The sequence below is a fragment of the Mauremys mutica genome, chromosome 1 (genome assembly GCF_020497125.1).
Source record: "Mauremys mutica isolate MM-2020 ecotype Southern chromosome 1, ASM2049712v1, whole genome shotgun sequence".
Classification (NCBI taxonomy): domain Eukaryota; kingdom Metazoa; phylum Chordata; order Testudines; family Geoemydidae; genus Mauremys; species Mauremys mutica.
In genome coordinates, this window is record NC_059072.1 from 251,056,601 (window position 1) to 251,128,689 (window position 72,089).

The following is a 72,089-nucleotide window of genomic DNA, read 5'->3' on the forward strand; positions in this document are numbered from 1 at the left end:
GGATCCATTGACTTCACTGGGCTTTGGATAGCACCGTAATCCATTAGAAGGTATAGAAGACGCAAACTGCCAGGGTGTGTGGGAAGGTCTGATCTGTGTGGCGCCATGGCACAGCCATGGCCCCTCCCTTCTATACATCGGTCAGTAGACCAGCACTGCAGGGAGCATCAAGAGCTGCTTCCCAGCATACCAGCCCCCAGGTACTGCTGCTTTGGTGCTTCACTGTTTCCCCATTCAAACCACACCATTGCTCCACCACAGTTTTGCACTCTGGTATTCGTAAGACTCCATTGCTACAACCGACTCATCGCTTGACTTCAAAGGTCCATGAGCCTGAGTGGGATAAGCATAGTTTAATAACAAACGTGATCTTTAATTTACGGCACTCTTTAGTTTTTCTCATTTCAGGGGCCAGCATATGGTTGATATTAGGCACAAAAAATGATTTTTTTTTCATAAGAGCACCTGCTCCCTCAGACATACTAAATGGGAAAAGATTTTTCTTTTTTAAGTCAAACACTGATTATAAAAACATGACAGGGAAGTGTCTTGATATGGAAAAGCCTGTCATCTTTATTTTTTGTGCTGGCAACAGCAGCCTGCTGTCCCTTCTGAAACATATAAGCATTTCACTAGTAGACCCTGCAGTGAAACATTTCTCTAGTTGAAACATAAGTAGAAAGCCAGCAGTGGACTAAGCTAATTGTATTTGTGGCAGATTTTAAAAATAATCAGTTGTCTTCATCTTTATTTATTCCACAGCAACACAACTTATGCATGGCCCTTTCTCTATAGCTCCATCAGTGAAGGAGAAGGACATGTGCTTTGATGGGATAAAAGGTTTCTGGAGTGCTCTTTACTGATAAGTACTTGAACTAAAGCCTTGAAAAGGCCGTATTTCATTCTTTTGAAAGTGATCTTTTTTAAAACTTTCCCCCTTCAGGCCTACTGCAGAGATTTTGTTATTTAGTGCATGAGAGAAAACGTGCCTCATGATCAAACCTGATTTTCTCTTTCAAGAAATAAACAGATGCTCACACCTTGGACTACTGAAAGAGGGGAGATTTTTAAAGTGAGAATAAAGAGCAATGCAAAAAAATTAAAGAGAAATAGATAAGTCAAAAATCATTTTGGAGAAATTGCAGAGGACCCAAGTGCCAATTTTTATGCATTCATGGGATGGAGTGCAGAGGGGGAACTGAAATAATAAACACTACAATCTCATTTTTGTGCACAGATCTCTGGAGTAAGAAAGTGCTGTTTATCACACAGTTGCTCTTTACACTAGAACTGCATTTTAAGAATGATTTGCTATCTCATACTCAAGATAATATATCTTCATATTATATATAATTGCTATTACATTGCCTAAGTTTTCCATCATAGCTAAAAACAAATCATGTGACATGTTCATAGTGAAATATCTTAGAATCTATTTTGATCTCCCTTTATAGCAGACCCTGAATTTTTATTCTCTCTCTCTCTCTCTCTCCCTCTTCCCCTCCTCCTTTCCTCCCATGGGAAATTTATGTCTGTTCCTGGCATCTTTCCCCATCCTTCCCAAAAAACGGTCACCGAGATAAAGGATTCATTTTTGGTGTTTTTGCACTTCTAGTGTATCTCTTACATCAGTAAATTACTTTCTTTCCTAGAAGAAGCCCTACCATATCCTGCACTGACCTCTTGATCTTTGTGTGCTTGAATCATTTATTAGTTATCTTTCCCTCTTGAGTAACCTCCTTTTCATTTTCCACCTATTTTCTCCTGTTCTTTTTTAACAGTGTCTTGACTTCATGCTTCAGTTTTTCCAGTTCCCTTCAGTTGCAGCTGTCTATAGCTCACAGTTGTCATCGCCATTTACAAGTCTACATTTGGCAACAGTATAATAGTTAATAATTTGCATTACAGTAGCATCCAACAAAGATCAGGTTCCCATTGTGCTAACTGCTATATACACACATACAGTCCCCTGCCCTGAAGAGCTTACAGTCTGAATAGCCAAGAAAAACAAAGGTTGGAGTTGTATGCACAATTATCTTATTTGTGCCAATCAGAGTGTTTTTTAGACTTAGGCCTTGTCTACACTAACTCTGTAAGTCAATCTAAGTTACACTAGTTACGTTACGTAAGTTACAACATAGCTTCTGCCTCTCCTTGAGGTGGAATACTGAAGTCGTCAGGAGAGTGCTCTGCCATCGATTTAGCATGCCTTCATCAGACATGCTAAATCGATGCTACTACTTTAAGTATGACAAAATTTCAGATAATCCTTTATCTTCTTTATTCTCCTCAGGACCAAACCAAACCTCCAAACTCTTTGGGATTTGGTTATCAGTTCTATAATTACACAAATAACTAGATATTAACATGCTACAGATTCAGTTCAGGAAATGCTTGGTTTCATATGCTTCTGGAAGAATACCAGGAGATATTGGCAAACACAGCATGTCTTAATTCCTAGCAGGGCCGGCTCCAGGCACCAACTCAGCAAGCAGGTGCTTAGTGCGGCCAACGGAAAGGGGCAGCACATACAGCTCTTCGGCGGCAGGTCCCTCAGTCCCTCTCGGAGGGAAGGACCTGCTGCCGAAGAATGAAGCAGCGGCGGTAGAGCTGCCGACGATCGCGGCTTTTTTTTTTTTTTTTGCCGCTTGGGGTATCAAAAATGCTGGAGCTGGCCCTAATTCCTAGTTCAACTTAAAGTGAAGCAGCTAATCTAGAAAGCCTTCCTCCTCAATTCAAAGGAACACTAAACACAAATATACACACAAGGCCTAGGCTTCAGAAGGAAGAAACTGGGTATGACATCATCAGATCTCGGAGATGAAAAATCTTTGACATTTTCTTACTTAGCTTGTGGCAAGGACAGGCTGAAGTGACTAATAGCAAAAGAGTGTGTGTGTGGGCGGGGGAGAGAGGGGTAAGGATTTTCTGGTGATAATGGTTTCAGCGCAGTTGAATTTACTATGTGCAATTTATTAACTTTGCTTTTTCTGATATTCTAAGATGATCAGCAGCTTTTGACAAGGAAATTGGAGAAAGTTTCTTGAAGCAACAGGAAAAAAATCATTAATCAAAAGGTATTACCATGTTGCTAAAACTGTAGGGATAGAAAGATATTTTTAATTTGAATTTCAGGAAATTATATAAACTTTATTTATCCAAATATTCTGTCTTTTGAATGCTTTGATGGGCACAATAGAAATTGAATTGAACAATAGAATTGCCAGTGCCAACAAAACAAGCAAAATTAGAAACCTGCATTATAGTGTTTTCATAAAACCCACAATGGAGTTTGTAAATTCAAATGGATTTTTAACAAAACCTAACATCCATTTTTAATTACCTGTATTATAACTGGCTTTCTGCATGGCTGAAAGACTTTGTTCATTCTGATGGCATTCCTGCAGGCCTGGGCCTGAAGAAAATCTGTCCAATAAAAACAAAGCTGTCACTAGTGGCAAAAGTGGACTCAGCCGTGAACCCTGTGGGGTGACATTCTTCTTTCTCAGGGTGCTAGCCTTTCCCCACAGAAACACAGGCTATTGGAGGTGATGAGGGCCACCAGAGACCCCAACAGAGATCAGAGCCCCACTATGCAAGGGGCTATATAAATCAGTAGGAGTCCCTGCCCTGAAGAGCTTACAATCTAAATAAACACCACCAAATGCTGGGAGAAAGGAAGTATTCTTTCCATTTTACAAATGGGGAACTGAGGCCACATGAGAGACCACATGACTTACCCAACATCACACATGAAGGCTGTGACAGAGTCAGGAATTGAGTCCAGATCTCCTGTGTCCCACTCCAGTGCCTTAGTTTATTTTGTTTTCTTTTGTCTTTTTTAAAACTTTCTTTGGGCCTACTTGGTCAAGACCTCATGCAGTTTTTCAGGGGGAAATCCCAATGAAACTGTATTTGTAGTCTAAAATGATGAAAATTATCATTGGACGAATGTATAAATTCATTCAAAAACAAAAAGGAGAACAGTGCAAAAAATTTTCATAGACTGGGTTACTGGGACATGATTTTATTTGTTTGGCAATGGTTAATGTGTTATATATAGGCTAGTACGGGTGTGGGGGGAAGTTAAATATTCATGAAATGGATGAGAGAAAGTAAATGGATTTTGGTTCTGAGTAATACAATGAAGGCAGAATCATGATGCATAATGTTGGTAAAGGAATCCAACAGGATCATAAATTGGATAAATAACAGACCATGTTTCAAATTCAAAAAGAGTATATGTACGGTCACAAGTGGAATATTGCATACAGTTTAGATCACACACTATAGAAAAGGTTATCCAGGGTTTAGAGAAGGAAAGGAGATTGGTTTGTGATATGAAAGGGCTGTTTTGCCGTAGGAGGAAAGGCTCAAGAAATAAAGAACCTATCTATCTAGCTTAGGTATTACTAGCACCCTTCCCTGTAGTATTTCAACAAGTTTATCACATATAAAAGGAGGCTGAAAAAGGGAAGATTTTACTGTAGTTTTCAGATACTTGAAGAGAAATCTATAGTAGGAAATTAAGGGTTCTATTTGCAGTGCTGGGGGGTAATACATAGTCACAAATGAGAGCAGCAGAAGAGAAAATTAAAGCTAAGAGTTTTTTCTCATGAGAATGGTGACTGGAAAGTAGTATAGTTTGTGATGCATTTACAGCAAGGATGGATATATGCTTGGAATCCTAAGTGTATGTATGTTTGTTGAGTAGCAAGACACACTTGCCAAAAAGAGAAGGAGGACTGGCTAGAACTTTTTGTTTTATTCCATTCACAATTCCTGTTTGTCTTTCAGAAGGAATCCTAAATTTTACCTGACGCAGGAAATCTTTTGGATACACCAAAGTCATGGAGAGCAACCAAGAGTGGATAGTTCTAGATTCTGATGCAGAAGGGATATAGAGAAAGATGAGACCCTGGAAAAGGCAAAAGAGGGTGATACGGGCTCATTGCCTGGAGAGGGGGAGAGAGTTCTGAAGAGATTACAACAGTCAAGATAATAAGATGATCACTAGTAAAACTCAGGGACTACAATCAATTTAATACATTTTTATTTTTTTCCTTTCCTAGAAAGAGCGAAAGCAACTACCTTAGCTCCTACCCCATTCTGCAAAAACACAGTGCTTTACAGAAAGACATCCTTTGCAGCTATCAGATAGGATGTGCAGTTAGGTATCACAAACAGGACATTCTCTGGAATACCTCCTATCTTCTTTCCTGTTCTACTTTGACACTGATTCCATTTTGTAGTTTCAGAATTCAACTAACAAACAGATGAAAAAAAATGTATGATAGAACAAGGACAAGGCAGATGCATAGCAAAAATAAAATTAAATGGCTGCTATTATATCCTGGAGGAGTAGTAGTAATGAAATAGTTCTAACATCACTGCCAGTGAACTCCTTACTACAGCTCAGCTTAGACACTCCACTCCTCAGTACTGCTCATGAAGCTTGCAAAATGTATCCCCCATTCATAGAAAAATGAAGGCACACAGCACAAATACTGCTCCACATATAGCATGTATGGAGGCTGCTAATGTAGTTCTCTAAGAGCACAGTAGGGTTGTTAAGGGTTAGCTTAAGTTTTCCATGTCAGTTGTACAGGAATCTAATGACGATGCAGCTAAATTGTGAATCATTTCAAACTCAGTACTAAAAATGGAAAATGACTGCTTCATTTCTGTAAATCAAACTTGAGCTTTATTTCTTTTCTTACCCTCAGGAGCTCATTAGTTGCTATGGAGAGCTTCTACACAAATATAATATTGTATGTACAGAAACATTACTCTAGCTAAGAACTCTAGGACAAATCAAACACGTCACAGGATTCAGAAGGAAATGCTAGCATGATTTGAATGATGACTTTATAGTAAATATGTACATGAGATTTCAAAAATTAAAAATATGAGGTTTACTAAGATTTGATTCACAGATACTAGCTTTCCCTTGCAAGTTAGAGATGTCCTTTATGTTACTGAATGTTCTTTTAATTTATTACAGTTAAGCTAGAACAATGTATCATGTATGTGAAAATGCGCAAAAGCAGATGCAGAAATTTTGACTTAATCATATTATCAAGTTTGATAACAAAGCAATCAAAATGTTCAGTTGCCTAATGACACATAGCAGGACATGTGTTTATGAACCACTGAGATTGTCACTTTCATAGTATTTCAGATGAAAAAAATAACAAACAGCTATTTAAGTTCTTTATCTTTACCAAAGTTTTCCTCCCAATCTCCAACCTGATTCTTATGAGCCAAGGTTATTATTATTGTTATATATTCCCACACTATCCTAGCAGCCAAGTGCTTCACCATATGGAATACTGCATTCCAATCATCTTACGGTAAACCTGTGGGTAATTCAAGTCTGAAACCTCAACAGACCAATTACACTTTTATGCTAAGAATTGCTCATGGTTTAGTGGATAAATCAGTTAACAGCTGGACAAGAGTTCTTTGTACAGTTTTAATCATTTTTATAGTCTCTAATAGCATGGTCAGATTAGTTGTAATGGCTTCACAAGAAACTAATTCCCTCTTTTGGAGAGAAGACACCAATTCTGTTGGATGGCTGAAGAATAGTTAGTTTCAGTAAACTCAGAACACAGGATTTAATGTTTTGCTTAACTAGAAATGTGTAGCAATCATCTGGCTATATCCTCAAGCCTAAGAAAAGAGGGGATAGAAGTGTGCGCATGTAGGGCAAGATGGTAGCTGCGTCCAAGCACAACCCCCTCCACCCAAAATCAAGTTGTTATATGGACTTTGGAGACATTTCCATTTGTTGTCCTTAAAACTTTCCCCGGCACATACTAAATAAATACAGATAGAACCTACTTCCCAGCAGATTGGTAAGTATCTATCCCGAGGTTTCTGTGTGAAAGTCAACCATTTTGCTCTGCATGGGTACATGTGGTTATTTTCTGTTTTTATTCACATGAAATTGCATCTTATGAGTTTTGCTGTGCAATTCAGGCTCAAATGAACTCATAATCTCCAAGTAAAATTTAATTCCATCTGGTTTACATGGAGAAACTGAAAAACAGCTTAAGAAAACAGTAATAATGGGTGCCTTCACCTACCCACATACAGACTTTTGAGGTGGCAAAATTTGCAGAAGACACAAAACCATTTGACTGAGACAAGACTAGAGAAGAATATGAAGAATTTCAGAGGGCCCTAACAAAGGAAAGTGGACGGGCAGTGTGATGACAGATGAAATTCAATGTTGACAAATACAGGGTAATGAGTACTGATGGGGGTCATGTGAAATTTGAATGATTTTGTGATGGGATGTTCAACCCACATTAGCCCAGAAAGAGATAATGTGTCTTAGAAGGGGTTAAGTAACCTGATAGGCAAGCACTTATTGAAGATGGAGCCCAGCTAGCCAGGAGCAGGCAGGGCTGGAACAAGGTCAGGAAATGAGGGCAGAAGAGGGCTTCAGTGTAGAAGGCTGCAGTCACTCTCTGGACTTAGACAGGGAAAGAAGGAAACCCAGGGGGAGAGTAGAAGCCCTGGGATCCAGGCCAGGAAGGAAAGGTTCCCCAGAGGAGTGGTGGAGAAAGAAGTCTATAGAGGTATACTAGGAAGCAGCCCAGGGAAATGGCAGCAAGGTTTAGGACAGTGCAAACCTCGGCCATTGATTGAAAGGTTCCGGGCTGGAACCCGGAGTAGCAGGATGGCCTGAGTGCCCCTACCAGCCACTGGGGTAAGTAACATCGCTTTGAATTAAAGGACTGCTGGGAACGATACTCAAAAAGGCTGTCCAGTGAGACTCATCTGCATGAGGCCACACCAGGGGAATTGCTCAACCCTTCTTGGAAATTCCCCCCAGACATGCCTGGACTTGTGCTCCCCAAGCACATGGACTGAGGGTATAAAATAGACAGAGTGGACACATACTGGGCCCTTCTCCTGCCCCCATCTTCGCTGCAAGCAATTAAGACACTGAGAAGAAGACAAGACTCAAACAGAGGAGATTGTTCCTTAAACCTGGGCCAAACCTGTATATTAAGGATTGCAATATCCAGTGGGGTGAGAAAAACTGCTTAATCTAGATCAGGGGTCGGCAACCTTTCAGAAGTAGTGTGCCAAGTCTTCATTTATTCACTCTAATTTAAGGTTTCGCGTGCCAGTAATACATTTTAACATTTTTAGAAGGTCTCTTTCTATAAGTGTATAATATATAACTAAACTATTGTTGTATGTAAAGTAAATAAGTATTTTAAAATGTTTAAGAAGCGTCGTTTAAAATTAAATTAAAATGCAGAGCCCCCCGGACCGGTGGCCAGGACCCGGGCAGTGTGAGTGCCACTGAAAATCACCTCGCGTGCCGCCTTCGGCACCTGTGCCATAGGTTGCCTACCCCTGATCTAGATGTTGCCCAGTCTAATAGGGTTGAGAGTTTAGACTGCGTGCTTATATTTACTTTTCTTTTGGTAACCACTCTGATTTTTTGCCTATCACTTAATATCACTTAAAATCTACCTTTTATAGTCAATACATTTGTTTAATTGTTTATCTTTACCAGTGAGTTTGTATGAAGTGTGGGGCAAATCTGCTCAGGTTGGCAAAGGCTGGTGTATATCCACTTTCCATTGTTGAAGTGGTGAACCAATTAATAAATTTGCACTGCCCATCCTGAGCAGTGCAAGATGGTATATTCCTGAGGTACAGTGCTGGGAAGTGGAGGGGATTTGGGCTGGTGCCTTTCTCTGTGTGAAAGTGGCTCTGGGAGCATTCATGCAATCTAGCTGGGTGTGGGGCTCCACATGCAGTTGTGCTGAGTGATCACAGCTCCTGGAGGGCTAGCAAGGCATTGTGAGAGACAGCCCAGGCTGGGGAGAGTTCAGAGGGCACGGTCCCAGGCTGCACCTCAGGAAGGATCCCGTCACAACAGCACTAATGCAAACCTTTGATTTGTCCTCTGGGGAAATCGACTCAACTTAAACTGATGCCAATAGACTCAAGCAGGCCCTCACAACAGAATAAAGTAAAGGAGTCAATTTTGAATATGTAGGAAAATGAGTCAGAAAAGCCATTATGATGCTCCGAAGCCCTCCAATTTTTTTTATAATTCCATGTATTTTCAGAAGGGATGAATGATTACATTAACCTTGGCTGAGAATGGAAAACTTTGCTGAAAGGCTTGCCAAAAATAACTGAGTTGTAAAAGTATTGCCAAATAATACTTTAAAACCATTTTACATGATGAAGAAGATGGGTATGGCTTGTCGGCCTCATTACTCCAAGAATTACTCTAAAGCCAATTCATATTATGGATAGTGTTAGTCAGTTCAAGAGCACTTTTGGTGCTGTTGAAGAAAGCTACTTTCAGCAATAATTTGTGAATTCCTAAATCTCCACACATATTTGTACAGGGAAAAAATAGAATTACTTACTGACAATTTGGTTGTCTGTCTCTTCTTCTACCCAAAGTAGAAAATTAGTTATTTTTTTAGTTTTATCCAACTACAATACCAAAAACAGGTGACAAAAATATATATACTACACATGAGAAACTATGTTATGATTATTAAGGTTGCAAAGTCTACACTCAAATGTTAGGGCCTTAAAGGTGAGAATGAGCAAGTAGAACTTAATGTGTGAGGAGAGGAAAAGCCAGTGCAGAGATTCAAGGAGGGAAGTAATGCAGTAGCATGGTGGTAGAAGAAGATCTGACCACTATTTTGCGTAGACTGGAGAGAAGAGTAGGAAGATGCATATATTTTAAGTATCAGGTAACTATAATTAAGCTCTGGTTAATCTTGTGGGGATTGGTCCTCAGATGGTGTAAATCAGAGTATATCAATTGATTTCGATGGACCTATGTTAATTTTACTACCTGAGGATCTCACCTACAAACCTTGAAAATTCTTTTCTTTTAAAGCAGCGAAGAGTCCTGTGGCACCTTATAGACCAGGGGTCGGCAACCGGTGGCTCGCGGCTCGCCAGGGTAAGCACCCTGGCGGGCCGGCCCGGTTTGTTTATCTGCCGCGTCGGCAAGTTCGGCCGATCGTGGCTCCCACTGGCCGCGGTTCGCGGTCCCAGACCAATGCGGGAGTCAGGAAGCGGCGCGAGCCGAGGGATGTTCTGGCCGCGGCTTCCTGCCTCCCGCATTGGCCTGGGACCGCGAACCGCGGCCAGTGGGAGCCGCGATCGGCCGAACTTGCCGATGCGGCAGATAAACAAACCGGGCCGGCCCGCCAGGGTGCTTACCCTGGCGAGCCGCGAGCCACCGGTTGCCAACCCCTGTTATAGACTAACAGACGTATTGGAGCATGAGCTTTCGTGGGTGAATACCCACTTTGTCAGATGCAAGCTTGTTTGTTTATTTATTATTATAAGGAAGGGTTTCCAACAGTTCATGGTGTTTCTTTGCGACAGCTCAAGATTTGGTTTGGTGGGATTGTTTTTGTTCTGCAACTGTATCCTCAGAGTCAAAAGCCAGACCAGACACAGCTGCCTTTTATGATTCAACACGTGGTGACTGGAGCTGGGTGTTATCTGTCATTGTGGCTACCCGTTTAATAGTGCTAGAGACAAGGCGGGTGAGGTAATATCTTTTTATTGGACTAACTTCTGTTGGTGGAAGGTACAAGATTTTGAGCTACACAGAGCTATTACCTCACCTACTTTGTCTCTCTCTCATATCCTGGGACCAACGCTACTACTACAACACTTCAAACAACGGTTTAATACTGCTACAGTTACATCGTTACCACTACTGTTTTTTAAGTTGGCACCTCATTAAACTGATGTTGGACTGTCACAGCACTGGTACTGCTCTTTAACTAGATTCACAACCACTACAGTGACTTGAAAATCTGTTAATAAAGCATTCTCTTTTAATGTATCCAACTCTTAGGCGCAAAGTGAATTGGAGGCCACATATATTTTCAAATCAAACTGCCAGCAATGAATTAAGAATTTCTCCAATTTGAAACATTAGCAATGGTGACTTCCCACAGCCCCCATTGGCCTGGAGTGGCGAACCACAGCCAGTGGGAGCTGCGATCATTTGAACCTGCGGATGCGGCAGGTAAACAAACCGTCCCGGACTGCCAGGGGCTTTCCCTACACAAGCAGCGGACCGGCTTTGAGAAGCACTGTTCTACAGCATCTTGGTGAGATACCAGTTTTATTTTCCTTTCTGTGTTTTGCTTGTAGGTAACCACCTACAACAGTAGGTTTATCCAGCTCTATGCAGCTGCCACACTGCACTGCTCCATCTTTCCTCAGCTGGAGCAATTCAGTGCAAAAGGAACCTGGCTCCATCATAAAATCCTGGTAATTAGCAGAAAGGGTCCTGAGTTGAACCTGGCTATTCATGAAGGCCTCGTTTCTCCTTTAATTTGTTTGCATGTGAGTTTAGTGCTCATGAAAGCTTCTGGTCAAAGTTCTCTGTGTTCCCACAAAAGAGAGGCAGAATGGGCAGCACAAGCCTTCCTGCCTATGTCTGTCTACTAACAACCTATGCTGATATGAACCGGAAACTTAGCGATGAAATTCTCTGGGCCTGAGTCTGATCTCTGTTACACCTGGTAACAGACTGGACTGGTGTAACTCCACTGAATTCAAGAGAGAGAGAGTAAAGGAGACCATAACCATTTCCTATTACCAGTTCCCTGCGCTAACCTGTTACCCCTTGTCTATTTCCTTGTGATTTTGCAAGTTGTGTACACAGGTCAAGATATTGTCCAACCAAGAGACTCAGAATACTGTTACTACTCTGATAATGCAGGTGTCAGTGTGAGGGATGCAGTTAGCCGTCTGCTTCAGAACTGAGTCCATCACTTCCTCACTGTGTCTATCCCCTTTTCTGCCCTGTATGTTCCCACTGTTAGCATACATTTATTCTAAAATGTGGCAAACACAAGAGTGCTGCTAAGCATTCTGGGTGCCCTCAGAAAGACACTGATAGTTCTTGATTTTATTTAAGCATCTTTACGTTCTCCTGTAGAGATGGTCCTAAGAGAGGGTCATAACAACGTACATAACCTTGGTACAGAGGGCATCAATACTTCCTGTTTGGAATCTAACATTCTCTTCCACTTGTTATAGAGTAATTATTTTGCATTCTTGTCATATTTCATTATTCTAGTTTTTTCTGGCATACAGCTCTTTTTAAAAAATATTTCAGGGTTAATTGTCTTTGATTGAAGAAGCTTGTTAGAAGCTTCTACTATAGATTTTGTCCTTCTGCCCATGATTCTCTGAACTGATGATCCTAACAAAGCATTGTGAAGTGTGCTGCCATATTCTAACAATGCTAAGTGTGGATATAAGTATTCAAGTTGCTAAGTATTTAATTCACACTATGCCTCCCACAGCTTAAGGGTGATCAGGAATCTTATATGATTGCCGAGATTCTTTCACATTCTGTTCCCTGGATATATTGCAGATTCCACATTTGGATACCGTATCTTTAATGACAGCCTTCATGCCTGGCTAGAATCCTATTTGAGTTCTTATATTATGACCAATATTGGATACCTTGAGTTCTATTCTTGTGCTTCTTAGGATGCAATGTAGATTATATTTAACATTTCTGACCTCATACTATGTACTATTGTGACACAATATTTTTATATATGTAGCAACTTCATCTCAATAGTCTCAATAATGTAGTGGTACCTGGATTTTTTTTTTGTTAGCTTGCATCTAGAATGAGTCTTTCAACCTCTTGCAAAGTTGGGACATTTTGCATTTCTTGTCAAATTTTGTTTTGGAAATGGGTAGTACTTGAATTACATTTAGTTCAAATTCCCCTTCCTACAGCTTCTTGCTTTCACTGTTTATAGGTACTCTTGAAAGCATGCCTGGTATAAGAAGCTCTTTATTGGGCCAGTATTTCACATTTAATGAGTAGTTTTACAATTTCCTGATCATTTTCTGAAGTCTAGGTGGTACTTTGCAGAAGGGTTCTGTAATATGGCTTCTGAAGGTTTATGGTCTGTATCTACTCTGACCTATTTCTCTCCATAAACACATGTATAAAACCACTCACAAATAAGAACAATTGCTAGCATCACTTTCCCAGTCTCAGCATAGTTCTTTTGTATTATAGTCAGTCTTTTAGAAGCATGTGCCACTAGGCAAACATGCAGAAGGACAGCATTTGTTGGTAAAGGCTGGATCTTTATTTTTTGGCACCAGTCACATGACGCAAGTTTTACTCCAGTCACATGGCATTGGTCATTATCCACAACTGTGGTGAATACTGTTACATGTCCTAGCCAGTTGACCCATGCTCCTCCAATCTCCCACCCGAGATTGTACACTTTATTAAGACATAGTTTAAAATGTTTAAATGTTTCAAGTTGGTAAGGTACCTCTTAATTTAGTCCATTACAATGACAGAACTGTTGCATTTTAAAATTAAACTGATGGGGTGGGACAGAATATACCCCTGTATTAACACCTTACACACAATTGTAATAATGTTTGTACAAAGTATGCCTTGTGAGTTATCATTTAAAAACTCATTATTTGCTGGTCAGTATTGGCCTCGTAAAATCTGTGTGGCAACATTGTATGTTAAGTTATCAGATTTCCCTGAACATAGGTAACGAGTTATATGGGACAGTGGTGCCCATGCTCCACCAATAAGCAGGAAGGTGGGCCTGGCTCTACCAAGGTTGGGCTTATACTTTCAGAGCTGTCCCACGCACAGGGCCCTGTGCTTTGGGGGCCCCCCGCGCTTGAGGGGGACGTGGGATCCAGGGCGGCCTGGGGGGTTAGTGGGAGACCTGGTGCCAGCAGCAGCGAGCAACCCGGCCACAGTCCGTCCCACTCTGCCTCTTCCCACCCCTGTTCTGCCTCCACCCCCACTCCACCCCTTCCCCAAACCCCTGCCCCTGCTCCGCCCGCTTCCTGCCCGCATTCCAATGCTTCCCCCATGTGCCCGCCCTCGCCCAACCTCTTTCTGGCTTCTGCCTCCTCCCCCAAGCGACGCCGGGAGCCGGCAGGATGGAGCGGAGCAGGGCAGACTGGGGCTGGGTCGCTTGCTGCTGCCGGCGCCCTGGACCCCACGTCCCCCTGAAGTTTGGGGCCCCCCCAAAGCATGGGGCCTGGGTTGGTTGCCTCGGTCCGACCTATGGATGGGACGGCTCTGCTTGGACCCGTTCTGGGCACCACTAAAAATTATACAAACCTGATGCCCATGCTCCTGAATGGTGTTAGCAACACATGTCCCAAACCCCAGAGCCCCACCCACACAATTTGTTAAACAGTTCTGTCCTAAACAAAGGAATGTGTACTTGCCTTAATTTGCATTTAAACAGTAAACAGTCATTGAGCAGGAAGGGAAGACAAAGGAAGTTCAAACAGGTGAAAAAAACAGCAGGGAATCTCCTTCCACATAGACCAAACTTACTCACCCTCTAAGCCACATAGCACAATCTTCAGAAGTTCGAGAGCCAGGGCGCAACTTCTGGGACTCGGGGCTTCAGCCCTGCGGTGGGGTGGTGGGGCTGGGAGCTTCTGGGAGAGGGGGTTTCAGGGCTTCAGCCCTGCTCCTGCTGAAGCCCCGAGCCCTGGCAGGTGCCTCCTGTGGGCTGAAACCCCGAGCCCCCGCTCCCCAGTCTGCTAGGTAGAGAATGGTGGGGGAGGGTGTGGAGAGCTTTGCAAGCCGTACTTTAACTGTAAAAGAGCCACATGTGGCTCATGAACTATGGTTTGGTCACCCCTGACATAGACTCTGTCTCCTAGGTCTCAGCTGGAGAGGTTTTTCAAGAGGAGGAATGAAACTATAAGGAAGGAGGGACAAACAGACCCCTTTCTCCCTGCCCATAACATTCACTGCATCTGAAGAGCCAAAGGAAGCATCTATTGGACTCTGTGAGAGTAGTTCTGTCCTAAAGAGTTTGGTCAGTAAGACTGCTGAAAGCATGTGCTGAGAAAACTTGGCTTTGAATCTAATATAGTTTGTTAAGTTAGGCACCAGTAAGCATTTTATCTTTATTTTTCATATAACCATTTCTGAGTTTTATGCCTCATTACTTATATTCATTTAAAATCTCTCTTAACAAACTTGGTTTACTGTTTTTGTCTAATCCAGTGTGTTCAAGTTGAAGTGTCTGGGTGACTCTATTTGGGGTAACAAGTTGTGTGTATATTTTTCCCTTAAAGGAATAACGGACCCTATATAAATCTAAATTCTCCAGGAGAGGGTTGGGCAGTACAGGACATACATTTCTGGGGGGAAATCTGGGACTGGGAGTGTGTTGGGGTCACCCTGAAGCATAACACAGGCTGGCAAGAGCCAAGATGTGGCTGGCTGGCTAGCTGGCTGCAGCACAAAGAGACATAGCTGGGAATGACTTAATGCTGGAGGCTGTTTGTGAGCAGTCCAGACTGAAGGCTACAGCAGCAGGGCATTGTAAAGGGCACCCCAGGTTACAAGGCAGAGGTGACACAGCTACTCATTACTCTGAATAGTACCCTGGTGTGTTTGAAGGGGAAACTTTCTTAACTTTAGTAACATAATTTTATTTATTCACTGCCCTTGGTAACTGTATTTATAGGCCGTCTCATTCACTGTCCTTTCTCAGTAAAGCCACTCAGCCTCTCTTTCATGCAATTCCTTCTAATACAAGTACAGGGTACCCGCAGAGCACCATATAGGCCATGCTCCAGGAAAGATTTATGCGTCTACCTAACTTCAAGCATGTGAGTAGCCCCATTAACTTTAAATTAAATATGTGCCTCAATCTTTGCGGGGTCAGAGCCTAAATTAATAACATTTTTAACCTTTTATTGCGGCTGTGATTGTCACAAAAGTCACAAGAGCTAGACTGTGCCATTGTAAGGGAGGATGTGTGGCCCTACCACCCCGAGAGGAACATGGAAGGCATTCTGCCTCAGAGTCAGCTCTTCAGGGCTCTTCATGGGTTGGGGGTGGAGGAATGGGATGAGGGGAATGTGGCAGAATTCTCGAGGGTAATAATGACGTATGACCTGAAGCACTGCCTTTCTGACAAGGGGAGTTACTCCTGCAGGGGAGTTACTCAGTAGCAGTCCCTACACTTCTGTGATAGTCCAGGCAGCCTTGTGCAAAGGTGCAGGGAGCTCTTTAATTCCTCCACCCTCCCCAACCCCTACCCGCTACATGGATTCTTTAGGCCTGGTCTACACACAACTACTGCACCAGTTTAAATTGGTTTCTAAAGCAACCTTCAGACTATGCCACAATGTAGCCCGTACTGACTATATAATACATATGCCATAATAAGAAGCTGATATTGCAACTTAATACATAAGAAATCTTCAAAAGCTCCTGTTAATATATATAAACTTTCACACTCATGCCTCACATTCACTTGAAAGGCTTTAATTAACTTTAGCTGTAATTCCCGCAGAGCTGTGTACCACTTGAATGTTGTATATTTTTGAAGAGTGCATTCAATATACAATAACAAATGGGTAGGAAGTTCTAGTGGTAAAATGTACTTGGATAGATACAATAGACAGGTACTGGAAAGACAGGTACTATGATGATTGCGAGATTTTAAATAGCAGGTATCAAACTAGTGTGACCATTTTGCAGCAGGATATTTTAAAGCATTCCATACCACAGTTTTAGAAGGCAGACTTCTATTCCAGATTTGGGAAGATGATTCTTTGTATTGTAGATTGATTTGCTTATGAAATTATATCCAAACTGGTACATTTAACCTCTATTACTTTTCTCTGCCTAATTGACTCAAACCACAGATTTATTCTGCTGCTGCACAATAATAATAAAAAATATATACTCTATACTAGAAACAAACATCTAAATCCAAGGAACCTTAACAAGAAACCAGGAAATGGCTTAATGCAGATTTTGGTAAATCAACCCAGCTGCTAGTCATGAGTACCAAATTGTTTATATTCCCAAGTTCAATGAAAAGGGAAATAAAGCTTTCAGTAGAAGACAACTTGTAGCTCACGCAACATTAGGCATATTCAGAGTAAATGTAATTTGACACAGCTACTTCCTGTTGGCACAGACCAGTGTGAAACCTGTCCATCATATTAATAATCAAAGGAAATTCAGATAGGTTCAGAGCAATTTAGGCTTGAAAGTTACTCACAGCAACAAAGCCTCTATGAGTCAGCCAGATGTTCCAGAATGAATTATTCAAAAAAGGATTTTCAGGTTAATTCTGTGAAATTAGTTTTCCTATTTTGTACAAAACAACAAGGCGTAGAGTATGTGATGGTAAAAAACAAACCTTCTGTCCCTAATACACCCATCCTGGATGGAAATAACCTTGTCTCTTCAGGAAAGGGCACAATGTGCAGCAGGCTGGACTATGGTGTTATTATAGGTTACAAATATTTCTTCAGAATGCTATCAAGTACAACAACATGTTTAAAATATTGATGATCCCAGAGAAATGCAGTCCAACCACTTCTATTTAAATGGCCAATAAAATGTGACCTAGTCCATCAAGAACCTCATTTATGGTACATTTAACGGACTCTAATCCATTCATGTTGCAAATAACATAAGGATTTGAGAGCAGAGACTGCATTTGACGCTGGGCCTTATAATCCTTATTTTGAAAGATTTTTACAAACAGTCCCTAGTGAAGAGTGGGATTGAGGATTAAAGGTTCACAATGGTAGATGGATTAACCTGAGATATAAAATACACATTAGGCTGCACTTGGCTGATTTTCCTCCAAAAGCATTTGATTATTTCAGATTCTCATGTCCTTGATAAATTTTCTAGCCTTCAAGGTGCTGGATTAGTGTCTATGATGCAGAAAATGAATTTTGCAGGGGAAATAGCAGGCATTACCTGATTTAAAATATGTAGAAAATGATGTACGTTCTCAATTTTAAAATGTTTAATTGTTCTCACCATCACATTTCACAATAAATCCAGCACTGGAACTGACTGAGGACAAATCAGAGAGTATTAAAATGTCATCTGAACCAATCATTGGAATGAAATACAGACATTGTAAAAAGTCCGTGGGCAATAGTCTCCCCTGTCCTTCCACAAGGAGAGAAAAGCCAAAGCCATCGAAATTGGGGAATTGAAAAGGGAGATGTACCAGCTGCATTTCATGCTTCTGCCCTGGTGTCCTACAGAAATTCCTCCTCCAGAGCCGTGTGGGGTGGGTCTCCACAGATTATGAGGGTTAGGAGAAGAGGCTAGAGGAGGGATATGTAACATTAACAGCCATAAACCTCCTTTTGCAATTGTACTGGTAAATTTGAGGTATCATCAGCCAATAGTGACCAGGGTCGAAGTATCATGCTGCCAGAGAAAGAAGGTAATTGGTGGGGAGAACAACAGGACAGCCATACACAGGTACTAAGAGTCTATGTTTTGGAAAAGGACCACTCAGTACAACAGAAAAATAGGCCTGTTCAGAGGACTGCAGGCTGGGAACTTTCTGCTTTGTTTTGCTGCATCACAACACATTACTGTGCAGGGTGGAGGGGAGGGAGAACTGCCATTAACTAAACAGGAAGTGAGGGAGGAGTGAGGCATAGCTCCATCCCATAATACTCTGGGTAATCCAGCTAACCTTATCAGGGCCACTTACCTACACTATGGATACCAGGACATCTGCTAAATCAGGGGGCTAAAATCCCACCTCAGGGATGGACAGATGATCTGGAAATTCATGAGTTGTTATATGTGTGATAGAACAGTTGTATATGGTTTTGAGTCTGAGTACATAAAATGTTTGTATAACTGAATGAGAGGGTACATAATCACCTCTATGCTTTCTTTCACATGGTCCTTGTATTTATTATAACCTTTCTGAGCTAACCTGCAAAGCTTCTACCCAGTCCACATTTAAATTTGCATTACAGGTTTTGTCTACACTGAAGGTGTAATTTCCAGCTTCAGTAGACATACCTGTGCTAGTTCTGATGGAGCTCTTGCACTAAAAATAGCAGTGTAGCTGCAGTGGCGCAAATGGCTGGGGGGCTAGCCATCTTGCGTATGATCCTGTTTGAAACTCTAGGTATGTACTTGGATGGCAAGCTAGTCCTGCCACTCCTGTCACCATGGCTACGCTGCTATGTTCAGCATGCTAGCGCACATCGAGCTAGTGTGGGTATGTCTACCCGAGCTAGAACTTACACCTCCAGCCCCTGTGTAGACACATCCATAGACCTACTTCTGCTATGCTAACTACTGACTTTTATTAAAATAAAACTCCCTCTTTCTTGTTCCCCTTCCCTTAGCCTGTCTGTCTGTCTGTCTGCTCTTGGAATGTGATCTGCTCAGGGCAGAGTCCATCTATTCTTGAGGGGCTGGAAAGCATTGAGCATGCTGTGGGGGATGCTATAATAAACAGCAATAATATCAGGGCATTTTCTGTGCCATTTGAGGATAGAACAAACATTGAAAATGCAGGAAGAGGACTGGGAAAAGAACTTGAGGGGACTGATAAACAGCAAGTCAGAATCGCTAGCACAGCATCCCTTCATTTGCTTTCAGAGGAAATAAAGCATCCAAAGTTTGTGTCTAGCAGGAGGAGTCTAAACAGAGAGACTGCTGTCAAAGGGACTGAGGATACTCGTAGGAAGCTGGGAACTGACTCAAAGGGGGGTTGTATTGAATCCTGATTTGGATTCATGGAATTAAGAATTGGTCCTTTTGTAAAATTCAAATGGGAGTTGAAAATGTATACGTGTCAACCCAGGAAGATGATTAAACTGGAACAAAAGCTGGGGTATTCAAAAGCAAAAGGATTACAAATATTCTAAAGTCAAACCACAGCAGCAACTGCTTAACTGTTCTTACTTCCAAGTATTTTACAACAAAGTCCCAATGTATTGTGCTGAATTCCTTGTGTAGATATTTGCTTTTAATTAACAAAAGGTACAATTTGGGGCTGATCCTCATCTGGTACAAACTAGCATAGCTCTGTTGGCTACAGTGAAGCTGTGCTGATTTACCCAAGATGAAGATCTGGCCCTATATGTATGCGCCCATATGCTCAATTCCACCACTAGCAGAAATAGGTTGTGATTCAAATATTCTAACTTTAAAATCCTATTAACTTTACTTCTGCCTTTGTTATCTTTCAATTACCCGATAAAACTTTAAGATGGAGTCTGAGATTAATTCAGTGGAAATGTAATGCAGCAGTTAAACAGATAATAAGGAGCACAGAGGGTAGCTACATATTGATTCAAGAGAAAGGCCATAATCTTCGTACAGTATCTTCACAATAGCCTAGCCAGAGATGTAAACTCACAGCTGAGAATTGCCCCTGGTCTCAAATCTCTATAAACTGCAGAGCACACAATGGAAATTTGCAAATGAAAGCGCAACAGAGAAAAGAAAAGAAATCCTTAAGTCCTTCAAAGAAGAGAGTTACTTTTATCTTCAGAAGACCCCTCCCCCGCCACCCCTCTAAGCAACAAAGAGCTTTCTCTGCAGCCTTTCAGCTCCTTTACAAAAGAAGGAGATACCAAGAAGTCTATTTTGCTAACTCTGTTGAAATGTTGGTAAGAGGGTCTTTAGTTCTGGACTCTAGTCATCTTCTATGGGTTATGGTTAGAAAAGATTAATATCCCTGACTCCACTTGATATTGTTACATGTTCCCCATTTTAAAAAAATCACATACAATGTAAGTTAGAAATAAATACCAAAAATACGACCAATTACTAAAGCACACAGATTGAGAGGTTGCAGGCTGGGGTAGACCTGACAAATGAGAATGACTCTTATTGGGCATCATTACTGCTGCACCTTGAAAGTTTTTTGATCACATGACCAACTTCTTGCTGTGAAACAGTTCCTTCTGTTGAGGTCTGTTCAGCCACAGAAATGTGTCTGCCAGAAGAAGCCTGGAACAGGTGTTTACATCCCCTTGGCGCTTTTGAAAAATCTCAATATAGTTCTTTACTAGCATTCCGGTATGTCATACCTTTTGTTATATGGTGTCAGAAGTAAATTGTACTGTAGGCCAAAATGAAAATAAGTCTACACATCCCCTGGGATAGCTTTGAAAACCTCAACCCTCATCCCTATTTCCTGGTACTGGTCACGTGACATGGCTCAGGGCTGGCTTTAGCAAGTGCGGGGCCCGATTCCTGGGGGGGGGAGGGGGGAGGGAGGCTCGTACTCGCCGGGTGGCGCTCCCAGTCTTCGGCAGCACTTCGGATTGCCGGCTGGGAGAGTGGGGCCGCTGGGCTTGCCGCATTCCAGCCGGGGTCGTGGGGCCGTGGGGCTGCTGCGCTCCAGCCAGAGCTCCGGCTGGGGGAGCGGGGCTGCGGGGCTTACCGCGCTCCGGCCAGCACTCTGGCCAGGGGAGCGGGGCCGCCGAAGACCCCAGTGGAGCTGACCACCCCCAGGGTGAGTAAAAAAAATTAAAAAGGCGCCTAAGGTGCGGGGCCCTCTTAGGTGCGGGGCCCGATTCCGGGGAATCGGGCTAATTTGCCTAAAGCCGGCCCTGCATGGCTCAAGGTTATGCCAAGTTAATAGTCCTATCACAGAATAGGACTCAGTAGCCACTGATTCAAGTAGCTATTGTTAGACAGTGCCAGGTTTACAATGGCTTCAGTGGCTCCATGGAGCCGGGCCCATGCTCAGAAGGGGCCCCGGCCTGCTCCACTTGCACTGCGTCCCGAGACCCCACTGGCTGCCCTGCCCACCACTTGCTCCTCTCGTCCTACCCGCAGGCTGGCCAAGGGCTCCTCTCCACCCCTTGTCCCCACCCCCTGCTCCTCTCAGCCCCCTGGCCAGACCCTAGGGCACCTCCCGCTCTGGGCAGTCTCTGCTTCCTACCACATGTGGGGCCCCACCTGTCTCCCCGAAGCTGAGCCGCCTGGGACTGGTGCAGAAGCCTGGCCAGTCTCAGCCAAGTGGCGGGAGGAGACAGTGTGGAGGGCTTGGCTGGGCCCCTCCAGGCAAGTGCGTCTTGAGGGACCCCGTCCGATGCAGGTCCTGGCCTGGCTCATCGCACCACACCCGAGGGGATGGAGCAATTCCCAGCCCTAGGACCAACCCTGGCTGCGCTGCTTGTTCAGCCCGGCAGACACAGTAGCCTCCCAGCAGGGCCACTGAGTGGGGCTGGGAGGCAGGGCTTGGGGGAGTGGGTCTGTGGGGAGTAGGGGGGGTGCTGGGCTGTGAAGGAGCAGGGAGGATCTGTGTGTGTTGGAGCACTAGGGAGTGAGGGTTCTGTGTGGGCAGTGCTGGGCAGTGGTGGGGCTGTGGGCAGGGGTGGTGTTGTGCAGGGTGCTTTGCATTGGTGGTTGGGTCTGGAGGGGCGCTGGGCATAGTGGGTCCAGGAAAGGCTCTGGCCATAGGGAGTCGGGGGTGTTGGGTGGGGGGGACTGTGTGGCATAGCATGGGCCTACCCCCGAGGGGATATGCTGGCAGCACAGGGCCGGGCAGGCCACTGTGCATCTGGCAACTGACGGTTTATAAATAGTGCCCTTGCACTGGGTGGAGCAGGGCTTCCCCTGCCATGCCCAATTGCCTCTGGCTGGCCCCTCGCTCTGGGGACTGACCTTCCCACACCATGCACCATTGCCTCCATGGGAACTGTAGCAGGGTGGACCCCTGCTCCTGCCCTGAGGGGTTTAAAAGCAGCCTGGCAGGGCTTGAGAGCGGCTGCTCTCAAGGCTGGGTTGATTGAGGAAGTGGCTGCAGGTGAGGCCACGCCCCAAACTGAGCGACAGCCAGGGAAGCCAGAAGCAAGTCAGTCTCTCTCTGCCTTCAGAAAGAGAAGGGCCTGGCTGCAGGGAGCTAGAGACTGGATACCTGGGTGGAGCAGGGCTGGGGACAGGCTGAGGAGCTCCAGCCTGGAAAGCCCCAGGCTGCAGCCTAGCAGAGGGCTAAAAGGTACTGGGGGTTGCAGAGGGCAGCCCAGGGGTAGGCCAAGGCAGCAGGTCCAAACCCTCCTTGTCAGTGATGAGTAGGCTGATACTGCAGTCTGCCCCAGGATGTGGGGCTAGACAATGACTGGCAGTAGCCATACACTGAGGCAAGGTGGGGATAGAGGGTGGGGGTTCCCCAAGGAGGGGAGACCCAGAGAGAAAGGAGTTACTGCTGGGGGCAGCACCCCATGTAAAAGGGCACTGGGTCCAGGGAGGGACATGGGTGCCAGAGGACAGGTGGATCACTGGCCTGCAGAGGTCGCTCCTGAGCTGGAATGAGCTAATTCCCCGGAGTCACCAGCAGGAGGCGCCGCAGGGGTGAGTCCGACCCGTCTACACGTGGTGGAGAATGCAGGCACGAGCGGTCCGTCCCTGATACAAGGGGCAAGAGCAAGGACTAGGCAGTTTGTGCCACATTGAGAAACTAAGGGACTGAGAGACAGAAATGGTGGAGAATGCGGGCAGTTGCGGTCCGCCCCTGATACAAGGGGCCAGGGCAAGGACTGTGGGACAGTTGCCCAGAGGAAGAACTGAGTCCAAAATGGTGGAGAAAATGAACATGGACTATTATTGGAGAGCCTGTGTGGCCCGGCTCGCCGAGCAGCAAGCAGGGCTGCTTCAGCTGCTGCAGGGGAGGGCACAAGGACCTCATTGGGGCCTAGGCACCTGGGGCAGGAGGCCGGTGCCAAGGCCAAGGAACTGTTGGGCCTGTGGAGAACCAGGGCACTTGAAAAGGGAGTGCCCCCATGGAACTCGCAGGGCCCAGGCGAGCCCTGAAGGAAGGGCTATGCCAAAAATGGACCATGGACAGACTTGAGTGTCCCCTGTGAAAAGGTTAATCTGGCCCTGTTTTTAGAGACCCCGGTTTTTCACAAATGTGAAATAACACAAAATAAAATGAAAATCAGTGTACAAAAAGAAATAAAATGGAACACTTAAACCTCAGCCATCAGCTCCTGTCCCACAGGCCTGAGCCTAGCTCCCCACCCCAGGCAGTGTGAGCTGGTGCCGGGGTCACAATGCCACTCACATTTGGCCTGGTCACTCCCACAGTCTGAACAGGGGGCCAGCTGGGCTGAATTTGAGTGAGTGGTGCTAAGACCTCCCAGACCAGGTCCTAATGCCCCCACAGAACAGGAGCTACTGCTGTGGGGTGAATGCAGAGCAGGCTTATTCTGTAATCTGCCCCGCACCTCAGGCCTCCCGGGGGCGGGACCTGGACATCCCACATGGATAAAATGAAATAAAACCCATTTCCACAAAAATAAAACAAAAAATTATAAAAAATAAAAATAATTTCACAAGGCTCTAGACACTATTGCACCTGTTCCTATTGAAGGACACAGCAGCTTTTCAATTGATTTCAGTGGGAGCAGCGTTGGACCCTACATCGTGCATTATCAGCTCTTTCATTTGATAACTTAACAAGGCAGGGTCACTATTATTTATGTGCAGACCATATTCATTAGTCAGTTTCATTCATGATAAGGATGAATTCATTAGTTTCTGATGCTGATTCAGATTCATAACTGTTAGTTATAATTAACTGCTAACGAAGGCTATTAGTGCCTTGTTGGCACTTTTCCCTTTCCCATAAAATGCTAACAAGTTCTAGCACAGGAAAAGGGGGCTTCTCATCTTATGGAGAAATTGACTCACATTAACAAATGAGCCTAAATGGTGCAATTAGCCTCCTAGAGCACAGACTCCTATGAAAAGAGAATGTCATCTCTCTGCCAGGAAACCTGACACACTAGAAAGAGCTGTTTTATTTTTTCAGGATTGTCTGTTGACAGTCTAGAGAATCCACCTCCTAAAAGTTTTTCCCTCCTACTTACCCACAAAAAGGTGTTTCTAGGAGTGTATACAGGCAGACATCCTGGAAGGCATCAGCTATATTCTGCTCTATATTAAACTGATTTGAAGGCAAAGTATTCCACTGAATTCAATGGTGTAACTCCAGATCTAAGTCAGAGTAACTAAGCTCACAATTGCTCCAACACATGTGTGGCATGCTCCTAATACTCCCTTCAAATTATAATAGTGTCATGGAGCCAGTGGCCTTTCAGGAAGGATCAGGGCCTAACTGGCTCAAGACAACCATGTGGGGAATACCTGGGAGCAAAAAGGTGCTGCAGGTGGCACTCCTTCAGCTAATTAGAAATGGAGCAGCTGAGGTAGGAGACTGCTAGAGCAGTATAAAGAGGAACTTGCCCACAGAAAGGAGGAAGTTCTCATTAGAGAAGCTCTATAGCTGTTGCAGCTTGGAGGAACCCACAGGAGATGAATTAGGCCTTTGTGGGGACAATCTCCAAATGAGGACTTAGAGTTTGACAGTCAAAGTCCCAAGAAAGCGATCAGAGTCCTGGGAAAGGGAGACAGCGAGGAGATCCTGTCAGTAAATTCCAGGTAGGAAGAGTGTGCTGACAAAGAGATAGCATGGAGAGACCAAGTAATTAAGAGGTTAGCTTTCCAAGGAGGAGTAGCAGAACAAGCAAGTGAACCCCCCTGTGGAGGGGGGAAAAGCAGCCAAGTCTGAGAGGGACTGCTGAAGATCTACTGACAAGAGGAGATGAGAAGAAGAAGAAGATTCCTGTGAGGAGGTAACTGAAGCCTGGGCCTATTGCCTTATGTTAGTTTATTGGTTAATAATGAAAATAAAATCAACCCCCCCCACCCCCCGCCAACAAGAGGTAAATGAAGGTAAAGTCTGAGTTGTCAGTGACTTATGTGGCTAACAGAGGCCTGTGTTACAGACAGAAATATGGATAGTAGCTACATTCAAAGGGCCTGTAAGCCACTGGGCTGTTTAAATGCCAACCCTAGTCCTTCAAAGGTCCTTGCCTCAGGACATAATTTATTGTTTGTACACAAAAGAAAGCAACTCAACTAGCAAATGCTAGTTACAGTTCCCTAAGGTGTTTCCCTGGCCATCACAAGCCAAAGGAGAAAAAAAAGACATTCTCTTCCCCCACCTCTCCCCCTTAGGCCCAGCTTTCTCTTTGTATATCCCACCCAACCATGTGACAGGCAGAGGTCCTTTAATCTTTATTTGGCTGCTGCTTTGCCTTGACAAAGAGCCCATTCGTAGCCATATTTTGAAAAGCCTGCGGAGCATGAACAGCAGTGTGTACTGAGATAATCAAAAAGAGACCATAATTTGGGGGCAGGAGGAGAGGAAGAACTTGTTCCCCCCACAACCTGGGTGCAGGTTGGATCTTATGTACACAAAGGGGAGTCTGTTAGGGTTGCCAGGCGTCCGGTTTTTGACTGGAACGCCTGGTTGAAAAAGGGACGTTGGTGGCTCCGGTCAGCACTGCCGACCAGTCAGTTAAAAGTCCAGTTGGCAGTGCAGTGGGAGCATGGGGCTAAAGCAGGCTCCCTGCCTGCCCTAGCACCGTGCAGATCCCGGAAGCAGCTGCCAGGTCCCTGCAGCACCTAGACGCATGAGCAGCCAGGTATGCTCTGTGTGCTGCCCCTGCCCCGAGGGCTGGTTCTGCAGCTCCCATTGGCCGGGAATCGCAACCAACGGGAGCTGCGGGGATACCTGCAGGCACGAGTGCAGTGCAGTGCATGGCACCTCCCTGGCCACCCCACAGCCCCCCACCCCACACACTCCAACCCCCTGCCCTAGCCCTGAGCCCCCTCCTGCACTCCAAACCCTCATTCCTGGCCCAACCCCAGAGCCTACACCTCCAGCTGGAGCCCTCTCCCACACCTTGAACCCCTCATTCCTGCCCCCCCCGAGCCAATGCCCCCCCCACACACCTCAACTCCCTACCCAGCCTGGAGCCCTCTCCCACACCCCAAACCCCTCATCCTTGGCCCCACCCGAGGGGCCCCACCCCAGAGCCCTCACCCCAACCCCCTGCCGCAGCCCCGTGAAAGTGAGAATGTGGGGGAGAGTGAGCGATGGAGGGAGGGGAAATGGAACAAGTGGGGGTGGGGCCTCAGAGAAGGGGCAGGGCAGAAGCAGGGCTGGAGGCGGGGTGGGGGTGTTCAGTTTTCTGCATTTAGAAAGTTGGCAACACTAGTGTCCATGGATTTGTAGCAACATTCCCACTGTCCCCAGACCTTGCTAAGGGCCCTCACAGGCATGTGCAATCCACATATGGGAAGCGAGCATGCCAGGGCTGGCACCAAGGGAATGGGTGTTGCACACTCATCTTTCTCCAGCAACCATGAGGAACCTTGTGTTACCTTTTGTGGTGCCCTACATTGCCCTGGAACCACCCTGAGAAAGGCATTCCAAGTGCAAGTGAGTCTAATAGAGCCTCAACTCAGGAAGACAATGGAGGGAGCAGGTTACAGAATCTCTATGGTGGAAAAGGCCAGTGCACAGATGGAAATAAAAATTCTTTCTTGGGTGAAACTTGGCATCCCAAGAGTTTAGTTTACAGGAGAGAAGCATTTGGTACAGATTTATTTCACAAATCAGAGAATAATTTGTTACATATATTCACTTGAGTAATTTACCCAGCTCCTATCAAGTGAGGCAACCAGTGGCTTTACACTCAGCCTCAGCTCACCTTAACAGAGACACTGCTGTCTCTATATGTGTACAGTCCCTAGCACAGCATAACCCAGATCCCACTGGGGCTTCCAGAGACTGCTGTAAAATTAATTAATTATAACAATTCACAAATGCACCTCTAGAATATAATCACAATTCAAAGAGGCTGGCCTATTGCTGCTACTCATCTTCAGATTTCCATTTTGTTGACCCAACATGTCTGGATATTTCAGAAGTCAAGGTCACTGTCTTTATGATTAATGAGAAGGTTAAAATGGAAGTTATCTGCAAAGAGAAAGGAGAAGCTTTGGGGTTGAATGGTAGCACATGCATTGCCAGTAAACACAAAAGATACGTCACTGAGGATAATGCACTCTACTGCTGAAGATCAATGATGTGCATCTGAATACTATTAGCCCCATACAGACAGCTCATTGTGGAAGACTGGATAGAGAGTGCAGGCTGTTAGGTTTAGAGAAAGTCTATGTTCTCCATTTAGTGTTTGACATGAGGTCTTTTGTTCTATTTTCCAAGGGGACTGCATTATATGAAAGTTATGCAGACAGGAGTAAATATGGCAGTTAAAAAAATAAAAGCATTCCACTATGCAGGGGAGCAGGCCATGGGCAGACCAGGCAGGAAGACTGTGTATGTGTGTCCTATAGACACCAAGGAGCTCTACTCCACAGTGTCTTTCTCATCATCAGTTTGGGGGAGAGGAGGGAAGGTATGAGGATGTGACAGAGACACACTAAGTTGTGGTCAGTGGATACCCACAGGTCAATCTGCTCCACAGGTATAAACCCTGTGCACAGGGGCAGCAGTTAATTATGAAGCCATGGACTAAAGTAACAGCACAGAGACGCTCTGTGCCAACTCACAGAAGAATACGTCCCACCCCATAAACCTTCTCAGATACCCGTACAAATCCCATTTCCTTGGGCATTGCACTGAGCACAGGGTTGGGGCCCTTAGCTAAAGCCCATTGAAGTCAATGGAAAGGCTCACATTGATTTTAATGGGCTTTAGATTAAGACTTATATGTATCCTGTACTTTAAAAGATAGTAGGCAAATACAACTAGATGTTCTAAATGCTCTGAGCTCTTTTACAGTATCTGAGCACCGACGAGTTGAGAGAGAGAGAAGTTAACCATGGGAAATGGTTGCTAAATAATTCAAAACCAAAGAGTGCTTCATTCCCATAATAAATAGCTCACAAAATCATTAAAAGGTGCTTTTTAATAACAGCAGGAGTGCCATAAACAAAAATAAAATAAAAAATACTTATTCAAGCCAATTAATATTTTCTGTTCAGATTATTTTTTAATTTTTTTAATATAGAAAAGACAAAAGCAGAATAGCTTAAAGCGTTCATGTAGGTATTAAAGTGTTTAAATAGACAGAACATATAATAATTACAGTAAATACATACAGGAGCTGGGCTTTAAGACAAACACCAACTATCGTGAGGCTTGTGATAACGTACATTATGTGACATACAATAAAAACAGTTATGTTATTCACAGCCTGGCCTCCAACCAGCCAGGAGCTACATTTGTCTCTGGACTAACAAATATCTACATAAGCATAATTCTAATTGACTCAATATGACCCATGAGGAAAGTCCATCTTCCCAAACACGTCCTCTAGTTCACATTCTTTTCAGCTGCTGCTTTTTTTCTATTTTAAAAATGATTAAAATCCAAATGATTGACATTCTTCTGGATTTTTATTCTTCCTGTTATTTATTATCTGCACTTCCATAATTATGAAAATGTAACATGTTAAAAAAATTTCCATGTCATTTCTGAAGGCCATGTCCCCCTGGGAAATGCAGTGCCAAACACTTAAGTCAAGTGCCCTGGGCTTCCCTCATATGATTGAAAACACACTTTCATTTTAAGCCCTTATGTGCAATTACCTTTGTATTGATGTTTCCCATTAGTGCTCTTCCAATTACCTTTGTATTGATGTTTCTAATTATTGTTTTTCTCCTATAAGTAATTTTGAGGGATGAGTTTGAAGAAAATCCATTCAGTCATTTCAGTTATCTAACCATAAAAGAACAGATTTTTTTTCACTAGTTTAAAAAGTTTGCAGATGTTTCTCCCTGTTCCTCATTCAGTGAAAATTGATTAGATCTAAATATTTACATACTACATTATGGGCCAGATCTTCAGTTTGCAGTCAATGCCTGCCATCAATGGAGCTATGCTGATTTACTCTGGGGCGGAACTAGCCCAGTGTTTGCCTCAGGGAAGTATGGGTGCTTTGCTTTTTTTGGGACAAAATAACTTATAAAGGAGTGCAAATAGCATGATACATCATGTGTTCAGGATATTATTTTTCCATATTGATTTAAATGTGCCCCCTAAAATCCTCCCCCCCCCAAAAAAAAGACAGAGAGGAACCTTGATTTGGTACCATGGGAGTGGTAGGATTTATAGAGCCTGTCTTCAGGGATCAAACATGATCTGTGGAGTTCTGGGTCTTTCAGTTCCTCGAGAGGACGAGAATGTGTTGTAGGGAGGACTTAATAAACCAAGGTCATTCTCCAGTACTCTGTTGAAGAATAAGATGCCTGTCTGTTCTCTTCAGAATACACCCCTAGAAGTATGAAATCTTCCTCTGATGATACGACTCACTCTTTGATTCTTTCCAATGCTATTGAAAAATGTCCTATTTTGTAGTGTTTGTTTTTCTTCCTAAGAACTGGAGGGTGATGAACTGAGTTTAACTTAATTCCACAGGGTCTCCAGCGCCTAGGTGCTTCTGAGAACAGCTGTTCAGTTACTCCGGCATCCAGCAGTAAAAGGGGAATTTTGGAACAGTGTTCACGCCTCATGGGAGAGATGGGGGCTGGGTGACTGTACCAACTCAAAGCATGTTGCCAACTCTCATGATATGTGGTGTTTTTCTTAAAGCCCCAGCTCCTGGAGGCAAGTTACCACATAAGAATCTCAGCTTTCTTTTTTTTTTTAATTAGGTCTGTGTCCCTCATGCTGCCAGAGAAAAGACTAAAAACATGAACCTAAAGGCTCAAAAAACCTGAAGGCAATTTAAAAAAAAGAACCAAAAGTCTATTTACCCCTCCCCCCAAACCTTATAATTTTTAAACCAAACTCATTTTGTTTTGCGGGCGTGACTCATACTTCTTCAGTGCTAGGAATTGGCAATATTGCATGAACTAAGACTAAAGCAGCCATGAAGCTGCAGTAGAGTCTACAGAACTGTTCTGATATGTTGCCAGCTGGGAGAGATTTCTTTCCTTCTCAACCCCATACTCCTCCCCTCCCAATGGCAAAGCCCATTTACTCAGACTGTGAGCTAAGGATTTTCTGCTTGAGTTCAGTTAGTGAGTTATATATATATATGTACTTGAGTGCTTATATCTATGCACAGTCAGTTAGGGCCCTTGAACCTCTCCAAACCCTAGCAAGTCATCCCACCCCTGTAAGTCACCTTGAATTCTCTGCCTCAAGCAAAGCAGCATTTCTGCTGGGTCACGGCGCAATGTTGCTCTGTAGAAACTCAAAGTGTTAGCACCTTTTTTTTTCTTTTGTCAGGAAAATTAATGCAAGGAAACCTTTGTTAATGCAACATTATAGCTATGATATCACAAGTCAAGAAATTCCCTGTAATACTATATACATATTTACAAGTCCCCGTCAGCTCCAGCCCCCTGCCCCAATTGTGGAACTGGACACTACCCCTAATATAAATGATAAGATATAGCAATAATTGACATTGGTGCAATCCAATGTAAGTTCTTTAACATCACTGGAGTTACTCTGAAGTTATACTGATGTAAATGAGAGGAGAATCCAGCCCTAAATATGCACCAAGGGACAAGTAAAGGGCAACGCAGAAGCCATGAATGACATTTCCACAAATGCCATTTCAGCCATAATGTTGCATTAACAGATTTTTGCATTTAATACTCATTAATCATAAGGCTGAACGTCAGTGGAATTACGACAGAGATGAAGCTGGTCCATTAACACCATCGAAACCCACAGTGTAATTCCCTATGCTCCATGATAGACAAGCCAGTCCTGAAAGAACGATTTGGGGTCTTTGGGCTCTTACAACAACATTTGCACAAAGCGTACACTAATGGCATCTTTGCATATATTTGACAGCAGGACAGTCTTCAAACTTGGATGAATCCAGTTCTGGTTAAAAAGACTATTGACTTTAATATACCTTTCAAAAAATTACAGGGGCTTACATAGTGGTGAGCCAGTACAACTATAAATAATTCCATCAGATGGGCAGTTCTTGTCATCTTGTTCATACTGCTGTGAATCAAGCAAGAGGACATTTAACAAAGCCACAATGCTAGATTCCTGAAGACTTATGCAAGGACATTTGTCACTACTGGTTTGACAGCAGCTGTGGGAAGTGTAAATCATCATTAGTGGAATTTTGTGCATATGTGATAATGGATGTGTCACAAAGTTGCTGAACGGATTATTGCTGAGGGGCTGATTCCATAACTTTTATTCTTTCCCTTATCCAAGGAAGTGAACAGGACCACTCCTGTGAGGAAGGATTATTTGTGAGAGTCAGGTTTGCAAGACTTGACTCAAAGTCTGGAAGAAGCAACAATATGCAAATAGCTTGGAAGTTTCTGTACAGTTTGTAGTGAAATCTAATGATATATTTCAGACACAAGTGGTCTGATATCCCTTTTTTTAAAAAAACAAACAAACAACCCACTACAATAATGCCATTGACTTCATAAGAGTTAATCCGGATTTACATTGGTAAGATTAGAATCAGGACCCAAGAAATAAATAATCTCACTCATCGGTTACAGATAGCTTTTCCAGTTTTGCAATTTCAGAATACGTCTCTTCATTCTAATGCTACTTTTTTTTGTTTGCTCTTTATGATCATCTCCTGATTTTGGTTCTAATTCTGCCACTCTTATTTGTGAGGAGTATTGCTTATGGGACTAGTCCCAACATAACACGGGTTGGCAGAACTGGAGCCTTTATAGGGAAGTGTCTCAGAAAATGAGGTAAGCATAAGGATAGCTTCTGCAACTCTAGAAAATAACGGGCTGAGGATAATACAGATTGAGCTGGTGGGAAAGTTTTAGATGGAAAGGTTTTCCATAGAAAAATGCAGTTAAGATGAAATCCAGTGTTCCATGGGAACATGTTGGTTTCAACAATTTGTTGGGAAAACTGTTTTATTTCAATAATATTGAAATGTTTAACGTCATCTTATATTTGTAATCATGCAGGACTCACCCACGGCGCCTCCTGCTGGTTGTCTCAGGGAATTAGCTCTCTTCCAGCCTGGGCCTCTGCAGGCCTGTGTCCTGCTTGTAGCTGGCCCCATGTCTCTCCCAGACCCTGGTGCCCTTTTATCTGGGGTGCTGCCCCCTGGCAATACCCCCCACACTCTGCCTCTGGGTCTCCCCACTCTGGGGAACCCCCAACCCTCTAATCCCCGCCTTCCTCAGTCTGGGCTACTGCCAGTCATCATCAAGCACCTGCTCCCGGGGGCCACTCATCATAGGCAAAGTTGTGTCTGGATCTGCTGCCTCTCTCTGCAACTCAGTGCCTCCATGGGGCCTTGGACAAGGCCCTGCAGCCTGGGGAGTTGCCAGCCTGGAGCTCCCCAGCCCCTCTATCCTTTTCCCAGCCCTGCCTCACGCTAGGCACCCTGAGCTTCCCAGCAGCCAGGCCCCTCTCCCTCTCCCTGTCTCTGAAGGCAGAGAGACTCTGTTAAGCGCTTGGCTCCCAGTCCCTTATATAGGGCCAGCTGAGGCCTGATTGGGGCGTTGCCCAGCTACGGCTGCTTCCCTAATCAGCCCCACTTTTCCCGCTCCAGATCTCTCCCAGGGCGAATTTCAGGCCCTTCCAGGCAGGAGCGGGTGACCACCCCGCTACAATATTCAATACCTAAGTAATATGTATAAATATTAAAAATAAAATCTGAAATTAAACCTTTTTGTAGCATCAAACAAATGTTTTGATGTTCTTAGATAGAAGTGTTTTGTTTTTGTTTTTTCATTCCAATTCAGAAGAATTTTTTTTTTTAATCTCAAAACTTTCCATGGAATGCAACTCTGGTTCCTGACCGGATCTAAAACACAGCTAGCTTATTGGCTCCTCTGCTTTGCTGAACTTGCTGCATCATGAACTGGACTTGAGTGACTGGTAGGTGTTCTGCTTGGATAATATTCCTTATTAGATGAGGCAGCAGAAACACACATTCTAGTCAGTAATTTCTTCTGAGCAGTAGTGTTATGTATTACATTTGGACAATGACAAAAGGTGAAAGAAAAATCCAGACTTTTGGAAGAAAAGAAAATGTCTCAAGAATTCTTTGTAAAAAATTTATAACCTTTATTCTGCCAAGAAGATCCTGCTGACAGAAGTCAGTCTTTGATAGATACCTGTTGCTACAAAGATTTGCTACTCATTATGGAGTTTGGGATAATAGCTTGAATAAAGGACCATAGGTGCTTCCTTTGCTTGCAGAGATTCCATCTGGAAATCGCCTCCAGTCCAGACCCTACTGATTGAAAGGATGTGCAAAACTACAGAGCAGTCAAGAAGTATAGATGAGACTTCAGTTTTCTGGTGTAAAAACAAACGAAAAATCATGCTGCAGACTAATTATCCAATCTCAGCTCCTGTTTCTAGCTGAAGGGGAAAAAATCGCAAGAGGACAATAAACAGAAACAGTACTCTGTAAGCAGCATAGACTGAATAATATTCACTGCAGAATTAACATTCACAAGCAAAACTATGGGCATATGTCCCCAAGTTTCAAAGCCACATGTCAACATGTTATAATCAGACAATCCTCCCACAGGTCAGACCAAACTAAAGGTCACCTACTTAAAATGCTATCTGAAAAAATCTCCATGTATAAGCTAGGCTATTCAACAAAGTCAAGTGCTCATTTCAAATGAGATCATTTTCAGCGCTACAAGTCCCTGACCGTGTCAAAGACAAGACCAAACTTTAGAGGGGAAAAATTATCCAAAATCAGGTTGCTCATGGGGTTGGGGCTGGAAAAAAACAGAACAAATCATCAGGGGTGAAAGTAAATTAAAGGACTTGCTGGTACACAGGGTGGCCGGGCTCCTAGGCAAGGTGGGGGAGGGTGGCTCTGTGCCCCCAGAAGGGGCAGGGCCTCAGAGGGAAGGGGCTAGACTGGGGCCAGACTCCCCCAGCCAGTCCTTCAGCACTACCTGGCCTGTGCCGCCCGGGGCACTGGCTGTGTACCAGCCTGTACCGGTGACCACTTTCTTACCGGTATGCCGTACTGGCCCGTACCAGCTTACTTTCACCTCTTCAAATAATAACCTTTCTACCCAGGCGTTAGAGAAGGCACCTTAGGATGGGGCAAAAGTTTGGAGGGCTACAGATAAAATTTAAGAGAACTATCCATGAAGGTCAGAAAACTTGGAGGACTTTCCCTATCTCTTCTTTCCTTCCAAATAGTGATGACGAACTGGCAGACGCTGGGCAAGTTCAGGTTGAGTACTTCCTGTAATATTCCTTCCATTACCATAAAGATTAGCATGGGACACAGCTGTCTTAGAGCTGGGTCCCTAAGCAACATCTACGCTGATGTGCTCCAAATCCCGGGGTGCCCAAGACTGGGATTAATTGACCCAAGTTTCTTTGCATACCGCGATGTATAACATTCAACTGGGAAACGTCATACTGTGGTGCAGAACAGAGACAGCAGGACACCTGTGGCATCCCTTTTTCTTAGGGCTGCAGGGCTGCAAAAGGAGGAGTAGTTGTTATCAGAGAAGGAGACAAAGGGATTCAGAAGTTGGAGGAGACAAAACGGTGATCAGAAGAGGTAGGGAAAGATCTATAAAACAGGCAAGCCCCACTCACACTGACAAACGCTCACACCCAATCCTCACAGCTGACAAAATCTTCCCATACTGCTAGCTACATATATGTAGTGCCCCTCTCCACCTGATTACCTCCTTTAATGGCAATCCGCTTACATGTTCTGATGGACAGGTCTGGGTTCTTTTGGATCCCGCCACCCACTCAGTAGGGTGAATCTTTTTTCTTTTTTGGTTATGAAATTAGTTGGTGGTGCCTCCACCCCCCTCGCTCCTTCCTGGCAGAGTCACCAGGGCAGCTTGGGCGGAAAATCCTAACTTCAGAGGAATCCCCACTTATTTGCCAGATAGTTGGAGACTTCCAAGAGATAACACAACACATAAAAATATATTCAACACAACAATTATAATAAACAGGCAACAAATACAACATAACAGGGGAAACACTATGTTTAGGGTCACCGGTGCCCACACTCAAAATACCCGTGTCTGGATGTAACAAATGTAAAACTAGTGTCCTGTTGGTACGCGTACCTTGCTGGGGCCCTTGATGACCTATACAATTCTCTGCAGAGGTGTAGCAGTGTGGCTGACTGGGTTCAGTACAGCCCAAAAGACCCACAAGTGGGAGGAGGTTGTGAATCCCTCCACAGGTGTAATAAGCGGTAGATTATAAAATCCTCAAACCCTTATTCCCTGGCTTGAGGACACAGTTCAGGGAGTAGAGGGTCCCCAAAACAAATTCCCTGACTAACTAACTAAAGACAAGGCACTCACGAACTCCCCAAATGATCTTCAGGGTTGAGGATGACGCTGGACGATTCCAGGGGCTGCTGTCCGCTGGCAGGGATCCTCCTCAGGCAGGAATCAGCCTTGGACTCGCAGTGCTGACCATGTGGGGACTGGTCTCACCAGGGGAGCTGGAGGCGAACCCAGCCTGGCTGGGGAAATTTCTCAGCAAACGTTAACAATTGGGAATCATCCGTGAGGAAGGAAAACCCAGCTGGGGAATCTGGTGTCAGGTCCCTAGAGGCCAGTTCTCAGGGGGAACCCTGCTTGCAGGCCTGGGACTCACCAGCTCCCCACACAGCCAGTTTGGCCTTTGCCCTGGCTGGCTCCAGCCTCTCCTCAAAATGGCTTCTCCCTCTCCTCAACTCCCTGGGAGGGGCATCTCCGCTCCCTATTGGTTGCTGGGCAGACTCTGAGTTTGCCTTGGCTCCTCCTCCCTGAGCTGCCAGCAGACAGAGCTCCAGGAATCTATGTAATCTCTTTGGGGGTTACATATATCTTGACCTTTCCCTCACCAGTCACCAAAACTCATCTGGCCCCGACTCCTGCCCAAGATCCCCTTAATTTATCTGTGGTGCTTGGTAAAGTTGCAAAAGAATAAAATGAGACCAAAGTCATTTTGTTTTTGAAAGTTTGGGTGACAAAGCACGTATCTTGTGTGTGTATTTCTATGTATTCACACAGGATTAATTACAAATAGCATGCTTAAAAAACTCTGAAGCCACAATTTATGGGACCAAGAGACAACCCTATATTACGGAAATTCATTGAATTCCTTAGACCTCAAGGATAAAATTCTGGCCCTATTGAAATAAATGGGAGTTTTGTCATTGTCAGCAAGGGCGTCTAGATTTCACCCCTAGCATCTTTTTCACGTTTATATAGAATAGTGAGACTCTAATCTTTTAACTGAGTAAATCAATGAACGTCTACCTTTTTCATTCAATTTCCTGTCAAAACAATGGGCCGGATTCAGACAGAAAGCCAGAAATAAACAATTTCTGACACTAGTTTTATTTATTTGTTCTCCCACACTCTTTCCGTTCTCTGCCCCCACCTTTTGATTAAGTACTTTCCAAATTTTGAAAAGCACTTAATGAATCACTCCAAGTCTGGTTAATATTAATAGTAATGAGCTTTATTCTATTGGAATGGGCTCATTACCATGCAGCTGTCAGCTTTGTGATGCCAAATAGGCTTTTGCTAGCAGATCCATCCATATACCAAACTTGCAAGAGAGAAAATGAGGCCTGATTTTCATTCTCTTTAAGGCCCGTCTCTTTATACCACTCTGGAAAGGAGTGATGTAAAGGAGGAGTGTAAATGAGAATCAGGCCCTGAAATTTTTAAATGTGCATGTGTACATACCAGTGTATGGGCTTGATCCAAAGCCCATGAAAGTCACTGGGTATCTTTCCGTTACCTTCCATGAGCTTTGGGTCATGCCCTGCGTGTATGGATGGAGGTGTGATTCCCAGTTTGAGGAGACATATCCTTGCTAGCTTTGATTGAGTTAGAGCACTAAAAATAGAGCATGGACGTGGAGATGCGAGCCATGGGATGGGCTAGTCACCCCTAACGTGTGCCTAGTGCCTCGGACAGGTACTCACTCAGGGCAGCTAGCTCTTCTCACCGTGTGCACCACTGAGGTGATACTTTGTTTAGTGTGCTAGTATGCCGAGAGCTAGTGTGGTTATATCTCCTCGAGCTGGGCATCAGAGCATAGACATGCCCTAGGTACATATGCACATAGCAGGGTCAGATTTGACACACATCTTTCTTGGGACCTAAGCTAAGAGAGGAGGGAAGGGCTGAGGAGGTCTGAGCTTTAGTTGGGAGTCTTGGGACCCTGACACCAGAAAGAGATGAGCAGGTTGAAAGGCGGGGGCACTTTGAATGTTGGACTGAAAAACAGATTTCCTGGGATCTCTTGTGGTCATATTTCCTCAAGGAAGCCAGGGAGGATTTCTCATTCTAGGCCAGGCTAAATGGAAAGAGGGGCTAGATTCCTCTGAACTCCCTTAAATCAGGTCAGTGTATGGCAGGCTTTGTCTTCTTGGTTATGTCTGCGTCTCTTGGGTCCTCTACTTCTGCAGGTGAGATGCCCTGGGGTTAAAGGTCTCTGAAGCCTGTGTCTATAGGATTGCCACTGAGGCATGCCTGTGAAGCTGCCTTTGCATTTCCCTTCAGCAAAAGCAGCGACCACTTTTACAGCATGTGAAAAAGTGTGTGCTGTTGCATGAAGCAGAACTCTTTCTTCCTTCATTTTTGAGCCAGAAAACCAGATAAATATGGAAGATCATGGTTGAAACATGCTTAGCATTATTAGAATATTGCATGCTTGCAGTGCTTTAGAGGTATGCTTGGAAGGGCTAGATTTTTATCAGTAAAATGTCAGTAAACATCAATTTCACCATATACACAAACTGACGGAAAAATATTTCCATCTATAATAATTGAAATTTACGGATAGGCAAAGTAAGAAAAATGTTGCTCGAGAACTTGGAGTTTAAGGAAATTTACTTTGTATATTTTGACATATAATGTTGGCAATTTGTGTTCCAACAGTTATAAAGTTTTAAGTTTTTGAAATCAACATCTATGATTAAATAATTGTCTAACCCACTCTGTTTTCTGAGCCCCTCATCATTTCCCACTACTGTGAAAAATTAAATTGATAAAAATGTAAAAAGCTTAAAATCTCTCATTTTGCACACCTGAAAATTTAAATCAATAAAAATCTAAACATGCTTAAAATAAATGTCAATATAATCTGTTGAAATTACAAAAAAAAAAAATCAAATTCTGCCAATCCTATTTATAGGGTCACCAGCTCTGAGACTTGGAACAGAAGAAATACTAGGACAAAAATGTCAAAGAGTTACCCAATTGCATGTGAGAAGAGGGTGTTAGATTTTAAACTGAAAGTGGCTGGCAACCTGCCAAGGTAAGAGCTATTTCATCTGCACCAAGGTCATGTGTCATAACTACCTCTAAATGTCAGTCCCACGGGAGAAACAGAAGACATTAAACAAAACCTAGGAGGACACTAGCTCTTTGCTTCCTGATGTGCAGAGTGCTCCTGTGTTGAGAGAAGTAACACATGCCCATCCAGTGATTGCCAATCAAAATCACCAGGGGCAGCAAACAAGCTCCATGTGGTGAATCCACCTCAGCAGGCCACTGCTGAAAGGACTGTTTTGAGAACAAAAGTGATCAGATAACCACTGAAGTTCAGACAGTTATTGACCAGTATCAAATAAGAATCAGAATGTTTCACGTCATCAATTTCACGTTATCGCCCCTGATCTCCATCCCTAGATCTCTCTATACATTCCATTAATTATTTGTATTCATGTGTGGTTGTTCTGGGGTTATGTGTTTTATTTTCATTTGCAACAAAAAAAGGATAGAATATTGGTCACTCCACCAACATATTATACTATGAAAGAATTTGTAGCATTTGGTAAATTCCTGAGGACTCTGCTACTTTTGAAATCCCACATTTAAACAATACATAAGTTCAGCAGTATTCACGCAATAGATAATTCTCATTAGCATTACAGAACAAAACAGGCAGGCAACAGTAAGTCAGATGGGGTGACTTGGAGTGGTGTAGAGTTTTATGGCAATGGGGAGCAGGCTGAGTCTCCTACCAGTTCATTTCCAGACATTTGTAAAAGGAAATGTAATGAGAGTTAGATGGACACACTTTTAACCTGAACTCTTTTAAGCAAGTATTTTGTTTGCAGATCTAGAATTATAGACCACTAGAGCTTGGCTCACTATGAAATGGAACCAACTCTATATCAATCCCTACAATTTCAAGGTCCAGGCCCAGAGAACCTGTCACACCCTAACTTGGCAGAGAGCACTTTTACAGCTAGTCAGGAAATCATCCTTTTTTCACATGAAAAAGTTGGAAGAAAACTAAAATTTTTCATTTGTCAAAATTCCTTTGGTTTTTGCTTTGTTTCCTGAAAAACTGATGTTTCCCCCCAATTTAGAGCCTTTTTTATATATATAAACCTAAATGTTTTTGACAAAACTGGCAAGTCTTTCATGAAAAATTCTGATCACTGAAAAACAATTTTCCAAAAGAAAATAACTGACAGCATTTTTGACCAGTTCAACATAGATAGCACTCTCAGATACAATGGTGATGAGCACAGTATAAGGGCCTGAACAGAATAGGACAGACACAGCACATGTGACTCAGTTAATCAAACTGATTGCATTTCAGCAATGGAACTCTTCAGTGAAATTATGGCTTTTTACTAACACTCCACGAAGCATACTTCATCTTTTGCATCTTTTACATAGGAAGGAGCAAGTTTCCTTTCCAGTCAACTAATTATTATGTAGACAGCTGTCAGATGACAGCTCAATGCATTACACAAGACAATAAAGTCAATTAATACCATAGACTTGAAATAAGGGTAAATGTTGTATTACTGAAGGGAGTTAGCTTATGACCGCTTGACAGAACATCTTCATGGGAGCTTGATCAAGAGTATGGAACTCACTGTCAGAAGAAGTCAAAACAGCTGTAACTTTGTTGCATTTAGAGCCACAGGGAATCCTGACCCTTCCACCCAGGCTTTCTCACAATAGCACCTTCATTCTAACAGATCTGTTAATTTAAAACCTAAACCCAAGGCCAGCTTCTTGGTGTTATGGAAGGAATAAAAAGAGCATTGTCATCTTTTAAGTAATGGAAGGTGCTCAAATGCTATGGTGATGGGGGCCATTACAACAACTACCTCGATAGATAGAAAGCTTTTATAAAATTTCACAAGAATGACAATTTAAACTGAGGTGAGACTAAAAATTCACACCTTTTCTGCAGGACAATTTTCTGCAATTTTTAGCAGTGGAACCATTCTCATGGCAATGCAGAGAGATTTGAGAATGGAAACAGCAGCCCTCGCCTGTGAAATTCACCTTCCTCATTATGTGGAAAAGACTTAAAAGTTTGAGGGGAAAATGATGCTCTCTGTTATCATTGCTAAAAATATGATGTATCACCAGCAGTGGGAATTGTTTTCAAATGGCAGTGTATAGATTTGGGAGCAGAGTCTCAGCCAATGAAAATTGTCATAGCTCCATTGAGTTCAACAGTGCTAAGACAATGTATAGCAGCTGAGGCTCTGCCTCTTTGGGCCCAGCTAAGCTCCCCTAGTTATATTTATTCAAATACCAACAGTCTGATTTATTGTTGAAAGCACTTTGTTGTGGGGCAGGAGGTTAGTGACATATAACACAAGGGGAGGTTACACAACATTTTAGATTTCAGAAATGTTAATATCTTCTGCATATTTTCATCACCTAAAAGGAATTGGGATGATAAATAGTATTTTAACATTACAAATTCACTGCAAAGCACAATCTCTGGAAAATAACTTATGGTAGCTCTTTCAGAATTCACTATTTTATTTTATTTTTTATTGAGGATTGTCTCCCTGCAGCTGTGGTATGAGCCATTTGTCATTTGTTATCTTAGACACTGTGCCTGCTATCCAGGCTCTAGAAATGTATTTCATCACAGAGCTGTCCAGCTAAATGGATGGTGTTTGTGTGTGCTAAATTTATGGTTCAATTACAATCAATCTTATACTATCAGCTCCCAGTGCATGTATACAATTAATACAAACAAAATGAAGACCCATCACGTCTGTGTCATGCTGCTAAAAAGTGAACAAAGTTAAGTCAATTCCCTCTTTATCGGTAATGGGACTGAGCATATGATTTTAGAGTGTGATGCTATTTTCACCTGAGCTGATGTAATACAGAAGGGTACCATTTTCTCTAGTAAATTAGTAATTTATTCCAGTTTTGTAGGTTTATGGCTGTAATCCATATAAAACCTTGCACACAGCAAAGATTTAGAAGTGTAGTTATTGGGAGGTTGGTATTTTTCATCCCAGAGCAAGCTCATGAACCTCATTTGGGGTAAGGTTATTCAAAGCCTGCAGAGATGTGCTTGTCATAACGGTACAATTAAATTATCAGAATACAGTAACATCCAGCTGAACAGCACATCCTTTGCCTGTCCTATGAGAACATCTAAGTCAGGGAAAATGAGATCACCTTTGGTGTGACGAGTGGGACACATCAGATCCAGGTTTTATTGATAGAGGCTTGAGGATACAACTGTAACTTAAAAATCAGAAAACAAATATTTTGCAATTATTTACTTTTCCACAGAAAATATGCCTCAAAATGGGCCAGTGAGTTTGTTGAGCTTCCTTGGTGTATAATAAATTACCTTCTCCTTGACGTGAATGACGTGTTAAAAATGAACAGAACCTAATTCTGCAATGTGATGTGTTGCATCCAGGCTTGTATCATGCACATTATAAATCTGTGGATTAGATCCAATTATATTTTACAGGCCGTTCCACGAAGGTTAGGATTAAAGAACCTTGACAAAGTATTCAACCTGAAGACTGCAATTAACCATGCAGAGTCCAGACCAATTACACTGCTGTTTAAAACAAACAAAAAACAAACAAATAAAAAACAAAAACCAGATTTGTCATGGAGAGAATTTATGGCTATAAATTAATCCTGGCCACATATTTAGCCGCTTAGAAGAAATCTCAATATGTGCCTGTAGAATTATAATAATACCCTCTTATAGAACCTTTATGTATTTTCATTCTCTGGTCCTGCAAATATCTGAGCTGTAAAGAAAAGCTTTCCTCCCTCCCGCTTACAACAATGGTGAGTCAGTATAGCTTGGCAATGTTCCACATTATTTGATAATAGATGTCACCTTGATACTTCACCAAAAGCTCATCTGCAAATGTGTTTGTCCTGAACTATAGTGCTCACATCAGTTTTAGGCCCTAGTTATAATTACATTGATAAACCTTTTATCAATCAGCAAATTGATTCTGCATAATGCTTTAATGCAGCTCTCAATGACATGTTACCATGCTCCACTAATATACGGACACTCGTAGTAGCAGATGAGGTCCCAGAAGATGCAGTGCAACATATTACACAAGCACTGGAATACATCAATTTAATTAAATTCTTCCTCTTTGAGCTGAGGACTAAGAGCCTTGTTCTGATGAGCTTTTACAGTCGTGTCTTCTCAGGTCAGACTAGATGATCATAATGGTCCCTTCTAATCTTAAAATATAAATTCATCTAGTTTTCCTCCGATCTCTCTGGCCATCCCTTTAATTCCTCCTCTCCTTTCTCACTGTCATGGGCATCCCACAGGGCTCTGATGTGGCTCCCTCCTCTTCTTACTTTACTCCCTTTCCTCAAATACTTTCACGTCGTCAGTTACTGTTGAGGATTCACAAATCTACCTGTCCCTTCCTCATCTGTCTCTTCATTCAATCCCAGCCAGTCTCTCTCACGTCTCTTCTTATGTGTCTCCCCGTCAGCTCCAGCTTTCCACAGCAAAACTGAACTCCTTACCTGTGTTCTCCACTCTGCCATTGTGTCACTCCTGTCACCATCACCATTCTCCTTATCACTCAGAATCAGAATGGGGATTGACCCTGGCCCCACAAAACCAGGCCATATTTACGGATTGTTCTTTCTACCTCCAAAACATTTCCAAAATTCAGCCTCTCTTCTCTGTCCTTACAGCTAAACTCTTATCTATGACCATATAATCACCCCTCCTCCCTGCCTTCCCCGGCACCCAGGTTGCCCTCCTCCAGGCCAGGCAAACATTATGCATAGAAATGTACAACTGATTGTCTTGGAGAAATATAAACTACATTTTTTAAATGCTAACAAACATTAATCCGAGGTAATGCACTGTATGATAGAGAAAAAAGCATATGCAGCAAGAAAGGTGAAGTGAAGGAAGATGAAAGGAAAGAACTCAAATTAGGCTGATTTTAGTAATATTTCAATTGTTTTTTTGAATATGAGAGAAATGTAGAGCACATACTCAAATTCATTGATTTTGAAGATTAGGAAAGACCATTATGACTACTTAGTCTGATTCTAATACAGACCATAGAACAGGGGTCGGCAACCTCTGGCACGCGGCTCGCCAGGGTAAGCACCCTGGTGGGCCGGGCCAGTTTGTTTATCTGCCGTGTTGGCAGGTTTGGCCGATCGCGGCTCCCACTGGCTGCGGTTCGCCGTCCCAGGCCAATGGGGGTGGCGGGAAGCCATGGCCAGCACATCCCTTGGCCTGGAGCAGTGAACCGCGGCCAGTGGGAGCCACGATCGGCCGAACCTGTGGAGCCAGCAGGTAAACAAACTGGCCCGACCCGCCAGGGTGCTTACCCTGGTGAGCCACATGCCAGAGGTTGGCGACCACTGCCATAGAATTTCACCAATTGATTCATTTGTTTAGCCCATTAATGTGTAGTTGAACTACAGCATATCATTTAGAATGGCATTCAGTCTTGAGTCAAACATCCCCTGTGATGCAGAATTTACTCCCTTGGTAATCTTTTGGAATGGTTAATTACTCTCTCTATTACTTACCTAATTTCCATCTTGAAGTTTGCACACTTCAACTTCTACCCACTGGATCTTGTTATGCCTGGTATGTATGTGTGTACATATTGTTCCATTACACTGAGTCATGTTCTTGTTGTAACTTTACAGAAAATATTCACCTGATATTTCTTACATTTTCTAATGACACTAAAGGCAAAAGAAGTGAAGAACTTGCTGCAGCTGCCAGTTTTTAATCTGCTATTTGTGTATGCGAATTCAATGTTTCTCTTGTGCTCATTATTGGTGTTACCACAAAAATAGTTCACCAGCTTTCATGCAAAACAGCAAACATTCAGGCAGGGTGGAGATTATGCTCTCAGAATTCTCTACAAATTTACGGGATGATATTCTGGCCTCACTGAAGACAATGGCAAAACTCTCAGTTGGACCAGGATTTCACTCATTATCTTTTAATTATGCCCCCAAATCATCTTGCCTTTTTAGTTTCCTGTATTCCAGCCTCCATGGGTCACATTCCACTATTCACACTGTTGTGCCTTTTGTTTTTTACACAAACATAATATAAAGGAATCACACAGGTACAGTAGGGTTCCAATAACTTTGTTTACTAACTATAGCCAAACCTGCAAGGCCAGTTCTGGCAGGTTGCTAAACAGAGAATACAAATAGTACCTCTAGAAGGCTCACAAATTATTTAAAGATCTACTACCCGATTCCTATCCACTACACACTCTCAGAAGCATTTTGATAGACAGTGCCTGGGCCACATCCTCAGCTGATGTAAATTGGGTTAGCTTGACTGATGTAAACACCGAACTGAGTTTATACCAATTGAGGGTATAGGTAAGTTTTGGGAAAAAATGATAGGGGTATCTGCCTTCAAAATGTTTGAGAACCACTACTCCGGCACAGCCTATCTGGAGAGGATCATAGATCTAACCAAGAATATATCCACTTCATGAGCATTTTCCTCTCATAGAATTTGTGAAATTTCCAAAGTTCACATTTACAAACTCAAATCAGCATATGTCCATAGTTTGGACAGTCTTACCTTCAAAAGCTAGTCTGTCAGAAAAAATCTGTCCACTGCCTAGTTCAGCTATACCATTAATCACCAGCCAAACGAACAATAAAAAAGATCTCAGAGCACAAAAGTATGCTTCCACCTGATGTGTTGATCAGTTTAGGCCTCCAGATTTGCCTGAAGCGTTAAAGGAACCCAGCTGTGCATTGTTTGTATATAACCAACAGCTACCTCCTCATCACAGTTCTCCTTGGTTCAGTATTATAGGACATCAACATTTAGTGCCATTACTAGCTCAGACAAGAATTTGCTGGTTGTCACTAGCGGTTACCACATTGTTATGTATCCAAGAGGAGGGGGAGGAGAAGCAGGACAGGAATTTGAAGTGAAAACTTATAGCATCACCTCTACATGGCTCAGAATGCTGAAGACAAGTTGCACAAATTTTAAAATAGCGGCTTGATTTTCTGGGGCCCTTATTTTCATTCACAATAGGGTGCCCCTTCCACCCACTCATCCAGCAGTGGAAAGGGACTTTAAAGTGGCTATATATGTAATTTATTATGGAGCCTGCATGCCATATATCAGCAGCATGCAAGGGCCATCCTCAGAGCTCTGATTGGCGGACAGAAAATCCCATCCCTGCTTCCTGCTATCAGCTCTCCTCTGATTGGAGGTACAGGATGCCATTCCAGAAGGAGGCTCCAGGCCATGGCACATATTGCTGTCAGGACACAGCAAGTTGAGAAATGAGCTCAGGGCTGGAGGACAGGCCCAGAGAGTGGGCTGCCTCTATAGCCCCTAGGAGCTTGCCCTACCCTCAAGAATCAGTCAAAGCCTAAAGGAAAAGAGGTGCCTTGATCTGAGAGTAAGGGACTGATGTTAGAGGGGCAGTTGGGCTGTTTGTTTGCACAAAGGTGTTTGGGTGATTACCCAACAGGTGAATGCCTGTTTCCCAAAGGCCAAAAGAGGGTTCTCCACCCCAAGGAGAAAGGCAGATGAGTGCCCATCACCTTACACCCAATTTAAGGACCTTTTATACTACTGCCTGCCCTGAGGGTAATTGAGAATAAGATCCTTTATGGTAGCTCTGAGCACAGATCCATCTTAATCCCTATTCCAGATTACATGTAGAAAGTATAACTGGGATTCATGCACTGTGTCTTAATTAAGAATTAGATGTATTTTAAGTAAAGTATCAAACAAAGGATTTTGATAGGAGAGTGTAGCGGGGACTTGCCCAGTCTAGCGTCAGGACCCTCTCCTGCCGCAATTTCCTTTCTCAGATACTGTAGTAATTTACCAGTTTCCAGTGCTGTTAGGTCACTGGCCAAGTCACAAAAATTCACTCCTTCCAGAGTTTAAATCAAACTCCAAAAGAAAATACAAAAAAATTCTTGCCAAGCACAGCCCTCTTCTCAGAGTCTGTCCTGTTCCTGTCTCCAGCCTTTCTGCTGAGCTTAGCTTCCGTCCCTCCTGCGCTCCAATCAGTCTCTTTTCCTCCTGGTTGATAGAGGTGGCTGTACCACCTCTGGCAGCATAGGGAAAGCTCCCTCCCCCACTATCATCTATCCTGGGTTCCTGGCTTTGGAGCCCTAAACAATTGGGCTTTCTGCCCTCATAGCACAAACTGCCCCACCTTTCCTCCCAGGGCCTCTTGCTACAAACTTAGTCCAGCCTCCTGCCTTTTAAAGGCAAACAGCTCACTCCTGATTTCACTCATGCCTTTTGTACTCACCTGATTTTCACAAAGTGACTGCCGGGCAGGAAACATGTCAATTTTTAGTCTATAGCTTTGAAGTGTTGCTTACATTCACCCAAGGAACTTAACTCACATTGGATGAAAACTCTGAAATGTTTGTTTAGAACTAGAGAATAATTTAAAGTGAATAACATACACAGTGAATTTAGCGTCTTTTTTTCCTGGCTGAATTTCTAGAAGCAGAGTACAATTTCCTCCCATGAATACATTTTTCATATATACCTGACCAGTAAAAAAAAAGTTTGTTTTTTTGTTTTGTTTTTATGAGAGTCAGTACTCAAAATTCCTGCATGTTAATTATCTGACCAATTATAAAGTACATGGAATTTTGTTCCCTATTGGAGAAGTAGAACTTTGGTAAAACAAGGCCGTCTTGAAGAATACATGAGGGCAGCGATTCTCAAACTGGGGTCTGCGAGTCAATTGCACGCCACGGAACAGCTGTGGAGTGGGGCAGGTCCCGCGGCTGAGCAACTCGCTAGGAGCTAGCGTCTGCTCTGCTGCGAGAGGAGCAGGAGCGGCCTGCCTGAGGCAGTGGGGCTGCATGCAGAGTTCACCTCCTGCTTTCAGGCTCCTCCCGTGCTTTCCTCTGCTGTTGTGTTATGGCCGGGGCCGCTGATAAAACTCCACGCTCAGCCCCAGGACCCGCCCCCACTGCACAGCTCTTCCGCGGTGTGCAGTTGATCAGCAGGGCTGGCCGCCATATTTATGTATCTCCGTCTAATCCTAATAATAACAAAATAAACAATAGTCTTTGTGGTGATTTTATTAATAATAGATCTTTTCATGAACATCGGTAGGCTTGGAGGTCTGTGAAAATTTTTATATCACAATGGGGGTCCTCGGGATGCAAAACTTCTAGACCTGCTGCATTAGGGCTTTAAATGTCTCAGGGATTGGTAGCTATTAAGCAGGATTAGAGAATTTTAGAACATTTTAAATCTTGTCATCTGCGGGGGGCACAAAAAGTTGCACAAATTACCTAGGAAAAACTAGGCTGCTGTAAGATTTATTGGCTAGGAGTAAACTAGTTTGTTTTAACCATATAATAAACACTATTCCTATAAACATCTGAAATACATAAAAGGTAGTTATGTAGTTTGATGGGCATGCGCCAGAGAATAACGTTGCCAGTGGGCCAGTTGCCAAGGAAACTCACAGGGTACATCTTCTAGAAGTTTTGCTAAAAGGAAGAAAAAAAATCAGATGGCCACTCCAGGGGCATCCTTTACTTGCAGTGGGAATGAAGTCCCATGCGTATTTGGTGAATGAACTGGAAAACTGAACGCTTTGCTAACAGACCCAGTTGTCCCACACAGGGGGCGCTTAGCAGATCAGGGTGCGAGTTTGCTGAAACTACAGAAAGGAGAAATCATCAATTCCCCAGACAGAGATTAAAAGGAACCTATTTTCTGCTTACAGACAGAGTCACGGAGCGACATACTCTTCCGCTCTTGTCCCTTTATTCTGGCTAAAAGGCTTGGAATGGTGTAAAGGGGCTCTCAGTCCGGGATCTGGCCTGGTTAGAACTCCCCAGGCGCAGGCTCCGTAGACGACTGTCGTAGGCCGTCTTTCTGGGGACTCCCTCAGACCCTGGCAAAAGGTTCGAACTGGGGCTTGGGAGGTGAAAGGTCTGGCTGCAAAACTACAGAGACTCTGGGAAGTGTTGCAACCTGTCAGACAACCTGAGGAAGCTGCCATAATTTCCATGGGCCCCCAGGGCTGTCAGTGTTATGCTGGAGGCCACTGTGGTCCTCAGGGCAGCCCAGGATTGGGAGAGTGCAAAGGTAGCTTAAATCCTCATTAGCCCCTATCCTCCTGGGCTATAAATTCTGTGCTGCACCTCTTGAGGGCACAGCACAGAATCTCTCCCGTGGCAATCACCATTCACAAGTTATCGTTACGTTTAGTTTGATGTTCTTGTGTACACTTAAAGTGCTGTCTCTTTAATCATTTTATTATAGTTATCCTTTCAACCCTGGTTTAATTTTACTTTTCTATTATTGTACATTTATATATCATTCATTATTAACCTTCCAGGGCCTGATCCTTTCCTGGATGCTGTTTTTACCCTGATAAAACTCTGTTGAGTTCAGTGGAGTTACTCCTGATTTATGCAGGTTAAAGTGGGAGAAGAACAAGACACTATTTTTAAATCTGTAAATAAATATTATATTCCTGATAGTTTCTCCTACTATATGAAGACTGATTTTCTTTAAAAACAAACAGAAGTTACATGCTAAATTGGGGGACTGAGTCTACAGAGACCACCTCCAAAGCACTCTATTAAATCTCAGAAAATGGATCCAGGGAGATGGTCCTTAATACTGATATAATGAACACCTAAATAAGGGTTAATATGTTTAATTTAATACCAAAAGAGCTTAATTTATTTTTACCTTCTATTGCCAAGATCCACTAAATTGCATTGTGCATCCAGCTGTCTGATAAGGATCATTACTTGTCATAGTGCTATGAAACATTTGGAGACAAATTTTCAAACCCTGGCATCTGATTTGCACCATTAAACAATGTGTGTTGCATTTGTGCGTGCAAAATCCCACCGGCTGATTTGGTAGATGCATGTGCAAATTAGAAATGGCACCCAAGGGGACCTATTTACAAGTAATACTACCCATTTTGCATGCACAAATGTGAATATACAAGTTTAACATCTGCAGAAATAAGTCAGCCACCAGATTTGACAATGCACTCTCAGGATAACTGCACTTCCCCTATCTCAGTTCCCCCCTTTTAGTTAGATATGGTATTTTTCACTTCCTGTTCTAATCTGGTGCACTGTTAGACAGGTGCTGACTTGCATCCTGTAAGTGGCTGGGTTAATAGTTGTGGGCAAAGCAATTCGTATATCTGTAAGTGTGGACAACCAGATAGTAAAAAACTTGAGTTTAGGGTTCCATTAGACTAATGGCTGTGCATTGCGGGTTTCACCCTGATAAATACCCAGCCAGCTCCAGATTAACCCATCACTGGGCTCTAGGCATGATGGAGAGGCAGCTACCCCAAACTGGAGTGAATGGCTTTGCAGCCTGGCCTATGGGGTCACAGCATGATTCAGGTTATGGCTCTGTCCATGAATTTGGGCCCTAGATTCTCAGCGCATTAATCTGAACCTTCATCCAACCCACTTGATGGATATATGCGGCCTATATGACATATGCAGATTCTCAGGCTCCCAGGTATCTGTTGAAGAAAGTTTAGTTCTCCTGATTTTGCAAACGTAATGTTCCAAATTAAAATAGAAAACAGTATTGTTGATCTGAAACAATGGCTCCGAGAAGCGTGAATCTCCCTCTCCCCATTCATCTCAGTGGGCTGTTGACGCTAAAGCCTGATGAAGACACTTCAGATGTCAGCACGGCCTATTTTCATTGCTGATCATTTTAGTAGGTGGAATGGGACAGGAGTGAAGCTCAGGGGATTGCAAATGGGGAGTTGCTGCAGGGAAGGTAATGCAGGGAAGAAAGGACAAAAGACTCCTTGCAAAGTCAGGGAAGAAGGTGGGAAACAAAGAAAGGAGAATGAGGTGAATGAGAGGCAGAAATAGCAGTGGTCCTAAAGGGGAGAATATTTTCCCACAGCAATGGTGAGAAGTTGAACTAATAATAAAAAAAACACTAATAGCTAAAGGTTTAGATACTGCTTAAGGGCCTGATTCTCCCCTTGCTCTTTGTGCAAACATCCTATTGCCATCAGTGAGATATCCGCAATGGTTTGAGGGTAGCACGGAGTCCTAAATGTATACCCTGGTACTCCGGCCATAGTTAAAACTGGATTCAGCTACAAAATGAATTTGACACCCTGGCCCTGTATAAATGTGGGTTAATTAAGAAGTCTGAGTAGAATCAGATCATGTAGTAGATGTAAAGGAACAACTATCCTGCCCATTTCTGCTCACAGCTTCCTACAGGCAGGGGTTTCAGGAAATGCTTTTCCATATTTCATTTTCTACCTTCCCACTCTTCTAATTGTGACTTACAACGGCTCCTGTGCACCAGTGTCAGAGTTGCTACTGTGCATTCCATAAATCACTCCTAATTAGGAAGGGATTACTATTTATATTCCAGCACTAATAAAGCAGCTTCAACCTCTGAACAACTGTTTGCTATTGCATGTTAAAAGCTATGCTGTTTTACCACAGTTCCCTCTGGGAAGAGGAAAAAGGGAGAGAGGTGGTTAATGGTTTCTAATTATCAAATTATAAAATCAAGTGCAAAAGTAATCCATATTCCTGTAGGTAAACAAGAAAACACTATTAGTTCATTCTAATATCCGGTACTTGAGGCAGGAACAGACTACTGTACCAGCCCTTTCTAGGTCTTATGGTCATTAAACCTGCCACAGAGACTGAGCACGGGGGTGGGAAGCTGGGCTGATGAAAGCAGGTCCTAAAATGTAACTTTTAAGGAAGAATGGAATTGAATGTATCCTAACCAGAGGACAGAGCTGTGCTCATTCAGGCTGGTTCCTGCTGACTGCCCTCATCTCCATTGATTCAGCATTAAGCACATGGGTGAGCTATTAGGGAGCATATTTTATCTTCCTCTAATTGGTCAATAGTCACTAACATACTGGTACTTGCTTTTTCACTGGCTTGGCTGGTTCATTAGCTAAAAGGCCTGGATAAAGGCGTAGTTAATGAAAAGGAGTTTGTTGTTTCACCAGCCATTGTAGTTAAACTTCCAGATGTCTAAAGATCACATTACTGTGCCACAGTGAAGGCTGAAAGAACAGATGGGCACCTGTCACTATGCGAGAAGCAACATTTGTCAGCGAATGCCAGGGGCTTAAGATGATTGGTTATATAAATATATATTTAAGGGGAATTTCCTCATCAGCTGTAGCTTATTAGCTATAGCAGCGATCACAGCTCTGTGCTTATATATAGTTCTGTCTGTAGGGATGTTGGTGGCTTGTAGGATAATATTTCAATATTTCCATTTGGGAATAAAATAACTAGACATTATCTCCAAACAAGGCTTTATTTAGAAAAAAGGTACAAATGCTTTGCCTTCCTGGTGTGCTTCGGTAAGTGGACCACATCAAGCTCATGTCCTTTCTGTTGTCCATCGGCTCTACTCATCCACAGTTACCTAACAGATCAACTCCCCCTAGCATCTTCAATCACCCATCATGCCATGTTGCCTTCCATTCTTCCCACTGCCCCACTTGCCCACAAACTTGTGGTTTTACCTAGACATCTTCACTCTCATCCTGGCCCTCAGGGCTTTACTTCTTCTCACTTCATCTCCAGCCTCTGTTTCTCTGAGGTCCCGTTCCCCCATCCTTCCTCAGGCCCCCATAATTATACTTTTGGCTCTTCGTGTTCTTCCTCACTCCAACTAGCTCTTTCCACCCATCCTCTCTGACTTGACAAGCTTTAGCCCCTTCATAGCACATACGCTTTGTAAATATCCTGAATAGATGCTAATTATCTGCTTTAACCCCTGCAGCAAAATCTTAATGGGATTATTAGCATGTTATTAAATTACCTGTGAAAATGGGATGTAGGCTTCTAAATCACTTAAGCACTTTTAAAAAAATTACTTTTGTGGTTGCTGCATGGCAGGAATCGGGCTTGCCTCCTACCTGGCCAGCGTCATAGTCCTGAAGAGATCCTAGCTTTGGGGGTGACAGTCCTGCACTGTCCTCCTTGTGCTCATCTTCCAAGGAGTCTTGCTAGTTATCCTTGATGGGATGTGCGTTGCAGGGAAGAGAGCAGGCAGTAGGAACACAATCTTCCTGGGCGTCAGAGACCAGGACGTGGGCAGTCAGAACTAATGGCTGGAGCAGGAGCTGGAAGCCAGGTATAGGAGCCCTGGGTCAGAGCCAGAGTCCAAGGCCAGATGCCAGAGCCCTGGGTCAGAAGTCAGGAATCGTAACTGGGGGTCAGAGCCAGGTTACCTGGAGTGAAGGAAGGCAAGAGCAGAGCATGGCTGGGCTGGGCCAGGAACAAGCAGGTGCAGGAGCTATCACAGCTCTGGGTGCATACTTTAAATAACTGCTGAACTGCTGCTGCTGGGTTTCAGAGTTGGTCTGCTGACCCTTCCCCCCCAGTTAGGCAGTGTACACAATCCGGCAGCCTAATACAGGCCAGATGCACTCATTAGGTTGCCTGGAGACTGACCCTTTGCTGCAGGCCCTGCTTCCAGACACTGGGTTGGGCCATAATGTAATTGTACAGAATCCTTTCCAGCTCCTCAAAAAATGGGCAGGTCATGTTTCCATTGCTGCGCTTTTTCCTGGCATGCCTGGTCTGAATGTATGTCCTCCTGAATATAAGCCATCTGTTCAGCAATGTCTACAAAAGGATCTTTGTTCTGGTAGCTGGCCACAAGGGCTTTTTGCACCAATGCTTCTCATGGTGGTGAGATCTAGGGGCTCAGCCTGGCTTCAAGTAGCTGCTCAAAGCATGTTGTGAGGCCGCTGGAGTAATATGGCCGCAGTGCTGATATCCTCAAATCCAGGAGCAAACGGACAAATGCTGGCCCCACACCAGATTTTTAGTAGGAAAAGGGACATCCATCCAACTTGACACTAGAGCAGTGATAGGCACACAGGTAAACAGAAAAGTCACTAATGGTTGTCTGCAAACCAGTGTGGGATAGCAGTCGGAGGACTGTCAAAGTAGTGCACAGAAGCATTATGTGCACACAAATGACAAAACTGACTCAATTCGCAGCAAGCTCAGTTCTGGTTGAAAAAGGAGTCCAGAGTGCCTGATAAATATGGAGTTAGTGCACTATAATGAATGTGTAATGTGCAGGCAAGTGTTTTCAAACAGGTCTAACTAGACCTAATCTGGTTTACCTCCATACTGTAGACAATCCCTTAGTCTTTAAACCATATCATAGTCCTTTTGTTTTAGTTTGTTGCCAGCAGGAGATTCTTCCAGGATGTGTTTAGCTTAAATGAAAACTTTCAAAATATAACTACCACTTGGTAGAGAACTCTTCCACTTCCATTCAAGGAAAGTATAAATCAAAGTTAACATGGAGACTAAATCATCTCAATTCAGCTTGTTGTGCAAATCAGGATGCAGATGACAGGTAGGAAGTCAATAGCTTTTAGATGAAAGACTTCAGTTTACAGTGTTATTACCTGCCTCTGCTCTCTGCTGTAAAGAGCAAATACTACATACTGCAGAAATATAAAACATTGGCATTTTAAAAAATCCTCTGGAAAATATTTAAATCTTGTCCTGGTGAGAATTAACCTAGCTGTTATTTTGGGTACCCGTGTAGTCAGAAGCGTTTCCTAGCAAGTCATTGCCCTGGTAATTATACACTCTCCCATTTTATGAACAACTTACTGTTTTGAAAAGCAGGTCAGATCCCTGTAGAGAGCGATGGAAAGTAGTTTGAGGGCAAATGAAACATTAGCATACAGTAGGATTCCTTTATCTGTGATTTCTGCTTTAATGCTTAACTAGTAGCTGGGGTTTTGTTCAAGTCTAGATTCAGGTAGGATCAGTTGAAATGGAAGTGGTAGGGAGCAGACTCAAAATTTAAACCCACAGATTTTCAGATTCACCGGGCTCCAGGTTTTCTAGTTTTAAATGTAGAAGACAAAGGCATATGGTGTAATTACACTGAGGAAAAAGTAACTCTTTTCATTTTGACCCTGTGAGCCTGGAAGGGGTACAAGCTAATACTACTGTACATAGTATGTCTAACAAAAGTAATTACGTGTATGTTGGAAAACCTCTGGAAAACTATGTTAAAGTAGTGCTAAGGGCCTGCCTTCAACTCTGAAGAGCCATGAAATCCACAGCTGGACTAAACCTTTATCCCTAATGTGCTGTGTTGATTGAAGAACAGGCAGCAAATGCAAGATCAGTCATAATTTTTCAGAGGCCCACTGAAATTCCAAGGCAAAATGGGATGAATTAAGAAAGGACATCTAGGTTTAACAGAATCTTCTGCCATTTGTGGCTTTAGGTAAATCCTTCATTGTTTTAACAGATTTTTTTGCTAGTTTCCTTTTATTTCTTCTTTTTTTGATAGTATTAAAAATAGAACAAAAATAAGTCATCTTGATATGGCACCATTGATACCATTGCGGGGGTCTGTGGTTTCTTCAATCTAAATGTCAATGGTCCTATTAAGATTTGACTGGATTTTTTGTATCATTGCTCATCATTTATTCAGAACATATGTGTCTGCCGTGAATTCCTACAGTGTTCGCAAAGTCCAGATCAAGCAACAGGAATGTTTAGAAGTGCTGCGGGTACTCAGCAACTGTTGAATTAGCTACATGTACTCTCCTGCCTTCTACCTACTGTACCTAGTTTGAAATATATATATATATAAAATTTGCAGCATTTCCACTTCAAGGGGCAGATCCTCAGCACGTAGAAACTGCATAGCTTTTTTTTTTTACTGCAATGGAGCTGGGCTGATTTACCCTAGCTAAAGATCTGACACCCCCTTCCCCATATTTCTTTTCTGTTACTTTACTCCACTGTAGAGTTATCCCTCTGTCTGCCCAAGAGTCACTGCACTCGAATCTGTGCAATGCTATCTATTACACTGCCTCTGTAAAGCATGGCATGATGCTGTGTATGAAGAATGCTGTAAACCTCACGGTATTACACAAGCAAATGTTTATTAAAAATCATTTTGAAAAATAACTACTGCATATGAAAAGAAATTACATTATAAATCTCACTATCTCGGCTACTTTTTTCTCCAAAAGCACCCTAGAGCTACAGGTGTACTTTGCAGATAAATACAGTTTTTCATGTTCACTTTTGAGCCACTATTTTTCTATTTGGGAAGAATTATGGGACAAATTCTATCGACATTTCTTTCCTGAACCCACCCGACCTAAATGTGTGAAAAGTTGTGTCTGCATCGAAAGTGGGACTGTCACATTGTGAGTGGAGAGGGACAGGATATGGGTATGGAGCAACCCCTGAATGTCACAGACATCTTCTTTGTCTCACTGCTAAAGGTGTTAGGGGCAGGCCTGGTGCATTTGTCACAGTGTGGATCCTCCAGCCATTTCCCAATAGAGGGAAATTCAGGAGGTACATAGTCCCCTGCAGCCAAGAGGAGTCATTCTGGTAGCACTATGTGGCTGGGTGGGATTTTGAAAGATTCCTTCCCCCAACTCACAAGGAAATCCCCAGTGCAGAGGCCAGTTGTGGTGGTGGTGCAGTGAGGAAAATATGTGTGATATATGTTTTATTTAATGTGTTTATGAATATTATCATCGTATGCTTATTAACAATTTGTACCAAAACCAAAATAAATTTATTTCTTTAAACCACACCCCAATCCCAGCATTTCTGACTGTAAGTTCTTGATTTCTTGTATTCCAGCAGTCTAGACAGGAGTCTTCCTATTTAAAGATGCGCCAATGCTAATTACTCTTGCCTAATAGCATTCCAGAGCAACATTTGTAAAGCTAGGTCTTGAACTACTAAATATAAAAGGCCAAATCCTTTCTCCATTTCTGCTCAATCCTTCAAGTTGAACTCTCGTGTTAGTTTTGTCTGAGAAAGGAAGGACTGAGTTACTCAGTAAGGACGTCAAGATTTGTTCCAAAGCTTTTCAATGGGATTGCTGACGTGCCGTTAACTAGAGCAAGGCACATTGTGCTGCTGTAATTATTCTTTTCTCATCTTCCGCACTTAAAGTATCAGTTGGATAACTGATGTCACATCTCAGACCTGGCAAGCTTTCTCCTCTGATCACAGTGAGGTAGAGTTGTCTTCATGGCCACAGTGGTAAAACTATACTTCTCAGTTGGGAAAGGAACATAAATGCAGTGCAAGGGCTCGTTTTTGCCCCTTTGAAGATATGCAAACACAGGTGTAACACAGGGGCTGGACCTAGAAGTGGTTTGTGTTGCTGTTCATGTGAACAAGCCAGCATGGGCATTGTCATGCTCAGACCCATGTTGCCTGCCAGTCTTTGGGTTGCTTGTGATCCAAACAATTCAATACATACCTGCCTTGGGGAGTCACAGTTATTTTGGGGGTAATGTCATTGAAAAGGCTTCTGCTCATACCTGTCTAGTACTCACATACCGCTCTCATAACATGGCTAACCCAACAGCATTTTGCAGCACACTGGTAAACAGCAGCATGCTTGTGTTGTACACCAGATGATCACTTTCCATGTTGCCTTACATACCTCTGTTCCTATGCAGTCTGAGCATCGCCCCCGCCCCACACACACTTTGTAAATCATTATTTGCTAGCTGAGAGGAAAGGGCCCATTGACTTTAAACTACCCTGTCCCTCTTGCTATCTTTAGTCCTGTTATCTAGCCTCTTGCTCATACTATGTAGTAACTATCACCTGTTCTACTTCAAACTTTTCATCAATGGCTCTCTATAGCATGTCTTGAACCTCTTTAATTTTCCTCCCCTGCCTGTTCCTAACATTGTCTCTGATACACCAGGCCTGTTTCAATATCCCTGCCTCACTCTCTCGTCCATCCTTTCCCCCTCTCCGAGGACCTGTAAAATCAGGGACAGTTGGGGCCTGCCCCAAAGGCCATTGAAGTAAGGGGCTTCCTAGAGAAGTCATGGAAGCTCCTTCACGGGGCAGGGGAGGGTTCAAAAACAAGGCTGGGTAGCCATCTGTCTTGAATGCTTTAGACCGGGGTAGTCCAAAGATGGACTGCAGGCCAAATCTGGACCACCAGACACTTCTGAATGGACCCCGAAATATATTACTTACTGTCATTATTGTTATTTTTTAATATTCTCTGGAGTCTGGACCTTGACTGGACCTTGACTAAGAAATTTGGACCTTGACAAAAAATAGTTGACTGTTCCTGGTTTAGACACAACAAATCCTGCATCTTGGCAGGGAGTTAGACTAGATGACCCTTGCGATCCCTTCTAACCCCATGGTTCTATGAGTCTAAGTGGATGGAAGGACTCTGACTGAGTTCAATGGGCTTTGAATCAGCCCCTAACTCTCCTTGATTTTACCTTTACGGATCTTTTCCTATAGACTGTTTCATGTTTGAATGTCAAAACATTATTTCTTTTTAGGCAGCAGACATTAAAAAAACCCACCTGTTTGGTCTCATGAAAATATTCACTATTATCATCTTGCTGGATGGAGGCATTTGGAAATAGTAGAGTAAAAAGCACTTTCTAGCCCTCAGATACGTCAAATGCAGACACACTGTTTCCACAGCCTTTTGCAGCACTTTTAGGGGACTCCTATTGGGCTTTATTCAAGGGCTATGTTACAGTCTTTGAGATGTCTGAGGTGCTCCCCGCTGGGCTGTTTTATGTTGGTGCCATGTACAGTTACATTCTAGCACAGGAAACAGAAAATCCAATTTAAAAAAATCAAAACCCATTTCTGAATCTCAGCTGAAGCTTCAAAGGTGCATTCAAGACTATTGTCTCCACCACTTTACTAATGCACTCAGCAGGAAACAGAAGCCTGGGACACCAGGTGGGGGACAGAGAAGGGAGTAGGAGTGGACGTCTCCCTGAAGTCTGCAGAAGCACTTCTTCAGCAAGTTTGTGAAGGTGGGGCTTTGAGGGTGACGAGGAGGAGTCGTCAGAAGCAGCTATGCTGTGCATGTTGCTCCCTTGAGAGTCCAGTGGATATTCTCCCCTGACCCTCCTTGGGGAATAGGATCATACAGGGGAGCAGCCAATACTGTATTCAATTCTTGTGGAGCTGTGCTGAGATGTGAAAGGGTGGGGGACCAGCCATCTTTCCATCAAAGCTGGCTGTCAGGGGGCATGTTGTTTGATTTACCCCCAGATCTCTTCTATTAATGGGATTTACAGGCCACACACACTACCTTCTCGGGGGGAGGGGGGAAAGGAAGTGATGAGAACAGGGATAGAGTCCCAAACCTTTCTAAGGGTATACCTACGCTGGAGCTGTAATTTCCAGCTCAGGTAGACATGCTCACACTTTTTCTGGTCATGCTAGCATGCTAAAAATAGAAGTGTAGCCGATGTGAAAGGTACAAAGGAGAATGGAATGTATCCTAAAAAGGGACAGGCCTGCACCCTCCCCTGCCAAACAGAATTAGTATTAAGTAAATTCTGCAATGTAAACCTCAGCACAGAAGTCAATGGGAGTTGTGTCATCTTATCTGAGGTCAGAATATTATCCTGTGTTAACTGAGTCCAATGACTTAACTGTACAATAAGAGAAGGCTTTTTGCTTAGCGTAGCCCAAAACAATCAAATGTTATAATCTCTCAAACCACACCTCCAAAAACTTTTGACGTAAAGTGATAACTTTTCAAAGATGGCCTAAAATATTTGCACTTACAAAGCTCCAGGACACAAGTTTTTGCTGTGAGAACTGCTCAAACAAACTTTTGGGTGCAGAAAATTGTATGTACAGGTAGAAAATGTTAGCGTGCATGGAGATGGGTGGTGTAGAACCAGAGGGAAGTTAAGGTTATGTGAGATAAATAAGTATTTCCACTGTTTGTGATATGTTAATGTGTAACCTTAATTTTGCATTTCCTGGATTTTAGACTTTTTAGCTGTAAGGTTTTAATAACTCCTCCCCCACCCCAATGTTGCTGATATCTAGTTACAACTTTAACTTTGGCTTCATAATCTATTTTTGTTCGAGAACATACGTAAGGTTATTTATTATGATATTTTTCATGAGAGGACCATGTTTGCCACAATTAAGCAAGTTTATGAAACAGCTTTAACTCAGAATTTCTTTGCTTCAGGAGGAAGAGAGGATACGGATACGTTACAATATGCTTACATTATTTTGAATGCATTCCTTATGATTTGTTATAAAGAGAATCTTTCAGGATATGCAGAATTTAGCTCACTCCACTCAATAGTTGATAATATTCAGTGTTCATCTGTAAAGAAGACTCATCTCTCTCAGGTTTTCTATATTTTCAACTAAATTATTCCATGTTTCACACGGTGACTCTCACGTTTGCTCCTAGCTCTATTAAATCCCTGTATATATATGTTTTATGAACACTGTAAAGATCATGTTGAATCTAACTTCTTCAGTGACAGGGGTCATGAAATATTGAAAGGTTTAACCACATCTGTGAGATAAATAAGTATTTCTCCCAAAGGCCCCAAAGCTGGCATGTTCATATACAGCTCCAACTCCTCGTTTGTGTTGACACACTATTTCCTGCTGTTTGGAATTAATCTATAAAATAGCAGAACCAGAATATTAGGGCACTTCAACCTTTCCAGATGTTTTGTCATTACAGTAGCTGTTAACGGGAGAGAAAACAAATGAAAATTAAAAATGTAATATTCTTCAACACACAAAAGCTTTTTTTAGTTAAAGTCAATTGACTGGTAGAATCTCCTCTTGTGTTGTTGTTTTTTTTTCTAGTCAAGTTTGCAGCAGAATATCAATGAGGCTTGTTGAAATGGAAACTTTTCACTGTGCATAATTAGAGTAAATGAAACGTGCATCCATTCTCAATGTGCTTCTTTTATTTCTGTAAAATTTAATTTCTCAAATAAAGGATGCAGAAAAAATGGGGTAAATGTCAATTTGACTGAGAAGGAATTGGAATTCTAGCCCAAGTGGTGTAATAAGAATAGGGTTTGAATCTTTAACTAAGGGATGCAAACACTTCTTTTGTTCTGCCCTATTTATTTCTCAGTTGTGTTTCTGAAGGGCTCAAAGTACTAACTAGAATGAGACATAGTGCAGGGCCGGCAAGGACGGCATATTTCCCCTCACATTTCTGACAGGGTAGCCTGATTGAAAATCTATTGTTATGCCATGAATTTTCTAAGCACAGAGGGTCATTAATACAATTACAGTAGAACCTCTGAATTACAAACACCTTGGGAATGGAGATTGTTTGTAACTCTGCAACATTCGTAACTCTGAACAAAATGTTATGGTGATTCTTCAAAAGTTTACAACTGCACATTGACTTAATACAGCTTTGAAACTTTGATATGCAGAAGAAAAATGCTGTTTTCCCTTTATTTTGTTAGTAATTTACCTTTAACACAGTACTGCATTGTATTTGCTTTTGTTTGGTTGGGTCGTTTTTGTTTTTTTGTTTTTTGTGTGTCTACTGCTGCCTGGTTGAGTACTTCCGGTTCCAAATTAGGTGTGTGGTTGACTGGTCAGTTCATAACTCTGGTGTTTGTAACTCTGAGGTTCTACTGTAATGATAAATTGTGTTCTGCCATGGCCTTTCTGAGTTGGGGAAACATGTCCAGGAGGGATTAGATGGGGATTACCAAAATTACTTCACTTGTCACCTCTATCAAATTTGAAAAGCGACCTCCAAATGTTGACCACCCTCCATCACCAGTCATATTTTACTTGATAGACTGATTTGGAAAACTGGACTAAGTTATATGTGGCAACTTTCAGGTATGGGATTGTTGTGACTCTAACACTACGAACTGGTGAACAGCTGAATTAAAAAAGAATGAGGGGTATTATTTTATTATATCTATTATAGTAATGCCTAGCTCTGAGCCCTGTTCTGCTACATGCTGGATATACCGTCCCTGCCCCAAAGAGCCTATGATTTGAATAGGCAAAACAGACCAAGAGTGGGGGAAAAGAAATAGTGTTTCTATTCCTGTTTTACAAATGGTAAAACCGGGCACAGAGATATTGAGAAACTTGTCTTAGGACTCACAGGAAGTCTGTGGAAAAGTCAGGAGTTGAACCATGAGTTCCAGCCTTCACCTCAAGGCCATCCTTCTTCCCTTAGGTTAAACTCACTTGTACAAAAATTTGGAGCAGAAGCAATTTTCCAACACAAATATCAATTTCTGCTGAATTAAACTATTCCCACAGGAGTGTTTTTGCTTGTTTGTTTTGGGTTTTTTTTTTTTTACAGCAGCTCACGGTAATCCCTTTGATGTGTCCAGAAGGACTGCCCTTCTGGTGTAGTTTCTAAGGCCTGGTCTACACTAGGACTTTAAATCGAATTTAGCAGCGTTAATTCGAATTAACCGCTCAACCGTCCACACTAGGAAGCCGTTTAATTCGACCTAGAGGGCTCTTTAGTTCGAATTTGGTACTCCACCCCGACGAGGGGAGTAGCGCTAAATTCGACATGGGTATCTCGAATTAGGCTAGGTGTGGATGCAAATCGAACTTACTAGCTCCGGGAGCTATCCCACACTGCACCACTCTGTTGACGCTCTGGACAGCAGTCCGAGCTTGGATGCTCTGACCAGCCACACAGGAAAAGTCCCGGGAAAATTTGAATTCCTTTTCCTGTCTGGACAGTTAGAATCTCATTTCGTGGTTGGACATCGGGGCGAGCTCAGCAGCACCGGCAGCGATGCAGAGCTCTCCAGCAGAGGAGTTCATGTAATCTCTGAATAGAAAGAGGGACCCAGCATAGACTGACCGGGAACTCTTGGATCTGATCGGTGTGTGGGGCGAGGAGTCTGTGCTTTCGGAGCTGCGCTCCAAAAAACGGAATGGAAAGACCTACGAGAAGGTCTCCAAAGCCATGAGAGACAGAGGATACAGCCGGGATGCCACGCAGCGCCGCGTGAAAATCAAGGACCCCAGACAAGGCTACCAAAAAATCAAAGCGGCAAACGGACGCTACGGAGCCTGCCACCACTGCCCCACCAGCGACCATGGACTCTGACAATGGGACAGTGTCAACGGCCAGTTCCTCGGCGATGTTCGCGGATGGGGAAGATGAGGAAGGGTTTGTGGAGGACGAGGCAGGCGACAGCGCTTACAACGCTGGTTTCCCCGACAGCCAGGATCTCTTCATCACCGTCACAGAGATCCCCTACCAACCCTCCCCGGCCATTAACCCGGATCCTGAATCAGGGGAAGGATCACTCGGTAAGTGCTTTAACCATGTAAACTTTTATTCTTAATATAACAGGAATCTGAAGTATGTGAAAAGGAGGTCTCTCTATATATGGGGATAGAACAGAAATCCTCCTGGGAGATCTCCACGAAGCTCTCCTGGAGGTAATTGAAAAGCCTCCGCAGGAGGTTCCTGGGGAGAGCTGCCTTATTGGGTGCTCCGTGGCAGCACACTTTTCCGTGCGAGGCTTTCATGAGGTACTCAGGGAGCATTGCCTCCCCGAGCACGGCTGCATAGGGCCCTGGTTTGTGCTGGCTTTCACGCAGCATGCGCTCTCTATCTCCTTCAGTGACCGTCCTCAGGGTGATCTCGCTCGGAGAGTCCTGCATCTAATTAGGGGAATTACTGTAATGTTACGCCTAGTCCAGAGTATTTTTCAAAAAACTCCGGACAGACGGCATAGCACAGACTCAGCACGCTGCTGCGTGACAAGCGTAACGGAAAGCCAAAGAATCAAATGGACGCTCATGGAGGGAGGGGGGACTGAGGACGCAAGGTATCCCACAGTTTCTGCTGTCTCCGAAAAGCATTTGCATTCTTGGCTGAGCTCCAAATGCTTCTAGGGTCAAACACAGTGTCCGCGGTGGGTCAGGGCATAGCTCGGCAATTTGCGCACCCCCCCCCCCCAGAAGTGAAAGGGAAAACAATCCTCTGTTGACTCTTTTACATGTCACCATATCTTTACTGAATGCTGAAGATAGATGCGATGGTGCAGCACTGAACACCGACATCCTCACTCCCCCCACGCTATGGATGGCTGATGGTAAAATAAGACTGATATCCATCGTCATCATCAGCCTATTGGCACATGGGGCAGTGCAAAAGGACTGGTAACCATGCGTACTAGCATCAGTGAGGTCGATCAAGGGCGCCTGGCCCTAATTTTTCCTGGTAGATGGTGCAGTATGGCTGGTAACCGTCCTCATCATAGCAACAGGGGGCTGAGCTACATCAGCTCCCACCCTTCATGTGTAAAGAAAAGATTCAATTGCCCCTGGACTAGCAGCAGGATGCTGGGCTCCTCTCCTCCACACTCCTTAATGTCCTATCTGGACTATCATAGCAACTGGAGGCTGCCTTTCACTCATTTCTCACTAACAAGGCACTGTGTCTTATTCCTGCATTCTTTATTACTTCATCACACAAGTGGGGGGACAATGCTATGGTAGCCCAGGAAGGCTGGGGAAGAATGGAATGAACAGGTGGGGTTGTTGCAGGAGCACCCCCTGTGAATAGCATTCAGCTCATAATCTATGCAGGATCTGACACAGAGCAGCTGTGCTCTCTGGTTCTCTGATACAGTGGTTCTCTAGTACACTTGCCCATATTCTAGGCAGGACTGATTCTATTTTTACATACCAAAAAGGAGGGATTGACTCAGGCAGTCATTCCCAATTTTGGCTTTTGCGCCCCTGGCTAAGAGCAGCCAGGGGCACTTATGACAGCAGCAAATGTTGCAGTGCAAAAGGACTGGTAACCATGCCCATCTTATTACTAATTTATGGTATGGTAGATGGTACAATATGGCTGGTAACCATCTCTGCTGTCATGCAAAAGCAAAAGCATGCTGCTGTGTAGTGCTGCTGGACCGCCTCTGTCAGCGGCATCTAGTACACATATGGTGACAGGCACAAAAGGCAAAATAGGCTCCTTGGTTTCCACGCTGTGGCATCTGCCAGGGCAATCCAGGGAAAACGGGCTTGAAATGATTGTCTGCTGTAGCTTTCCCGGAGGAAGGGATGACTGACGACATTTACCCAGAACCACCCGCGAAAATGGTTTTTGCCCCATCAGGCACTGGGATCTCAAACCAGAATTCACAGAGACAGACTACACTGTGTTCATTGTTCGCCAAAATTTATCTTTGCAAGGAATTCACTCCCTTTTTCCCATCACACAGCTTCGACTGTCTCCAGACCTGCCACAGCATCCTCCTCACAGAGGCTGGCAAAGATTAGGCGGCGAAAGAAAAAGACAGGGGACGAGATGTTCGCTGAAGTTATGGGGTGCTCCCGAGACGAGGCGGACCAGCAGAGCCAGTGGAGGGAGACCCTCTCTCTGTACCAGCGCTCACACAGCGAACGGGAGGAGAGGTGGCGTGAGGAAGACAAGCAGTCGACTCAAACGCTGCTTGGACTAATGAGGGAGCAAACGGACATGCTCCTGCGCCTTGTGCATGTTCTGCAGGACCTCAGGCAGGAGGACAGAGCCCCCCTGCAGTGTATCTGCAACCGCCCTCCCCCGCCACAAAGTCCCATACCCCCCTCACCCAAAATAACCAGAAGGAGGGGCGCCAGAGGCCGTGTAAACTGTCACTGCACCCCAGCAGAGTGCTCAAGTACCGAAAAGCTCTCATAGCCTAATTTTTGAGAAGTCCTTTCCTTCCCACCTCACCCAAGCCCCCATCCCAGTTTCATCCCCTAACTGTCTAGTTGATAATAAAAAATACTTTTCTGTTAATTACTTTTTCCGTCATGTTCTTTTAGAGGAGACTGTGTTTGAAGGGGGGGAAGGGGGTTGGTAATTTGACAGGACAATCACCTTTACCAGGGTACAGACATGGGGGCAGGATCAACAGCAGGTCACACACACACTGCAGTCAGTACGCACCCTGGTCGGTATGGGAGGTGGTTTGCAGGTTCTGTGTGGGTGGGGGGGTACGTGACTTTGTAGCGGGGGAGGGGGGTTACAGATCTCATGCAACGGTCCCTGTCCTGGACCACAGAGCCACGCAGCAGAGGAATCTGTATCCGTCCTCCCCCGCCAAAAGGCCACATAGCCCACGCACACAGAGTCCCAAAAAGGAGGGATGGCAGGCTCCGTTGAAACATCCAGTCCGGCACTGCAGACCGCTCTGGGAGCAGGAGCCTGTCATTCCTCGAGTTTACAGGTGGTCTTTACATCACTGCACACCCTACCCAGCACAGTCCGTGTCCCAGTTTCAACCCTGTAACGCAAAGTCATCAATAAAGAAACCTTTGTAAAGTTACAGTGGAACATGTATTTTATTTTTATACGTGTGTTGGAAGTTGGGGAAGCGGGGTGGGCGGGGTATGTAACTGCAGATGCTAGTCAACAGTAACTTGGTAAAGAAACAGGGGCAGGTTCAGCTTCTCTGTAAAGAAACTGAACAGTCACAGGTCACGCTGCTCACTGCTCGCTGGTACTTGAAGAGTTCCTTGTCGCTGTGCAAGGCGCCTGCACAGAGCTTCACGAGCCAGGGCATTAGCGGGTAGGCTGGGTCCCCGACGATCACTATAGGCATCTGCACATCCCCAAGACTTATTTTGTGGTCCGGGAAGAAACTACCTTCCTGCAGGCGTCTAAACAGACCAGAGTTCCTGAAAACAAGCACGTCATGAACTTTGCCTGGCCACCTGACGTTGATGTTGGTAAAACGTCCCCCATGGTCCACCAGTGCTCGCAGCACCATTGAAAAGTAGCCCTATTTCTCAGCAGCTGACTGTGGAAGAGGTGGACGATAAGGTGCGAGGAGTTGACAACGGCCATAACTGCAGCGGGATACGTGCTCAAAGTGCTGTGGCGCCCGCGCTGTCACTGAGCAGAAAAGCGCACGAACAGATTGCCCGCAGGCGCTTTCAGGGAGGGAGGGAGGGAGGGTGTGATTGACGGTTCAATGATGACAGTTACCCAAAACCACCCTCGACACATTTTTCCCCCAGCAGGCATTGGGGGCTCTACCCAGCATTCCAATGGGCAGCGGGGAGTGCGGGAACTGTGGGATAGCTTCCCACGGTGCACCGCTTCCAAAGTCGACGCTGGCCCCGTTACTTGGACTCAGACAGTCGAATTAGTGTATTTAGTGTGGATACACAAATTCGACTTCATAAGGTCGATTCCACAAATTCGAATTAAGTAGATTCGAAATAGTCTTGTAGTGTAGACGTACCCTAAGACACCATCAGGATCAACAGTGGAATGAGTACAACAGACGTTATGAAAACATTATGGTGCCTGATCATGACACAGTGCTTCCTGCAGCTAACAATAAACAAAAACGGGGAAAAGTCTATTTCCTAGGAGGCAGGTTTTCCTAGTTGATTGTTGTTGGATTTCTGTATTATACATGTCAAACACAAAGCCATAGATGATTCCCTGTTTAAGATTTTTTCAAGCCAGGTCACTCAGCTGAATCAGTTGTGAAACCTGAAATTTGCCAAGCTTGAAGCAACTAGTCATTGTTATTTAGTTGTGGTTCAGTATCACCCAGAGGCCATAAAGGATGTCAGGGCCCCATTGGACAAGGCACTGAATAAACACACAAACCAAAGAGCTTGTTGTGAAGGGTTTAAAATCTAAATAGACAAGTTAGGCAAAGGGTGGAAGGAGTATATTATTCCCATTCTATGGATGGAGAACTGAGGCACAGAAAGATGAAGTAACTTGCTCGCTACCACCCAGGAAGTCCGTGGCTGAGCTCAGAACTGAACACAGCCCCACCCCTCCCCCCGGCTGCCTAACCCACAAAAGCTGCCTCTCTCTCCAGTTAACAACAGAGGTTAATGAATATGGTGCCATTTTTGCTTTAAGTCAAACATTAATTTTGCTGTGTCCTTTCACAGGGTGGAAAGTTGGTTCCCAGTATCTTTCTCCCCACTCCCTACCATTTCCATCTGCACAAAGAACAGCGTTGTTTTCTAAATGAAAAACAGTCACCTTTGAAAGTGTGAAAAATGCTACTCTTGCACTTAATTTTTTCTTGAGAAAAAAACAGGTATAGTGTGAGGAGCTACATAAGACAGTCAGAACTTGGAATGTGAAATGCATATTCTTATTAATTTGTGTCCATATTAACCTGGTTTATCACAGAAAACAGATCAACTATTTTTAGATTGCATTCATTCTTTTATTTTGTCTGCCAAGCATTTCCAATCTGAAACTCACAGAAAAAGCAATCTGTTACACTCAGACTTCTGCGTGATGAGAGGAACTAACAGGTTCCATGACAAACAAATGTGCTTTCTCTATTTTATATTCACATTCCTCCAGTACATCTTTTATTCACCTTCCTTACCCTGAACACTAAGCATGGTGGCTATACCAGAGACAAAATAAATAAATAAATAAAAAATGGAGCTGACTTATCCGTCCTTTAGGGCAAGTCTTGTGCATTGTTTGTTGTCATTCCTCTGTCAGCCTTTTTTGCCCTGCTGAACCTGTGCACATTTGTCAGAGCAAGATGGTCATCTAGTTTTACAGGTTAGGACAGTTTAGTCAACATAAGACCAAAAAATAAAAAAGCAAAACACTGGAATAAAAATTCCAAAATACCAGGAGCAAAACTTAACTGGAGGAAGAAGATTCACTGCTAATGCAAACTTGGAGAGATGATTGCTATTTAAGTTCAGATTGTAAACGGTCTCATCTGTGATTGGTGCATGGGAATTTATGCCAGCTACACACGTTAAACCATTGCATGTTTTATTCTTTTATTCTTATTTCTTACAAGATTAGGAAATTACATACCTGTTTGGTTAGGGGGAAGAGAGGGATAAAATATAATTTCAGTCATTCTCCTGAAACACTTGTTTGAGGAATGTTTCTACAACAGCACAAGCAAGTTCAAGATCCGCAGATGTGGTTGGGCACCTTGTATAGAAATTAGTTTCTTATAAGTTTATACATTTTGTCAGGGGCAAGACATCTGCAGAATTAGGCTAAGTAGTTCTGACACTTAAACTGTGAATGAAAAGACACCCATAGATGATGAAAAGTATTCTCAACAGCATGCTGACACTGCTTGATGTATCAGTCAGCGCTGATATGCTGATCACAAGGTGCTACTGCTCTGTCTACATGTCTGGTAGGAGTTGACATAATTGTGCTAAAACAGCTAAGTTCATTCCTTCCTATCCATTCCAATTAGTCATGATAGGCAGCAGCTTCTCTTTTCCAAGAACACTGACAAGCAGAGTTACTCAAGGCCCTGTCCTGCCATCGCTCTTATTTAACATCCTTGGGCAACCATTAAGGGAAATTATGAAAGTAACGCATTTGAAGGAATCATTGGACCTACTCGTCCACATTTCTGGGTTCGGTATCCATTGGAATTACTGAGGTTAAAGACCTGGCTATTATCATAGACACCTCAGTGAAAACCCTCTGCTCCATGGACAGTGGCAGTCAGAAAAGCAAACAAAATATTAAGTTGTATAACAAATGGGATAGAAAATAACAAAAATGTTATAAATATCTGTATAATTAATGGCTTTCCCTGGAACTCTACATTCAGTCATGGTCACCCCTCATCACAAAGGAACCAGGAGAATTGGAAGGGATCTAAAAATGGGTGATGAACATGTCCAAAGGGGTCAGAGATGAAGAAAAGCCATGCTTTTTGCACCTGCCTCCATTTGCCAGCAGGAGAGCTAGATGGGGAGTGTCCTGCACTCCCTGAAGAGATGCAGCACTGAGTTGTTTGGGTTTTTTTAAAAATTTTTTGCATACCAGAGAGTGCTAGGAAGAATATTCTGCTAGTCTGGGTCAGAATTCTTCCAGGAGCTGCCCCCGGGGCAGTTGAAGCTCTGCATTGCCTCTAATGCGAGGCTGTGGCTAAATGGCATAAGAAAGCCCTAAAAGAGGAATGACAACATTCCTCGATAGATATTTATATTTAAGCCACAACATTAGAAACGCTCCCTGGCATGAGAGCGCACACTAGAGGATATTTTTAATTTTAATCATAAAAGTATATAGACTTAATCTGAGAGCTTTTGCTGAGAAAAGATGTGTTCTGGGCAGCTGCTGTGTGGAAACCTTCACTTGCCATTGTTAGTAAAATTAAATTGCATTACAGCCATTGTAAGATAACGTTCTTACCCCTTAGAACAATATAAATCAGCTGAGGTTCTGTAGCAAGCCTGGGATGTGTGGAAAGTTGTCAGTTCAACAGTTTTTAGAAAAGTGCTTTTGGTGTGTGTATATATATAGAAATTGTTATTAAGGGCAACATTGGGTAACAATATCAGGAACTCAGAATTCCCGAGGCTGGAGTAAGTGTCACATAAAAACAGAGAACACATGATGTTCATGGATGACTCATTTGCCCATATGATTTACACAGGTACACCCTGAAGGCTTTGAATTATATCCACAACCCAAAAGAACACAGAAGGAAAACGAATCCTTTTGGCTCTTCTCTTTTCATCTCAGTTGTCATCTTCCCCTCACACTTCAGGGCATAAACCAACCTCTAACTGACACTGGTTATACACACTATAGGGAGGTTACCCCACAGCTGCCCACTACAGGGTTTTCTTGCACCTTCCTCTGAAACATTTATTTCTGGTTGCTGTTAGAAACAGGATATTGGAAAAAATGGATCAAAGATCTGATCTGGTACAGCAATTCCTGTTACTATGTTCTCTCCTCTAGTATACTCTGGCCCTATCTCATCTATTCCCCTCCAACTCTTATGCTCTTTTGTCACTCTTCTCAACTTTGATGCTCTTTCATTTTCTTTCTCATCTGCCCCATCTTTAATGTAAGCACAGTGCTTAGATGTTTGTTCATACTGTTACCACGAGCCTGCAGGTCATTCATTTGGCTCAGTCAGCCTGTCTAGATGCAGCTTCCTCTGTCCGATGATGACCAATGGACTAGTTTTAAGAGTGGTGAATGCAAGAAGATGTTTTTTTCTAAAATATGGTAGAGTACTGAACTAGTGCTGGTTCATGGTATTAGAATAGAAAATGAAGGTAGTAAGATATCAAACATTTCACTTTATTTGTTGGCTAAAACTGGAGCATGAAGCAGTAAGCAAGATGTGGAGAACTTGCACTCCTGTATTTTTCATACCTCTTTCCTTATGTACTCTCACACTAGTTGAGAAGAACAGATACGGTCACAGTAACGATCCCTGCATTTTAAAGTCTGGAGCTCATGATTCCTGTAGTTGAATGTCTGTAGCAGGACATTGTCAGCAGAGGGCCCTTGGCCCAAGAGATCACTTCCTCATTGGTTTGAGAGAGCCCATGTTTTTTAACTTTCAAGGCCTGGTGCATAGACCAGCCTTACATTTAACTGACACAGTGAGGATGGTGCATATTTTTATTTAAAGCACTAACAGCTTATCATTAGTGAATTTACTTGTATTTAGTTACCATTAGGTAGCTGCCAATGACATTCCTATATTTTGAGTCACCTACATCTCTGATGATTATCTCCTGTCACTACTCTACTAAACATTTGGGTATTTGTTATGTCATCAGGTGGAAAATCTTATAGATAACCACTTGAAATTAATAGGACTATTTCCTAACAGGATAAATTAGAGACCAAGAAATGAGTTTTGCTAATTATATTCATTCTGAGGCATAAACTCATTGTGAATGACAATTGGTTGGACTTTGACACCATTAAGTTGGCAATTGCTTTGCTTTTAATAAAAAAGGTAGAAATTTGCATCCATGTAAAATTTGTATTTGCAAAGGCAAAAATACTCATCTCTTTCAGTCAAAAGCTGATGCAGACTCACAACACAGGAAAACATAGGGTCCCATTATGCAAAAGAAGTGCCAAAAGTGCACAAAAATTATGCCAAAAGGAAGTTATGCTGCTTTCACATTGTTGTGCCCCAGGGGTCCATAGTCTATGGCTAGTGTGCAGTGGCAGGTGGCAAGAGTCCATCTGAGAAGTCCTGCTCAGCTGTGACTAATCACAAGTGACACTCCAGATAAGCGTAATAGTTGGCGGAGAGATGGCCTCCACAGGAGTTTGCATAAGGGGCAAAGGTGTTGAGGTGCAAGTGATAATGTCACTGAAACCATTCATTCTGTTAGGTGACTGAAGAACCAAGAAGTAGCCACGTCACAGGCTCAGCAGGAAAATATGCACTCATGGCATGCTGGAGAATATGGTGGTTATGTCTGGTTGTTCATGGCACAACACACAACATCATCATCAAGTGAGAAGACAATTCATGTGAGGAGGTAGAACTGGCGAACAATCTATTGTTAGGCCTCACCACAGCAGCATGGGAATGTCAGAGGTGAGCCCCAC

General features: G+C 43.4%; 1 long non-coding RNA gene across 1 annotated transcript; it reads left to right on the forward strand.

The window, feature by feature from the left end:
* The first annotated feature begins 25,098 nt into the window (after positions 1-25,098).
* Positions 25,099-43,783, forward strand: LOC123367624. Its single transcript, XR_006578568.1, has 3 exons — positions 25,099-25,464; positions 38,826-38,948; positions 40,851-43,783. It is a non-coding gene; the product is annotated as an uncharacterized LOC123367624 (long non-coding RNA).
* Positions 43,784-72,089: the final 28,306 nt, after the last annotated feature.